We start from the raw sequence: 72,089 nt of genomic DNA on the forward strand, positions 1-72,089 counted from the left end.
GGGGTAGCTTTAGGTGTACACTGTGCAGATGACACAGTACACTGACTGTACTTGCTACAGCTGGCTGCGGATAGGATCAGAAGAACACCAACAATTGGGGTAGCTTTAGGTGCACACTGTGCAGATGACACAATACACCAACTGTAATTACTGCAACTGCCTGCCTGCGGTATAGGATCAGCAGAACACCAGCAATTGGGGTAGCTTTAGGTGCACACTGTGCAGATGACAAAATACACCAACTGTAATTACTGCAACTGCTTGCCTGCGGTATAGGATCAGCAGAACACCAGCAATTGGGGTAGCTTTAGGTGTACACTGTGCAGATGACACAGTACACTGACTGTAATTGCTACAGCTGGCTGTGAATAGGATCAGAAGAACACTAACAATTGGGGTAGCTTTAGGTGCACACTGTACAGATGACAAAATACACCAACTGTAATTACTGCAACTGCCTGCCTGTGATATAGGATCAGCAGAACACCAGCAATTGGGGTAGCTTTAGGTGTACACTGTGCAGATGACATAGTACACCGACTGTAATTTCTACAGGTGCCTGTGGTTAGGATCAGCAGAACACCAGCAATTGGGGTAGCTTTAAGTGCACACTGTGCAGGTGGCACAATACAGCAACTGTAATTGCTACAGCTGCCTGTGGTATAGGAGCAGCAGAACACCAGCCACTGGGGTAGCTTTAGGTGTATACTGTGCAAGTGGCACAATACACGGACTGTATTTGCAACAGCTTCAAATGAAATTAAATCACACTGTCTCTCCGTCTATCTCTCTCCGCCGCCGCAACACACTACACAAGGTCGCCGCGCAGGCGGCCTTATATAGTGTGGGGCATGTACTAAACCCCCTGAGCCATAATTGGCCAAAGCCACCCTGGCTTTGTCCAATTACAGCTCGCTAGACAGGCGGCGCTGTGATTGGCCAAGGATGCGGGTCACAGTGCATGCTTGGCCAATCATTAGCCAGCAATGCACTGCGATGCCGCAGTGAATTATGGGATCGTTCGCGCCAAATTCGAGTGGCGCGTCATGATGTTGACATAATTTTTGGAATTTGCTGAACGGACGAACAGATGATGTTCGAGTCGCACACGAAGCTCATCCCTATGCTTTAGATATTAACTATATATATATTTTTATTTTTTTCTCATCATATTTTTTGCACCTTTATTGTAGCACTCTCCATATGCAAGTTTTATTTATTTGCGATATTCAGCAATTTCTTGGTTTATATGCGATTTATGCAAGTTTTTTGCAGTATTTAGCAATTTGTTTTGTTTTGTGTGTGATTTATGGTAACACTGTTCACATTATATGGTCACTAATTTGCACTTTTTTTTTGTAAGTTGTGCCCAACAACTTTCTTCATATATTTTAGCGCTGCACTTTTTTTCTACACATTTATTTATACCTTATATCTGGGTTATAGTGTTCAGCTGCTGCATGCTGTTTTTTTTTTTTACCAAGCGCGGATATTACCCTCTTTTTTTTTTTTAACTCTACGGTAATAGGAACAGAAAAATAGGCATTAGCCAAATCAATAACAGAAAAACAGATAGCCGTGGGAGGAATCTGAGCTGGCAGAGTGTGCGGAATTGGAACAATGGGGGGTATCTTCTTCTGTTAGCTTATTCACCTCCCTTAACCACTTCCCAACCAGCGCACACACATATATACATCGGCAGAATGGCACGGACAGGCAAATGGGCGCACCTGTACCTCCCTTTAAATTTGCCGCCGTGCCATCGCGTGCAACGGACCATTTTGCTGGCCAAAGACCAGAGCACTTTTTGTGATTTGGCACTGCGTTGCTTGTACCGACACTTGCGCGGTCGTGCGACGCGGCTCCCAAACAAAATTGGCGTCCTTTTTTTTCCCACAAATAGAGATTTCTTTTGGTGGTATTTGATCGTCTCTGCGGTTTTTATTTTTTGCCCTATAAACAAAAAAAGAGCAAGAATTTTGAAAAAAAAAAAAAAAACGCATTATTTTTTTACTTTTTGCTATAATAAATATTCCCCAAAAATGTATAAAAAATGTTTTTTTTTCCCCTCAGTTTAGGCCGATACGTATTCTTCTACATATTTTTGGTTAAAAAAAAATAAGCGATTATTGATTGGTTTGCGCAAAAGTTATAGCGTCTACAAAATAGGGGATAGTTTTATGGCATTTTTATTAATAATATTTTTTTTTACTAATAATGGCGGCGATCAGTGATTTTTTTTTTATCGTGACTGCGACATTACGGCGGACACATCGGACAATTTTGACACATTTATGGGACCATTGTCATTTATACAGCAATCAGTGCTATGCAAATGGACTGATTCCCGTGTAAATGACACTGGCAGTGAAGGAGTTAACCACTAGGTGGCGGGGAGGGGTTAAGTGTGTCCTAGGTAAATTTGTGGTCATGTGACGGACTGGGGTTTATATGGTCACATAAGAGACAAAACAAACACCCCAAAGTCCATATTCATTTTTTTTTTATATTTATTTCTAAGCAAAGAAATACCATCCTGCTATTCTATCATCAACCAGTAGATGGCGGAGAAGGCACACGAGCAGAGTCTATAGAAGACCGTGCACCATGTGACTGAAGTGAAGCTACTTCGCTTATACAGATGGGGGGGGGGGGGTCATATATATTCTACCTATTTGTGTAATTCTTTGCAGGTATGTACTGTAACCACTTTCACCCCCGGACCATTTTGCTGGCCAAAGACCAGATCGTTTTTTTTGCGATTCGGCGTTGCATCGATTTAACTGACAATTGCGCGGTCGTGCGACGTGGCTCCCAAACAAAACTGACGTCCTTTTTTCCCCCACAAATAGAGCTTTCTTTTTGTGGTATATGATCACCTCTGCGTTTTTTATTTTTTTTGCGCTATAAACTAAAAAAAAGAGCACCAATTTTGAACATAAACACATTATTTTTTACTTTTTGCTATAATAAATATCCCCCAAAAATATATTTAAAAAAAAATGTTCTCCTCAGTTTAGGCCGATACGTATTCTTCTACATATTTTTGGTAAATAAGCGATTATTGATTGGTTTGCGCAAAAGTTATATCGTCTACAAAATAGGGGATAGTTTTATGGCATTTTTATTAATAATTTTTTTTTTTTTTTTACTAGTAACGGCGGCGATCAGCGATTTTTATCGTGACTGCGACATTACGGCGGGCACATTGGACAATTTTTTGACACATTTTTGCGACCAATTTGTCATTTACACAGCGATCAGTGCTATACAAATGCACTGATTCCTGTGTAAACGGCACTGGCAGTGAATGGGTTAACCACTAGGGGGCAGTGTAGGGGTTAAGTGTGTTCCCAGGGGGTGTGTTGCTAACTGTGGGGGGTGGGGAGGGCGTGGCTGTGTTTTACACATCACTGATCTCTGCTCCAATCACAGGGAGCAGTTCACAGTCGCCGCCGAGCGGATCACAGCACAGCATTTAAGTAGGATATATGTTTTTAGAAAAGACTAAAGTGTTACAATCAATTTTAACAATTATATAATCAAGAGTAGGGATGGCCGAACTGTTCGCCCGGCGGTCAGTTCGCGGCGAATTTTGCCTGTTCGCGATTCGCCAAACCGGCGAACTATTGTCGCTGTTCGCCCGGCCGACATATGTGTTTACAGTGTGAAAGAACTTTGACCTATGATGACACATCCATCATGGGGTACAGGACAGCCAATTGAGACATTTCAGCACATGGACAATTGGACATTCCCCCTAACTTATAAATACACCCCCGATCCGGCGGCCATTTTACATTCTGTCTTATGTCAGTGTAGGGACAGGACGCTGTGTGCAGCAGGGAGAGACTGCAGTGACACAAATCGCTAGCTATTAGGTCCACAAAAGTCCTTTTAAGGACTGGTATAGGTGTAGTACAGTATATAGGGTTCAGCGCACTGCTGTGCAGGTGATTGCAGCAGCCTGTCTTTTGTCAGTGTAGGGACAGGACGCTGTGTGCAGCAGGGACAGTCAGTTTAATCACTAGCTATTACTACTAGGTCCACAAAGGTCCTTGTAAGGACTGGTATAGGTGTACAATCTATAGGGTGCTGGTGCACTGCTGCTGACTGCTGCCCTATTCTGCAGCAGTCTTTTATCAGTGTAGGGACTGAGGGACAGTCTGCTCTCCTCTCTCCTCACAATTGTCCTCCACTCCACCTTCCATCACGCCATCCTCACGTTTTTCTGCAAAAAGGCAGGCTTCCGTGGGCCTAATGTTCGAGCGTAAAAAAAATGATGACGCCGGATAACCCTCTTGCCCAACGGTTGACGGCTGGCTTGTCAGAACTCATAGCCCGCCAACTACTGCCATATAAACTGGTGGACTCGGAGGCCTTTCGCAAATTTGTGGCCATTGAAACTCCACAATGGAAGGTCCCAGGTAGTGATGGCCGAACGGTTCGCCCGGCGGTCGTTTCGCGGCGAATTTCCGACATTCGCGGTCCGCACGTTCGAACGCCTTTTTCCGTCGTTCGCCGCGGCGGACTTACGTGTTTAATGTATACAAGAACTTTAACCTTTGGTGACACGTTTATCATGTGATACAGGACAGCCAATTGAGACATGACAGCACATGGACACTTGGACATTCCCCCTAACCTATAAATACACCCGATCCGGTGGCCATTTTACATTCTTTCTTCTGTTAAGATAGGGACAGGTTCCTGTGTGGAGTAGGGAGAGATAAACCACTAGCTATTTGGTACACAAAAGTTCTTTTCAGGACTGGTATAGGTGTTAGGTGTTGATAGGTTTGCTGTGCTGCTGATTCTTGCAGCAGCCTGAGTGTCTTTTGTTAGTTTAGAGAAAGGGAAAGGACGGTGTATGCTACAGGGACAGCCAGATTAGTCTTTCATCATCATCATCATCATCATCATCATTAGCTGTTACTATCAAGGTCCACAAAAGAGCTGTTCCAGTAACCACTAATCGTTCTCTTTTTTTGCCAATTTGTATAGGGACAGGAAGGAAGCAGTGTTGTCAGGCAGTGAGGGTAATTTTAAAGACTTGCTGTTATTATTAGTTCCACAAAGGTTCTTTTCAGGACTGGTATCAGTGGTACAGTAATAGGCTTGTACATGTATAATATTCTTTCTTCCAAATATAGAAAGGATATTATACTTGACTGCTGCCCTTCTGCTGCAGTCTGCTAAACATTCACAACTCACTTGTTCCACAAAAGTTCTTATAAGGACTGGTAACTTGGTATAGGGTGCTACGGTACATAGGCTTGAGTGCGGTACAGTCTGCTGTTCTGTAAGGACCGCTATCGGTCCACAATAGATAGGGTTGACGTGCACCACTGCTGACCGCTGCCCTATACTGCAGCAGTCCTTCAGCGGTATAGGGACTGACGTACAGTCTGCTAATCACTAACACACAACCTGCTTGTTCCACAAAAGTTCTTATAAGGACTGGTAACTTGGTATAGGGTGCTACGGTACATAGGCTTGAGTGCGGTACAGTCTGCTGTTCTGTAAGGACCGCTATCGGTCCACAATAGATAGGGTTGACGTGCACCACTGCTGACCGCTGCCCTATACTGCAGCAGTCCTTCAGCGGTATAGGGACTGACGTACAGTCTGCTAAAAACTAATACACAACCTGCTTGGTCCACAAAAGTTCTTATAAGGACTGGTAACTTGGTATAGGGTGCTACGGTACATAGGCTTGAGTGCGGTACAGTCTGCTGTTCTGTAAGGACCGCTATCGGTCCACAATAGATAGGGTTGACGTGCACCACTGCTGACCGCTCACCTATACTGCAGCAGTCCTTCAGCGGTATAGGGACTGACGTACAGTCTGCTAAACACTAATACACAACCTGCTTGTTCCACAAAAGTTCTTATAAGGACTGGTAACTTGGTATAGGGTGCTACGGTACATAGGCTTGAGTGCGGTACAGTCTGCTGTTCTGTAAGGACCGCTATCGGTCCACAATAGATAGGGTTGACGTGCACCACTGCTGACCGCTCACCTATACTGCAGCAGTCCTTCAGCGGTATAGGGACTGACGTACAGTCTGCTAAACACTAATACACAACCTGCTTGTTCCACAAAAGTTCTTATAAGGACTGGTAACTTGGTATAGGGTGCTACGGTACATAGGCTTGAGTGCGGTACAGTCTGCTGTTCTGTAAGGACCGCTATCGGTCCACAATAGATAGGGTTGACGTGCACCACTGCTGACCGCTCACCTATACTGCAGCAGTCCTTCAGCGGTATAGGGACTGACGTACAGTCTGCTAATCACTAACACACAACCTGCTTGTTCCACAAAAGTTCTTATAAGGACTGGTAACTTGGTATAGGGTGCTACGGTACATAGGCTTGAGTGCGGTACAGTCTGCTGTTCTGTAAGGACCGCTATCGGTCCACAATAGATAGGGTTGACGTGCACCACTGCTGACCGCTCACCTATACTGCAGCAGTCCTTCAGCGGTATAGGGACTGACGTACAGTCTGCTAATCACTAACACACAACCTGCTTGTTCCACAAAAGTTCTTATAAGGACTGGTAACTTGGTATAGGGTGCTACGGTACATAGGCTTGAGTGCGGTACAGTCTGCTGTTCTGTAAGGACCGCTATCGGTCCACAATAGATAGGGTTGACGTGCACCACTGCTGACCGCTCACCTATACTGCAGCAGTCCTTCAGCGGTATAGGGACTGACGTACAGTCTGCTAAACACTAATACACAACCTGCTTGTTCCACAAAAGTTCTTATAAGGACTGGTAACTTGGTATAGGGTGCTACGGTACATAGGCTTGAGTGCGGTACAGTCTGCTGTTCTGTAAGGACCGCTATCGGTCCACAATAGATAGGGTTGACGTGCACCACTGCTGACCGCTCACCTATACTGCAGCAGTCCTTCAGCGGTATAGGGACTGACGTACAGTCTGCTAATCACTAACACACAACCTGCTTGTTCCACAAAAGTTCTTATAAGGACTGGTAACTTGGTATAGGGTGCTACGGTACATAGGCTTGAGTGCGGTACAGTCTGCTGTTCTGTAAGGACCGCTATCGGTCCACAATAGATAGGGTTGACGTGCACCACTGCTGACCGCTCACCTATACTGCAGCAGTCCTTCAGCGGTATAGGGACTGACGTACAGTCTGCTAAACACTAATACACAACCTGCTTGTTCCACAAAAGTTCTTATAAGGACTGGTAACTTGGTATAGGGTGCTACGGTACATAGGCTTGAGTGCGGTACAGTCTGCTGTTCTGTAAGGACCGCTATCGGTCCACAATAGATAGGGTTGACGTGCACCACTGCTGACCGCTGCCCTATACTGCAGCAGTCCTTCAGCGGTATAGGGACTGACGTACAGTCTGCTAAACACTAATACACAACCTGCTTGGTCCACAAAAGTTCTTATAAGGACTGGTAACTTGGTATAGGGTGCTACGGTACATAGGCTTGAGTGCGGTACAGTCTGCTGTTCTGTAAGGACCGCTATCGGTCCACAATAGATAGGGTTGACGTGCACCACTGCTGACCGCTCACCTATACTGCAGCAGTCCTTCAGCGGTATAGGGACTGACGTACAGTCTGCTAATCACTAACACACAACCTGCTTGTTCCACAAAAGTTCTTATAAGGACTGGTAACTTGGTATAGGGTGCTACGGTACATAGGCTTGAGTGCGGTACAGTCTGCTGTTCTGTAAGGACCGCTATCGGTCCACAATAGATAGGGTTGACGTGCACCACTGCTGACCGCTGCCCTATACTGCAGCAGTCCTTCAGCGGTATAGGGACTGACGTACAGTCTGCTAAACACTAATACACAACCTGCTTGGTCCACAAAAGTTCTTATAAGGACTGGTAACTTGGTATAGGGTGCTACGGTACATAGGCTTGAGTGCGGTACAGTCTGCTGTTCTGTAAGGACCGCTATCGGTCCACAATAGATAGGGTTGACGTGCACCACTGCTGACCGCTGCCCTATACTGCAGCAGTCCTTCAGCGGTATAGGGACTGACGTACAGTCTGCTAAACACTAATACACAACCTGCTTGGTCCACAAAAGTTCTTATAAGGACTGGTAACTTGGTATAGGGTGCTACGGTACATAGGCTTGAGTGCGGTACAGTCTGCTGTTCTGTAAGGACCGCTATCGGTCCACAATAGATAGGGTTGACGTGCACCACTGCTGACCGCTGCCCTATACTGCAGCAGTCCTTCAGCGGTATAGGGACTGACGTACAGTCTGCTAAACACTAATACACAACCTGCTTGGTCCACAAAAGTTCTTATAAGGACTGGTAACTTGGTATAGGGTGCTACGGTACATAGGCTTGAGTGCGGTACAGTCTGCTGTTCTGTAAGGACCGCTATAGGTCCACAATAGATAGGGTTGACGTGCACCACTGCTGACCGCTCACCTATACTGCAGCAGTCCTTCAGCGGTATAGGGACTAAGAGTTTTGTCACAGGGTCATTTAAAAAATGACATGCAGAGGAAGAGGCAGGCCCTTCCGCAGGGGTGGTAGGGGTAGGGCAGGAGCAACAGGCTTGAGCCAAAGTGGGAAGTTGCAGAAGGTGCGTTCAATTACTTTAAAGGATGCACCAGACTTGGTTGAGTGGCTCGCTCAGCCTTACTCTTCTGCACCCTCCTCATCCTCTCGATCTGCACCCTCTTCTTCACTCTCTGCTATGTGCACCCCCAAAGACACTACCACCAACAACACGACCACCACCACCACCACCACATACCTTCCGCTTGAGTCACTGGAATTATTTTCCGATCCATATCAAGAGGACATTTCTGATGCGCAGCCACTCTTGGTATTGGATCAGGAAGAGGAGGTAGCAACAAGCGCTACTCAGCAGTCTGACGACAGTACCCAGATCAGCCCAAGGAGGAGGTTGGTCCCCGGTGTTGCTGCCTACTCCGAGATCTCTACTTATAGCGGTGGGGAAGGTGATGTCGATAATGACGTGTCTAGTGATGTCACGTGGGTGCCCACAAGAGAGGAAGAGGAGGGGAGTTCAGAGGGAGATATGGACCAGCAGATAGGGAGGAGAAGCAGCAATGACTTACATTGCACAGCAGGGACAAAGCAGACTGCAAATGTATCAGGAGCGAGTCATCGACCATGTACGGTCACATCTGGCGCTCCCAGGACACCGGCACATGGCTCCGCAGTGTGGGCTTTTTTTAACGTGTCCGCTGCTGACAATAGCGTTGCCATCTGCAATCTTTGCAGTCAACGCGTTAGTCGCGGTAAGCCCAATACTCACCTAGGGACGACCGCCTTAAGAAGGCACATGAGCAGCCATCACCGAGCCCAGTGGGAGCAACGGAACACACAAAGCCACACTGCAGGCTCTCACCGTCCAGCCTCGTCTTCTACTTCTCCTTCTCCTCTCTCCTCACAATTGTCCTCCACTCCACCTTCCATCACGCCAAGCTCACATTTTTCTGCAAAAAGGCAGGCTTCCGTGGGCCTAATGTTTGAGCGTAAAAAAATGATGATGCCGGATAACCCTCTTGCCCAACGGTTGGCGGCTGGCTTGTCAGAACTCATAGCCCGCCAACTACTGCCATATAAACTGGTGGACTCGGAGGCCTTTCGCAAATTTGTGGCCATTGGAACACCACAATGGAAGGTCCCAGGAAGGAAGTATTTCTCAGAGAAGGGCATCCCAGAGCTATATGGCCATGTTCAGCGGCAAGTGAATGTATCTCTGGCACACAGTGTCGGTGCCAAGATACATCTGACCACAGACACGTGGTCTAGCAAACACGGGCAGGGAAGGTATATCAGTTTTACTGCCCACTGGGTGAACCTTCTGACGGCCGTCAAGCATGTAACCCGTGGCACCCGTGTAGATTTGGTTTTACCGCCACGGATTGCATGCAGGCCTGACTCTTCTTCTCCTCCTCCTACTCCATCCTCCTCCCTCTCCTCCTCAGCTGCCTCCTCCTTTTCCGCTGCTAGCGTCTCTTCCACTGCACCGCCCAAGCTCCCCAGAACCTATTCCACATGCCAGGTGAGACGTTGCCATGCCGTGCTGCGTCTGTTGTGCCTGGAAGCAAAGAGCCACACTGGCCCGGCACTCCTTTCAGCTTTGCGTTCACAGGCAGATGAGTGGCTAACACCGCTCAATTTGACAGTTGGTAAAGTGGTGTGTGACAACGGTGCCAATCTGCTTAGCGCATTGAAACAGGGCAAAATCACGCACGTGCCGTGCATGGCACACGTCTTAAACTTGGTCGTGCAGCGATTCCTTGTCAAATACCCTGGGGTCCAGGACATCTTGCGGCAGGCAAGGAAAATCTCGGCCCATTTCAGAAGATCTTACACGGCCATGGCTCGCCTTGCTGACATTCAGCGGCGACACCATCTGCCGGTCAGACGTCTTATTTGCGATTGCCCGACGCGATGGAACTCAACCTTCTATATGCTTGATAGGCTGCTCCAGCAGAAACGTGCAGTTAACGTCTACCTGTATGAACTCTGCGAAAGAAACGGTTCTGGGGAGCTGGGTTTTTTTTCACCGCGCCAGTGGCTGCTCATGCGCGACACATGCAGACTTCTGCGGCCATTTGAGGAGATCACCAAACTGGTCAGTCGCAGCCATGGCGCCATCAGTGACATGGTACCTTATGCCTTCTTTCTGGAGCGTGCATTGCGTCGTGTCATTGATCAGGCTGTGGAGGAGCAGGAGCGGGAAGATGAGGAAGTCGCAATGCTGGATGAATTCCCAGGGGGGGCTACTCTATCTGAGACAAGTCAACAACAGGAGTCTGATGAGGAGTCAGAGGAGGATGGTGCCGGGGCGGATGAGCAGGAGCAAGAAGAGCATGCTTTAAACCTTTCTGGGATCCCTGTTGTGCGAGGATGGGGAGAGGAGAATGAAGAGGACGACATTATCCTGGATGATGAGCAGGAGCCAGGCCACCACACCGCTTCCACTTTAGTGCAAATGGGGGCCTTCATGCTCCAGTGTTTTAATAGGGACCCCCGTATAAAAAGCATGAGGGTCAAGGACCAGTACTGGGTGGCAACGTACTTAGACCCCCGGTACAAACACAAAATGGCGGAAATGTTACCGCCGTCGCAGAGGGCTGTCAGAATGCAGCACTTCCAGGCCTTGCTTCGAGAAATGCTGCATTCTGCTTTTGCGTGCGCTGGCAGAGGAGCAATTCCCACTCCCAGAGAAGGATTTGCGGGTACCAATCCAACAGCGCCTGCAAGAAGAGGCCGGTTTGAAGATGTGTTGGTGACTTCGGATATGAGGTCATTCTTTCAGCCGACCCATCGACAGGTGTCATCCGGATCCAGCATCAGGGAACGCCTAGACCGTCAGGTGTCCGACTACATTGGGTTAACGGCCGATGTGGACGCTCTGAGGAGTGATGAACCCCTAGACTACTGGGTGGGCAGGCTTGACCTCTGGCCAGAGCTTGCCCAATTTGCAATCGAACTGTTGGCTTGCCCCTCATCCAGTGTCCTGTCCGAAAGGACGTTCAGCGCAGCAGGGGGGATTGTGACCGATAAGCGTACTCGCCTAGCTCACCACAGTGTTAACTACCTCACATTTCTAAAAATGAATGAGGCATGGATCTCGGAGGAATTCAACACATGTGACCAGTAGACCATGTATATGTCTATAAACTATTTTTTTAATCAAGCACACAGACCTTCTTAATTCATTTGGCTCACTTCCTTGACCCAAAAAAGCACACCGTACTATATGCCCCTACCCTCCTCTTTGAAGAGGTTGAGCGGTGTCATATTTCTACTGGGGCTGCTTATGATATCCCTGTGCTGTGCTGACTTCCTCCTGGGGGTTCTTATTATGAAGGGATCACACTATCCCTGTGCTGTGCTGACTTCCTCCTGGGGGTTCTTATTATGAGGGGATCACACCATCCCTGTGCTGTGCTGACTTCCTCCTGGGGCTGCTTACGGTGCTGCTGTCAGTGCTGTATGTCACGGTGCTGCTGTCAGCGCTGTATGTCACGGTGCTGCTGTCAGCGCTGTATGTCACGGTGCTGCTGTCAGCGCTGTATGTCACGGTGCTGCTGTCAGCGCTGTATGTCACGGTGCTGCTGTCAGCGCTGTATGTCACGGTGCTGCTGTCAGCGCTGTATGTCACGGTGCTGCTGTCAGCGCTGTATGTCACGGTGCTGCTGTCAGCGCTGTATGTCACGGTGCTGCTGTCAGCGCTGTATGTCACGGTGCTGCTGTCAGCGCTGTATGTCACGGTGCTGCTGTCAGCGCTGTATGTCACGGTGCTGCTGTCAGCGCTGTATGTCACGGTGCTGCTGTCAGTGCTCTGTATTACGGTGCTGCTGTCAGATGCCTCTATCACGGTGCATGTGTCATTCCGGTATGTCACGCTGCTGGTGATCATCTCCTGCACCCTCTTCTTTGCCTACCCTGGTCCCTGACCTTCCCTCTCCTCCATTGCCTTCATTAGCTCCATAGTCCTGAATTGTTAGAACAATTTCCCAAATAAAATAAAAATGCTTGTAGTTATCGATCCCAAATTCACCTCATACATGTATTATGTCATTGTCCAGATGGTGGGACTACGTTTTACCCCCTAATAATTACCACGTGGCCGCAAATTCGACATGAAGGTTTGCAAAGTTCGCCTCCCATTGAAGTCAATGGGGCCCGCGGCGAACGGTCGGTTTCGCGAACGTTTGGGTCCGTTCGCATTTCGCGTTCGCGAAACGTCCCGTCGGAAGTTCGTCCATCACTAGTCCCAGGAAGGAAGTATTTCTCTGAGAAGGGCATCCCAGAGCTATATGGCCATGTTCAGCGACAAGTGAATGTATCTCTGGCACACAGTGTCGGTGCCAAGATACATCTGACCACAGACACGTGGTCTAGCAAACACGGGCAGGGAAGGTATATCACTTTTACTGCCCACTGGGTGAACCTTCTGACGGCCGTCAAGCATGTAACCCGTGGCACCCGTGTAGATTTGGTTTTACCGCCACGGATTGCATGCAGGCCTGACTCTTCTTCTCCTCCTCCTACTCCATCCTCCTCCCTCTCCTCCTCAGCTGCCTCCTCCTTTTCCGCTGCTAGCGTCTCTTCCACTGCACCGCCCAAGCTCCCCAGAACCTATTCCACATGCCAGGTGAGACGTTGCCATGCCGTGCTGCGTCTGTTGTGCCTGGAAGCAAAGAGCCACACTGGCCCGGCACTCCTTTCAGCTTTGCGTTCACAGGCAGATGAGTGGCTAACACCGCTCAATTTGACAGTTGGTAAAGTGGTGTGTGACAACGGTGCCAATCTGCTTAGCGCATTGAAACAGGGCAAGATCACGCACGTGCCATGCATGGCACACGTCTTAAACTTGGTCGTGCAGCGATTCCTTGTCAAATACCCTGGGGTCCAGGACATCTTGCGGCAGGCAAGGAAAATCTCGGCCCATTTCAAAAGATCTTACACGGCCATGGCTTGCCTTGCTGACATTCAGCGGCGACACCATCTGCCGGTCAGACGTCTTATTTGCGATTGCCCGACGCGATGGAACTCAACCTTCTATATGCTTGATAGGCTGCTCCAGCAGAAACGTGCAGTTAACGTCTACCTGTATGAACTCTGAGGCACAACAGGTTCTGGGGAGCTGGTTTTTTTTTCACCGCGCCAGTGGCTGCTCATGCGCGACGCATGCAGACTTCTGCGCCCATTTGAGGAGATCACCAAACTGGTCAGTCACAGCCATGGCACCATCAGTGACATGGTACCTTATGCCTTCTTTATGGAGCGTGCATTGCGTCCTGTCATTGATCAAGCCATGGAGGAGCAGGAGCGGGAAGATGAGGAAGTCGCAATGCTGGATGAATTCCCAGGGGGGGCTACTCTATCTGAGACAAGTCAACAACAGGAGTCTGAAGAGGAGTCAGAGGAGGATGGTGCCGGGGCGGATGAGGAGGAGCAAGAAGAGCATGCTTTAAACCTTTCTGGGATCCCTGTTGTGCGTGGATGGGGAGAGGAGAATGAAGAGGACGACATTATCCTGGATGATGAGCAGGAGCCAGGCCACCACACCACTTCCACTTTAGTGCAAATGGGGGCCTTCATGCTCCAGTGTTTTAATAGGGACCCCCGTATAAAAAGCATAAGGGTCAAGGACCAGTACTGGGTGGCAACGTACTTAGACCCCCGGTACAAACACAAAATGGCGGAAATGTTACCGCCGTCGCAGAGGGCTGTCAGAATGCAGCACTTCCACGCCTTGCTTCGAGAAATGCTGCATTCTGCTTTTGCGTGCGCTGGCAGAGGAGCAATTCCCACTCCCAGAGAAGGAGTTGGGGGTACCAATTCAACAGCGCCTGCAAGAAGAGGCCGGTTTGAAGATGTGTTGGTGACTTCGGATATGAGGTCATTCTTTCAGCCGACCCATCGACAGGTGTCATCCGGATCCAGCATCAGGGAACGCCTAGACCGTCAGGTGTCCGACTACATTGGGTTAATGGCCGATGTGGACGCTCTGAGGAGTGATGAACCCCTGGACTACTGGGTGGGCAGCCTTGACCTCTGGCCAGAGCTTGCCCAATTTGCAATCGAACTGTTGGCTTGCCCCTCGTCCAGTGTCCTGTCCGAAAGGACGTTCAGCGCAGCAGGGGGGATCGTGACCGATAAGCGTACTCGCCTAGCTCACGACAGTGTTAACTACCTCACATTTCTAAAAATGAATGAGGCATGGATCTCGGAGGAATTCAACACATGTGACCAGTAGACCATGTATATGTCTAGAAACAATTTATTTAATCAAGCACACAGACCTTCTTTCTTCATTTGGCTCACTTCCTTGTCCAAAAAAAGCACACCGTACTATATGCCCGTACCATCCTGTTTGAACAGGTTGAGCGATGTCATATATTTGGGGCCCAGCAGCGAGTTGCTGGTATCAGTTATGCTGTCAGCGCTCTCTATCTCGGTGCTGGTGTCAGTGCTCTCTCTCTTTCTCAGTGCTGGTGTCAGTGCTCTATATCACGGTGCTGGTGTCAGTGCACTCTATCATGGTGCTGGTGTCAGTGCTCTCTATCTCGGTGCTGGTGTCAGTGCTCTCTATCTCGGTCCTGGTGTCAGTGCTCTATATCACGGTGCTGGTGTCAGTGCTCTCTATCTCGGTCCTGGTGTCAGTGCTTTATATCTCGGTGCTGGTGTCAGTGCACTCTATCACGGTGTTGGTGTCAGTGCTCTCTATCTCGGGGGTGGTGTCAGTGCTCTATATCACAGTGCTGGTGTCAGTGCTCTATATCACAGTGCTGGTGTCAGTGCTCTCTATCTCAGTGCTGGTGTCAGTGCTCTCTATCTCGGTGCTGGTGTCAGTGCTCTCTATCATGGTGCTGGTGATCATCTCCTGCACCCTCTTCATAGCCTACCCTGACCTTCCCTCTCCTCCATTGCCTTCATGCAAAATTTCACAGATAAATAAAGAATGCTTGTCGTAGTCGATCCCAGCTTCACTTCATACATGTGTCATGTCAGTGTCCATGTGGTGGGACTATGTGTGCACAGCTAGTAAGTATTTTGTGGCTGAAAATATGACCTGAAGGTTTTTAAGGTTCGCCTGCCATTGAAGTCAATGGGGCCCGCCGCGAACTTTGCGGTTCGCAAACTTTTGGCCGCTTTCGCATCCCCGTCGGAAGTTCGTCCATCACTAATCAAGAGCAACAAAAAAATGTAAAATGTGTTAAACTTTTAGAGTAAACTGTAATAAAGAAATAATACTAATTACTACGAGATTCCGATACTTATAGTAGGACATTAGAGCTTACTAATTATTACTGTATTATAATTGAGCATTATAAAAGTGAATGTTTGGCTACCATTTTGTAATGTAATTATAAATAGAAGAAAACAGGATAGAATAAAGAGAGAAGAAAAGACTAAAAGGAAAGTAAAGATAAGAAGAGGAAAAAAAAAAAAAAAAGTCTGGATTAACCCCCCATCTTTATAACCAGTTTCCACTTTTACATAACAAAACATAGATTCCGTTTTTATAGTCACATGTTCACAACCGTTACCATAACGGTTGTGAACATTGGCATTGGTATTGGCGCACGCCAATATACGTCAACAGATTTTTGACTGAAATACTTTAAAACATAGTTACAGCAATGAACATTATTATATTTGAATAAACATATATTTTCCTTTTATTCGGTATTATAGAGAATTATCTTTATCTCTCTGCTACACTTTATCTGTCTCATAATGATAATTACATTGTATCGCTTTAATGCCGATATTCTTCTTTCAGTCGTTCTCTTTTTTAACCACTAGATGGCGCACATGGCACGTCTGTACAAATCTTTCTTATCGCAGCTTCACACGGATTAGAAACGATTTAACCACTTCCCGACCGATGCGCACGCCAATATACGTCAACAAAATGGCACGGACAGGCAAATGGGCGTACAGGTACGTCCCTTTACATTTTCCTGCCGTGCCATTGCGTGCACGCGCATCGGTCGGGACCTCCGTGAGTCCGATCCACGGGGGTCCTGCGGACTCGATCGCCGCGGGGGATACCCGCGATCGTCTCTCTGGGGAGGAAGAACGGGGAGACGCTAAAGTAAACAAGCCTCTCCCCGCGTTCTGCCTAGTGACAGTGATACTGCTGATCTCTGCTCCCTGTGATTGGAGCAGAGATCAGTGATGTGCAAAACACAGCCACGCCCCCCCCCCCCCCCCACAGTTAGCAACACACCCCCTGGGAACACACTTAACCCCTACACTGCCCCCTAGTGGTTAACCCATTCACTGCCAGTACCGTTTACACAGGAATCAGTGCATTTGTATAGCACTGATCGCTGTGTAAATGACAAATTGGTCGCAAAAATGTGTAAAAAAATTGTCCAATGTGTCCGCCGTAATGTCGCAGTCACGATAAAAATCGCTGATCGCTGCCGTTACTAGTAAAAAAAAAAAAATTATTAATAAAAATGCCATAAAACTATCCCCTATTTTGTGGACGATATAACTTTTGCGCAAACCAATCAATAATCGCTTATTGTGATTTTTTTTTTACAAAAATATGTAGAAGAATACGTATCGCCCTAAACTGAGGAGAACATTTTTTTATATATTTTTGGGGGATATTTATTATAGCAAAAAGTAAAAAATATAATGCGTTTATGTTCAAAATTGGTGCTCTTTTTTTAGTTTATAGCGCAAAAAATAAAAAACGCAGAGGTGATCATATACCACCAAAAGAAAGCTCTATTTGTGGAGAAAAAAAGGACGTCAGTTTTGTTTGGGAGCCACGTCGCACGACCGCGCAATTGTCAGTTAAAACGACACAGTGCCGAGTCGCAAAAAAAAAAAACGATCTGGTCTTTGGCCAGCAAAATGGTCCAGGGCTGAAAGTGGTTACAGTACATACCTGCAAAGAATTACACAAATAGGTAGAATATATATGACCCCCCCATCTGTATAAGCGAAGTAGCTTCACTTCAGTCACATGGTGCGCGGTCTTCTATAGACTCTGCTCGTGTGCCTTCTCCGCCATCTACTGGTTGATGATAGAATAGCAGGATGGTATTTCTTTGCTTAGAAATAAATATTTAAAAAGATGAATATGGACTTTGGGGTGTCTGTTTTGTCTCTTATGTGACCATATAAACCCCAGTCCGTCACATGACCACTATTTTCAGGTACAAATTCACCATTAGGACCTCCATACGTGACTTTCTGTGGTCCGGCTTCCTCTGTATCCTCCATACCTCGTTCTATGTTTATAGACAAATCCATGAGAGGAAAGGACCCCGTTCTCCCCCATTCTGGTCTCATCACCTTTATTCTGTCACTCACTTTTTTGTTAGACCGGCTCATCAAAGCACGTCTAGTGCCGCGTACACACCACCGGGTTTTGGCGTCGGAATAAACTCCGAAGGTTTTTTTTTTTTTCGATGAGATTTCACTCAAGCCGTCTTGCATAAACACACGGTCCCGCCAAATTCCGACAGTCATGAACGCGGCAATGTACAACACGTGCGTCGTCTCGTACGTGGTTCAGAGCGGGCGTCATTTTTGGAACGTCGGAACACACAATATAGACGAGCGGTTCTCCCGATAGGAATTGATTCCGTCGGAAAAATTTACAACATGTTTTCCATCTAAGTCCGTCTGATTTTTTCACGGAAAAAGTACGATGAGGGGAATACACGCGGTCAGGATATACGATGAAAAGCTCCCATCTGACTTTTTCTGTCGGAATGTCCGTCCGCGTGTACGCGGCATAAGGATTCCATCAATCACTTCCTCATTTGCATTCTGCCAACATGCAGCACCATGCAACAACATGCAACAACATGCAACAACATGCAGCACCATGCAACAACATGCAGCACCATGCAACAACATGCAACAACATGCAACAACATGCAGCATCATGCAACAACATGCAGTAACATGCAACAACATGCAGCACCATGCAACAACATGCAGTAACATGCAACAACATGCATGTGCAGCACCATGCAACACCATGCAACAACATGCAGCACCATGCAACAACATGCAACACCATGCAACAACATGCAGCACCATGCAACAACATGCAACACCATGCAACAACATGCAGCACCATGCAACACCATGCAACAACATGCAACACCATGCAACAACATGCAGCACCATGCAACAACATGCAACACCATGCAACAACATGCAGTAACATGCAACAACATGCAACACCATGCAACAACATGCAACACCATGCAGCAACATGCAACAACATGCATCATCATGCAACAACATGCAGCACCATGCAACAACATTCAGCAACATGCAACACCATGCAGCAACATTCAGCAACATGCAACACCATGCAGCAACATGCAGCACCATACAAGAATATGCAGCAACAAGCAGCAACATGCAACAACATGCAGCAACAAGCAGCAACATGCAACAACATGCAACACCATGCAACAACATGCAACAACATGCAGCAACATGCAACAACATGCATCATCATGCAACAACATGCAGCACCATGCAACAACATTCAGCAACATGCAGCACCATACAAGAATATGCAGCAACATGCAACAACATGCAGCAACAAGCAGCAACATGCAACAACATGCAACAACATGCAGCAACCCCATATGCAGCAACATGCAACAACATGCAGTAACATGCTCACTCATTCTTTGAAAGAACATATCACATGGGTTGTTTGCAATAGACTAGCCCAATAACCCCCCCTTGTATTGTTTTTGTACCCGTGTACAGAAGGTGTTATTCCATTCCTCACCCTCTTCCACATCAGTATTTGGTGTAGGTCCTTTAAACAGGAGCGCCACCTTATAAAAAAATATTAAAAGCCAGCAGATACAAATACTGCAGCTACTGACTTTTAATAAATGGACACTCACCTGTCCAGGGCGCCCGCCATGTCGGCAGCAGATGACGAGCAATTGCCCATCTCTCGGCTGCCCCCGCCGGCATCCTCGGTCAGGGAATCAGGAAGTGAAGCGCTTCACTGCCTGGCTCCCTACTGCGCATGTGTGAGCGCGCTGCGCATCTTCACTGGTCCCTGTTGTGTTCTAGGAACTGTGTGTTTCCCAGAACACAACGGGGGGGGGGGGGGGGTGGTATCTGCAGCTAGCTATTCCTAGAAGTGGGTGCAGATACCTGGATTATACAGGTATCTGCACCCCCCCTCCCCCCTGAAAGGTGCCAATTGTGGCACCGGAGGGGGGGGGGGAGGAATCCAATGAGAGTGGAGCTCCGCTTTAAGACTGCCACTGGTATTAGTGATTTGGACACCCGGTGAGCAATTTGTAAAGCTTTCATCTTTTTAGTAAAAAGCATGTGGATTTCTTTTAGGGTCAGGCGTGGTCTCTATAATTATCTGTAAATCAGAGTTAGTGATGGGGACATGCCGGGTGACAGAAGTCCTCGCCCCATCACTTGCTGTTATCAATTGAGTTCTCACAGACCCCCCAAAAATTAGATTGATTGGGTGAAATAGGGGGACATGGGAGGCTGATGTGTTATCACAGGTCTCCCCGAGGGGGGAGGGGAAGCTAGGATGGCTGAGAACCCCTCTGCTAGTGGTATAGTACAATCTGCACCTATTGCTGTTTCTGGCTGGGGGGGGCAGATAAATTATGCACAGTGGAACTGTTTGCTGCCTTTTGATTGCTATAGGTAGGTGGGGGTGGTAATGTAGGGTATAATCTGCTGACAGTCATTTCAGCAATATTGTCATCGGGCTCTTCAGCGCTCTATTCATATAACTTTCTCGCAGGGCAATAGGTTTCTTTCAATCTCGTTTTCAACATGTTTTGGCATTGCTCACTTCTACGCATCCATTTATCTAATGCCTGCTTGTCTTTTCTTGTTTTAAAAGTACAATATTTATCAGCGTATAACACGCACCGGTGTATAACACGCACCGGTGTATAACACGCACCGGTGTATAACACGCACCGGTGTATAGCACGCAACGGTGTATAACACGCACCGGTGTATAGCACGCATCGGTGTATAACACGCACCGGTGTATAGCACGCAACGGTGTATAACACGCACCGGTGTATAGCACGCATCGGTGTATAGCACGCACAAGTGTATAACACCCACCACAAGTTTAGGAGGGAAGTTTAAGGAAAAAAACATACATTTAAATGCCCATCAATGCAGCCTTATCAGTGTCCATCTGCAGCCTTGCAGTTTCAAAAATGGCGCCGCCGAGATAGAGACCCGGATGTCCTGTGTATCTCGGCCGTTCTCGTCCGTTCTCAGAAGCTTTCGGCTGCACTTGGCAGCTTTCGGCGGCTCACGAGGGACTGCGAGAGCGGCCGAAAGCCGCAGAGAACAGCCGAAAGCCGCCGAGAGGCTCACAATCGGTGGCGGACTGGCGTATAACACGCACCCGCGATTTTCCCCTGATTGTAAGAGGAAAAAAGTGTGTGTTATACGCCGATAAATACGGTACTTGGATAGTATTTTTTTACATTCATTCCACAACTTAGGGGCCAGCTTCCCTTCTAGAGGTATAAACCCCTGTGTGCCTCTGTTCCGGCTCTTCAGGGGACGGACCGCCCCTCCTACAAAGTTATATATCATATAATCCTTGGCAGACCAGGAAGGGTTCACAATGGGATCACACAGATCCTCCTCTGAGGTGTACTCGGGGGACACAATTCCCCGTCACACACGGCGATGAGACTTCCCAACCACAAGCAGGGAGAACAATACAGTACATGCTATACATTCAATATAATTGTTCTGACTGAGGCCTCAGTACATTTATACTTTCTACAGGGGGGGGAGGGGGGTACCTTGTGAGCCTCTTTGAAGTCCTAATCAATTTGTCGGTTATTTACATTGATAAACAGATGGTCACTTAGCACCTATACGTCACTTCCTATATACCTATACATCAGTTCCTATATACCTATACATCACTTCCTATACCCCTATACATCACTTCCTATACCCCTATACGTCACTTCCTATATACCTATACATCACTTCCTATACCCCTATACGTCACTTCCTATATACCTATACGTCACTTCCTATACCCCTATACGTCACTTTCTATACCCCTATACGTCACTTCCTATATACCTATACGTCACTTCCTATACCCCTATACGTCACTTCCTATACCCCTATACGTCACTTCCTATACCCCTATACGTCACTTCCTATATACCTATACGTCACTTCCTATACCCCTATACGTCACTTCCTATACCCCTATACGTCACTTCCTATACCCCTATACATCACTTCCTATACCCCTATACATCACTTCCTATATACCTATACATCACTTCCTATACCCCTATACATCACTTCCTATACCCCTATACATCACTTCCTATATACCTATACATCACTTCCTATACCCCTATACGTCACTTCCTATACCCCTATACGTCACTTCCTATACCCCTATACATCACTTCCTATACACCTATACATCACTTCCTATATACCTATACATCACTTCCTATACCCCTATACGTCACTTCCTATACCCCTATACGTCACTTCCTATATACCTATACATCACTTCCTATACCCCTATACGTCACTTCCTATATACCTATACATCACTTCCTATATACCTATACATCACTTCCTATACCCCTATACGTCACTTCCTATACCCCTATACGTCACTTCCTATATACCTATACATCACTTCCTATACCCCTATACGTCACTTCCTATATACCTATACATCACTTCCGATACCCCTATACGTCACTTCCTATATACCTATACGTCACTTCCTATACCCCTATACATCACTTCCTATACACCTATACATCACTTCCTATATACCTATACATCACTTCCTATACCCCTATACGTCACTTCCTATACCCCTATACGTCACTTCCTATATACCTATACATCACTTCCTATACCCCTATACGTCACTTCCTATATACCTATACATCACTTCCTATATACCTATACATCACTTCCTATACCCCTATACGTCACTTCCTATACCCCTATACGTCACTTCCTATATACCTATACATCACTTCCTATACCCCTATACGTCACTTCCTATATACCTATACATCACTTCCTATACCCCTATACGTCACTTCCTATATACCTATACATCACTTCCTATACCCCTATACGTCACTTCCTATATACCTATACATCACTTCCTATACCCCTATACGTCACTTCCTATACCCCTATAGTCACTTCCTATATACCTATACATCACTTCCTATACCCCTATACGTCACTTCCTATATACCTATACATCACTTCCTATACCCCTATACGTCACTTCCTATATACCTATACGTCACTTCCTATACCCCTATACGTCACTTTCTATACCCCTATACGTCACTTCCTATATACCTATACGTCACTTCCTATACCCCTATACGTCACTTCCTATACCCCTATACGTCACTTCCTATACCCCTATACGTCACTTCCTATATACCTATACGTCACTTCCTATACCCCTATACGTCACTTCCTATACCCCTATACGTCACTTCCTATACCCCTATACATCACTTCCTATACCCCTATACATCACTTCCTATATACCTATACATCACTTCCTATACCCCTATACGTCACTTCCTATACCCCTATACGTCACTTCCTATACCCCTATACGTCACTTCCTATATACCTATACGTCACTTCCTATACCCCTATACGTCACTTCCTATACCCCTATACGTCACTTCCTATACCCCTATACATCACTTCCTATACCCCTATACATCACTTCCTATATACCTATACATCACTTCCTATACCCCTATACATCACTTCCTATACCCCTATACATCACTTCCTATATACCTATACATCACTTCCTATACCCCTATACGTCACTTCCTATACCCCTATACGTCACTTCCTATACCCCTATACATCACTTCCTATACACCTATACATCACTTCCTATATACCTATACATCACTTCCTATACCCCTATACGTCACTTCCTATACCCCTATACGTCACTTCCTATATACCTATACATTACTTCCTATACCCCTATACGTCACTTCCTATATACCTATACATCACTTCCTATATACCTATACATCACTTCCTATACCCCTATACGTCACTTCCTATACCCCTATACGTCACTTCCTATATACCTATACATCACTTCCTATACCCCTATACGTCACTTCCTATATACCTATACATCACTTCCGATACCCCTATACGTCACTTCCTATATACCTATACGTCACTTCCTATACCCCTATACATCACTTCCTATACACCTATACATCACTTCCTATATACCTATACATCACTTCCTATACCCCTATACGTCACTTCCTATACCCCTATACGTCACTTCCTATATACCTATACATCACTTCCTATACCCCTATACGTCACTTCCTATATACCTATACATCACTTCCTATATACCTATACATCACTTCCTATACCCCTATACGTCACTTCCTATACCCCTATACGTCACTTCCTATATACCTATACATCACTTCCTATACCCCTATACGTCACTTCCTATATACCTATACATCACTTCCTATACCCCTATACGTCACTTCCTATATACCTATACATCACTTCCTATACCCCTATACGTCACTTCCTATATACCTATACATCACTTCCTATACCCCTATACGTCACTTCCTATACCCCTATAGTCACTTCCTATATACCTATACATCACTTCCTATACCCCTATACGTCACTTCCTATATACCTATACATCACTTCCTATACCCCTATACGTCACTTCCTATATACCTATACATCACTTCCTATACCCCTATACGTCACTTCCTATATACCTATACATCACTTCCTATACCCCCTATACGTCACTTCCTATATACCTATACGTCACTTCCTATACCCCTATACATCACTTCCTATATACCTATACATCACTTCCTATATACCTATACATCACTTCCTATATACCTATACATCACTTCCTATACCCCTATACGTCACTTCCTATACCCCTATACGTCACTTCCTATATACCTATACATCACTTCCTATACCCTATACGTCACTTCCTATATACCTATACATCACTTCCTATACCCCTATACGTCACTTCCTATATACCTATACATCACTTCCTATACCCCTATACGTCACTTCCTATATACCTATACATCACTTCCTATACCCCCTATACGTCACTTCCTATATACCTATACGTCACTTCCTATACCCCTATACATCACTTCCTATATACCTATACATCACTTCCTATACCCCTATACGTCACTTCCTATACCCCTATACATCACTTCCTATATACCTATACATCACTTCCTATACCCCTATACATCACTTCCTATACCCCTATACATCACTTCCTATATACCTATACATCACTTCCTATACCCCTATACGTCACTTCCTATACCCCTATACGTCACTTCCTATACCCCTATACATCACTTCCTATACACCTATACATCACTTCCTATATACCTATACATCACTTCCTATACCCCTATACGTCACTTCCTATACCCCTATACGTCACTTCCTATATACCTATACATCACTTCCTATACCCCTATACGTCACTTCCTATATACCTATACATCACTTCCTATATACCTATACATCACTTCCTATACCCCTATACGTCACTTCCTATACCCCTATACGTCACTTCCTATATACCTATACATCACTTCCTATACCCCTATACGTCACTTCCTATATACCTATACATCACTTCCTATACCCCTATACGTCACTTCCTATATACCTATACATCACTTCCTATACCCCTATACGTCACTTCCTATATACCTATACGTCACTTCCTATACCCCTATGCGTCACTTCCTATATACCTATACGTCACTTCCTATACCCCTATACGTCACTTCCTATATACCTATACTTCACTTCCTATACCCCTATACGTCACTTCCTATATACCTATACATCACTTCCTATACCCCTATACATCACTTCCTATATACCTATACGTCACTTCCTATACCCCTATACGTCACTTCCTATATACCTATACGTCACTTCCTATACCCCTATACGTCACTTCCTATATACCTATACATCACTTCCTATACCCCTATACGTCACTTCCTATATACCTATACATCACTTCCTATACCCCTATACGTCACTTCCTATATACCTATACATCACTTCCTATACCCCTATACGTCACTTCCTATATACCTATACATCACTTCCTATACCCCTATACGTCACTTCCTATATACCTATACATCACTTCCTATACCCCTATACGTCACTTCCTATACCCCTATACATCACTTCCTATACACCTATACATCACTTCCTATATACCTATACATCACTTCCTATACCCCTATACGTCACTTCCTATACCCCTATACGTCACTTCCTATATACCTATACATCACTTCCTATACCCCTATACGTCACTTCCTATATACCTATACATCACTTCCTATATACCTATACATCACTTCCTATACCCCTATACGTCACTTCCTATACCCCTATACGTCACTTCCTATATACCTATACATCACTTCCTATACCCCTATACGTCACTTCCTATATACCTATACATCACTTCCTATACCCCTATACGTCACTTCCTATATACCTATACATCACTTCCTATACCCCTATACGTCACTTCCTATATACCTATACGTCACTTCCTATACCCCTATGCGTCACTTCCTATACCCCTATACGTCACTTCCTATACCCCTATACATCACTTCCTATATACCTATACGTCACTTCCTATACCCCTATACATCACTTCCTATATACCTATACATCACTTCCTATACCCCTATACATCACTTCCTATACCCCTATACGTCACTTCCTATATACCTATACATCACTTCCTATACCCCTATACGTCACTTCCTATATACCTATACATCACTTCCTATACCCCTATACGTCACTTCCTATATACCTATACATCACTTCCTATACCCCTATACGTCACTTCCTATATACCTATACGTCACTTCCTATACCCCTATGCGTCACTTCCTATACCCCTATACATCACTTCCTATACCCCCTACACATCACTTCCTATACACCAATGCGTCACTTCCTATATACCTATACGTCACTTCCTATACCCCTATATGTCACTTCCTATATACCTATACGTCACTTCCTATACCCATATACATCACTTCCTATACCCCTATACATCACTTCCTATACCCCTATACATCACTTCCTATATACCTATACGTCACTTCCTATACCCCTATACGTCACTTCCTATACACCCATACATCACTTCCTATACACCTATACGTCACTTCCTATATACCTATAGTCACTCCCTATACCCCTATACGTCACTTCCTATACCCCTATACGTCACTTCCTATACACCTATACATAACTTCCTATATACCTATACGTTACTTCCTATAACCCTATACGTCACTTCCTATATACTATACATCACCTCCTATACACCTATACAACACTTCCTAAAAACCTATACATCACTTCCTAAAATCCTATACATCACTTCCTAAAAACCTAGGCATCACTTCCTATACACCTATACATCACTTCCTATAAACCTATACATCACTACCTATACACCTAGACATCATTTCCTATACATCACTTCCTATATACCTATATGTCACTTCCTATACCCATATACATCACTTCCTATACCCCTATACTTCACTTCCTATACCCCTATACGTCACTTCCTATACCCCTATACATCACTTCCTATAAACCTATACATCACTACCTATACACCTAGACATCATTTCCTATACATCACTTCCTATATACCTATATGTCACTTCCTATACCCCTATACATCACTTCCTATACCCCTATACGTCACTTCCTATACCCCTATACATCACTTCCTATACGTCACTTCATATACATCATTTCCTATAAACCTATACATCACTTCCTATACACCTATACGTCACTTCCTATAAAGCTATACATCACTTCCTATACCCCTATACATGACTTCCTATACACCTATAAATAACTTTCTATACACCACTTCCTATACCCCTATACGTCACTTCCAGAGTTCTCTGGGAAATGCCTTTTCACAGCTGGAGGTGTGAATGGAATTTGCCCAGAAACACAAGAAAAGCTTCTACATCCATCCGGAGACTAAATATCTGTAAAAAGTATCTCTACGTAATCAGATATAATCAGAACTAATTGTTTGATAAACAAATGTCTATTCCATTTCCTCGATCAGGGGTATGATAGGAAAGGAGAGTGTGTGTGTGGGGGGGGGGGGGGGGTATGACAGGGGGTATTATGTTCAGGAGAGGAGTGGGGGGGTATGATAGGGGGTAGTATGTACAGGAGAGGAGTGGGGGGGGGGTATGAAAGGAGGTAGTATGTACAGGAGAGGAGTGGGGGGGTATGACAGGGGGTAGTATGTACAGGAGAGGAGTGGGGGGGGTATGACAGGGGGTAATACCCCCGTACTTTTTATCTCTTTCCTTCTTTCTCTCCTTTTCTCTCTTCCCTTTGGAGGTGAAGTTCCTCATTAAGATGGGGCAGCACAGAGGCTTGGCGGTGAGCCTTGCAGCACCGGGGTCCTCGGTTCTAATCCTGACCAGGACACCATCTAAGTGCTTTGAGTCAAAGTAAATGTTGAGTGTAGATTAGCGATGGAATAAATATTAAACTGAAGTGAATGTCGTGTGTTTGTATGGATTTTATTACACGCCTTTGAATAGAATTCTTGCCGGTAGGTGTGATTGTTCTGTATTCTCGTTGGCAGCCAGTAGGTGGAGCACTCGGCTCATTTTCAGGTATTTTCTCGGCTCTCCTTCACAGCTTGGCTGAAGAAAGGCCGGATATGTACTATATACAGAGGGGAAATCTTTAAATTTGCCCCCTTACATAGAAATGAAGGGTCTATAATTCTTATGTATTTTATATGATGGAGACAGAAGATCAACCAAACATCCAGAAAAACACACAATACAAATGTTATAAATGGAGTAAAATAAGTATTTGCTCCCCTACCAACCAACAATACCCCTCCCCCCACAGACTGGCTCCAGTAGGTGCTCATGTGGTACACAGATCAGTCCTGTCAATGTAAGAAGGTTCTCCTAACGACAACTCCTATAGAAGACTCCTGTCCACAGAATCCCTTCCCTCCAATCCTCACCATCATGGGGAAGAGCAAAGATCTGTCAGAGGAGGTCGGGGAGAAGATTGGAGACCTGCACAAGGCTGGAATGGGCTACAAGACCATCAGCAAGAAGCTTGGTGAGAGGAGACGAGTGTTGGAGCGATTATTTTCGCAAATAGAAGAAATACAAAATAATCATCAATTGTCCTCAGTCTGGAGCTCCATGCAAGATTTCCCCTCATGGGGTGAGGATGGTCATGAGAAAAGTGAGGGATCCGCCCAGAACTACACAGGGAGGAGCTTGTGAAGGATCTCAAGGCAGTTGGGACCAAAGTCACCAAACACACCATTGGTGACACAATACACCGCCATGGACTGAAATCCTGCAGCACCCGCAACAGAAGACACATGTACAGGTCCGTCTGAAGTTTGCCAATGAAGATCTAAATGATTCAGAGAAGGATTGGGAGAAAATTCTGTGGTCAGATGAGACCAAAATTCAGCTCTTTGGAATTAACTTGACTCGCTGTTTGGAGGAAGAAAAATGCTGACTATGACCCCAAGATCACCATCCCCACAGTCACACACAGAGGGGGGAACATGAACACCATCCCTACAGTCACACACAGAGGTGGGAACATGAACACCATCCCTACAGTCACACACGGAGGGGGGAACATGAACACCATCCCTACAGTCACACACGGAGGGGGGAACATGAACACCATCCCTACAGTCACACACGGAGGTGGGAACATGAACACCATCCCTACAGTCACACACGGAGGTGGGAACATGAACACCATCCCTACAGTCACACACAGAGGTGGGAACATGAACACCATCCCTACAGTCACACAGGGAGGGGGGAACATGATGCTTTGGGGCTGTTTCTCTGATAAAGGTCCAGGCCGACTTTGCCGCATTGAGGGGCCAATTGACAGTTCCATGTATTGTAAGATCTTGGAGGAGAACCTTCTTCCCTCATCCAGAACACTGAAGATGGGTCATAGATGGGTCTTCCAGCATGACAATGACCCAAAACATACCGCCAACGCAACAAAGGAGTGGCTCAAGAAGAAGCACATTAAAGCCATGGAGTGGCCTGGCCAGTCTCCAGACCTTAATCCCATAGAAAATGTATGGAGGAGCTGAAACTTCGAGTTGCCAAGAAACCTTCAGGATTTAGAGAAGATCTGTAGAGAAGAGAGGAGAAAATCCCTCCTGAGATGTGAGAACCTCATCACCACCTACAAGAAACGTCTGACCTCTAGGGATGAGCCGAACACCCCCCCCCCGGTTCGGTTCGCACCAGAACTTTCGAACGGACCCCAAATTCGAACGAACGTTAGAACCCCATTGAAGTCTATGGGACTCGAACGTTCGAAATGAAAAGTGTTAATTTTAACGGCTAATATGCAAGATGTTGTCCTAAAAAGGGTTTGGGGACCTGGCTCCTGCCCCAGTGGACATGGGTCAATGCCTAAAATGTTTTTAAAAATGGCCGTTTTGGCGGGAGCACTGATTTTAATGACGATTAAAGTGAAAAAAAAAAGTGAAATATTCCTTTAAATATGGTGCCTGGGGGGTGTCTGTAGTATGCCTGTGAAGTGCCACGTGTTTCCCGTGTTTAGAACAGTCCCTGCACAAAATGACATTAAACGGAAATAACGTCATTTAAAACTGCTTGCGGTTTTAATGTTATATCTGGTTCCTGCAATATGGTTGAAAATCATTGAGAAAAATGGCATGGGTAGCCCTCCCTGCCCATTACCAGCCTATTTGGGTCTTGTACACATATTAAGGGGAACCCCGTACCCATATTAAAAAAAGGAAATGCGTGTGGCCCCCAGGCCCTATATACTCAGAACAGCAGTATACAGGCGGTGCAAACAAGACAGGGACTGTGTAGGTTTGTTGTGTTAAGTTGAATCTGTTTGTAATTTTCAACTGGTACATTTTTAAAGTGTAGCTCCAGTCAAAAAAACTATTTTTATGGAATTTTTTTGGAAAACATAGGGAAGGGTTATTACCCCTGTATAATTTGTTTTGTCGTCCATCTTTTTTCATCTCACTTGCTGCTGTCTCCTTCCGTTTGCAAGTAGGAGATGTTTGTAAGTTGGATGTTTGAAAGTAGGAGCCTGCCCTATATGCTCTGCAGAAATGGCGGAACAAGGTGTTGGTGTTGCCACAACATTGTAAGCCCTCAAAGTGACTCTTGGTGGGCGCTGGAGCGCCCTGCTGTGAACGATTATATCAAGAATTGTAATTACATGCCATTGTTGAACAGTGGTAGAAAAATTGACCTTTGGTGGTTGTGGTGCTGGTGCCACAACACTATAAGTCCTCACAGTTACTCTGGGTGGGCACAGGAAGGGGCCCTCCTGTGAAATATTATATCAAGAATTGTAATTACATGTCCCTGTTAAACAGGGGCAGAAAAATTGGGCCACACTGCAAACTCTGCCATATACTCTTGTTTTATTGCAGGAATTAGCCCTGCTGCAAAGCATTGCATCAAAAATTGTACTTAAACGCCCCTGTTAAACAGGGGCAGAAAAATTGGGCTGATGGCATCAACCAGAACCAGAAATGTTCTTCCAACATATCAGCGGAGGAGGAAGAGGATAGACAATCAACATAACAGGACAGTCACTCAGCATCAGCATAGGCAGTCTTGAAGGAATGTGGTATTTCAAAAAAAATTATTCGGTTACATCAGCTTCAGGTGCTTGGTAGCTGTGGGTGATCCAAGACTGATTCATCTTGATGAAGGTCAGTCCATCAACCAAGTCGGTGGACAGGCGCACCCTGTGATCGGTAACAAAGCCACCAGCAACACTGAAGGTGCGTTCCGAAAGAACGCTGGATGCAGGACAGGCCAGTAGCTCTATTGCATACTGTGCAAGCTCTGGCCAGTGATCCATCCTCAAGACCCAGTAAGCCAGAGGATTTTCGGTGGGAAAGGTGTCCAAGTCTGACCTTGCCCCTAGGTATTCCTGCACCATGTAAATCAGACGCTGGTGATGGGTGCTGGAACCGATCATACCTTGGGGCTGCGGACTAAAAAATTGTCTGAAAGCATCAGTCAGACGGCCACCTTCTCCACCGCTCCTTCTGACCGATGCCTCAGCAACACGTTGTCCAGGACCAGGAGTTTGTAACCTCCCAGTCTCTGGGAACGCGTTGCACAGACCTTTCTGCAAGGCCTCCCGGAGATGTCTCATCCTCTGCTCCCTCTGCAACGGCAAGATAAGGTCGGCAACCTTACCCTTGTACCGTGGATCAAGGAGAGTGGCCAGCCAGTAATGGTCCCTCTCCTTGATCCGAAGAATATGAGGATCCTTCCGCAGGCTTTGCAGGATCAGGGAGGCCATGCAGCGTAGGTTTGCTGAGGCATTCCGTCCGGAGTCCTCTGGGTCACTAAGGACAACATGATCCGCAGCTACCTCCTCCCAGCCACGTACAAGTCCACGGGTTTCTTGGGACTGTAAATCATCCCTACAAGACTGCTGCTGCTGATGCTGAGTGCCAGCCTCCACCTCCATGCTGACACAATCATCCTCCTCCTCCTCCTCCTCCTCCTCCTCATCCTTCTCCTCATCCTCTTCCTGTGTGATGGGTGGCACAGCAGGAACACTGTCTGGATAAAGGGGGCCTTGAGAGGCAAGGAAGTCCTCCTCTTCCTGCCTCTGTTCTGCCTCAAGTGCCCTGTCCATTATTCCACGCAGTGTATGCTCCAAGAGGTTGACAAGAGGTACAGTGTCACTGATGCATGCACTGTCACTGTTCACCATCCTTGTGGCCTCCTCAAACGGTGACAGGACAGTGCATGCATCCCTGATCATGCCCCACTGGCGTGGTGAGAAAAAACCGAGCTCCCCTGACCCTGTCCTGGTGCCGTAGTCGCACAGGTACTCATTGATGGCCCTCTGCTGCGTGTGCAGCTGCTGCAGCATGGCCAACGTTGAGTTCCACCTGGTGGGCATGTCACATATAAGGCGGTTCTTGGGCAGGTTCAACTCCTTTTGGAGCTCAGCCAGCCGAGCACAGGCATTAAATGATCGGCGGAAATGCACACAGACTTTCCTGGCCTGCTTCAGGACATCCTGTAAGCCGGGGTACCTGCCCAAGAACCGCTGCACCACCAGGTTAAGGACGTGAGCTACACAGGGCACATGGGCCAGTTGTCCCTGTCGGAGGGCGGAGAGGAGGTTGGTGCCATTGTCGCAAACCACCATTCCTGGCTTAAGCTGGCGTGGCGTCAACCACCTCTCGGCCTGCCCCTGCAGAGCTGACAAAACATCTGCCCCAGTGTGGCTCCTGTCCACCAAACAAACCAGTGCAAGCACGGCATGGCATCGTTTTGCTGCGTACTTGCGTAGCCCCTGGAACGCCTACGGAGCACCGCTGGTTCTGAGGACAGAGCACTGGAAGAGGCCATGGAGGAAGAAGAAGAGGAGGGGGTGGAGGAGAGAGGTGTGTCACAACCAATAGTAGCATTTTGGAGGCGTGGTGGCGGAACAACCTCCAACACTACTGCACCTTGTCCTGCATCCTTCCCAGCAGCCAGAAGAGTGACCCAATGGGCCGTGAAAGACAGGTAACGTCCCTGTCCATGCCTGCTGGACCATGAGTCAGCGGTAATATGCACCTTACCGCTGACCGCCCTGTCCAGCGAGGCAAGGACATTGCCTTCCACATGCCGGTAGAGAGCCGGAATCGCCTTCCGTGAGAAAAAGTGGCGTTTGGGGACCTGCCACTGAGGAACCGCACATTGTACAAACTCACGGAAGGGGGCCGAGTCTACCAACTGAAAAGGCAGCAGTTGAAGTGCTAGCAATTTAGCCAAGCTAGCATTCAACCGCTGGCCATGTGGATGGCTGGGAGTGAACTTCTTTCGACGGTCCAGCAGCTGGGGCAGGGACATTTGCCTGCTATAATCGGACGTGGGTGTACTGCTAGCAGAGTTCCCGGAAGCACTTGGCTGTGACACACCTAATTCTACACCTTCATTCCTCTCAGAGCAGGTTTCAGAGAGGACTGAAGGTCTAGTGGGGTTGGAGATGCCAGCTGATGAGGAGCAAGGAGAGGTCCGCTTTGTTCTTTGGTGTGGGTCTTTGAGGTACGCTTGCCAACGAGCTGCATGGCAGGTCAACATATGTCTGGTCAAGCATGTGGTGCCCAAGCGGCTGATGTTTTGGCCACGTGAGATACGCTTGAGACATGTGTTGCAAATAGCAGCGGTGCGATCTGATGCACTCGTCTCAAAAAAGGCCCACACCAAAGAACTTTTAGAATAACGCGCAGAGGAAGCGCTCTGCGCAGAGGAAGCGCTCTGCACAGGCGGAGCTCTGCGGTGTGATTCAGTCGGTGTGCTGCCCCTAAGCTGGCCCCCGGAGGGCATCCTGCCTCGTTGGACATGTGCCTCCTCCTCCTCCTCCTCTCTCCTTCCAGGCACCCACGTGGAGTCAGTGCCCTCATCATCCCCTCCCTCTTCATCACTGTAGCAAACCTGGCAGTATGCTGCAGCTTGTGGAACATGACTGCCAGATTGCTGTCCTTCTTGAGCATCCTCTCTCTCTGTGCTCACGCTACTGCCTTCCTCTAGCTGAGTGTCATCATCAGAGCCCACAAAACACTGGGCATCCTCCTGGAGCATGTACCCAACACTGTGCTCAAAGAGTTCAGGAGACTCCTCAGGAGGACGTGGTGGGTCTAGGGAAGGAGTCACTGATGATGACATTGAGAGGAGGGAAGACGATGCGTTGGCAGCTGCTTTGCTACTACCCTGAGACTGGGTGAGAGAGGATGAGGAGGATGAAGAGGGCTTGGTCATCCACTCTACCAAGTCGTTGGCATGTTGCGGTTCAACATGTCCAGCTGCCGAAAAGAAGGACAAGCGTGTCCCATGGCCACGTGCTGATGACAATGCACCGCGTCCACGACCAGCACTGTTGTCTCTAGACACAGAGCCTGCTTGCCCTCTTTTATCGGCTCGCGCCTGTCTGCCTCTCCTTGCTGGCCTTCCAGACATGGTAATGGCCTGAAGGGAGATGGGAAAACCAACAGTTGGGTAGTTTATATTGTGCTGGAGGCACACAACACCCACTAACTCCTGCAGATGCCTTTTTTATAGAACACCAGAGATAAAGGGGTATATACAGATGTATACTGTGCTGTGCTGGAGGCACACACTACTTCCAATAACTCCTGCAGATGCCAATCGGGCTCAAATAGAGAAGAGCTATGTAGGTGGATATAGCGGTGTGTACTGGGTACAGAGCACGCAGACAGCACGCACTATCTCCTAACACTACTGACTGCAAGCTCTATTATAAAAGATAGATCACTAGCTATATAGGTGAGGTGAATATAGCGGTGTATACTGCGGTCAGGGCACAGACAATAACCAGAAAACAGCAGCAAGATAGAAAATCGGCCGAAAACGATCGGTGTGTACTGTGTTGAAGGTACACAGAACACCCACTGCTTCAGACGCCAACACACTACACGAGGCCGCCGCGATGGCGGCCTTATATAGTGTGGGGCGTGTACTACACAGCCTGAGCTATGATTGGCCACAGGCATCCTGCCTGTGGCCAATCATGGCTCTCCTCGCTGTTGGCGCTGCGATTGGCCAAGCATGCGGGGTCACAGTGCATGCTTGGCCAATCATGAGCCAGCAATGCACTGCGCCATCGCAGTGCATTGTGGGCCGTAAGCGCCACACGAATTTGACGCGAACGGACCAAAATGTTTGGACTTCGCCGAACGGACGAACAGCCGATGTTCGAGTCGAACACGAAGCTCATCCCTACTGACCTCTGTGATCACCAACAAGGGTTTCTCCACCGACTACTAAGGGGATCAAATACTTATTTTACTCACTGAACTCCATTTATAACATTTGTATTGTGTGTTTTTTCTGGATTTTTGGTTGATCTTCTGTCTCCATCATATAAAATACACCTCTGATAGAAATTGTAGACCCTTCATTTCTATGTAAGTGGGCAAAATTTACACCATCTGCAGGGGAGACGATCGTTATTTTCCCCTCTGTAGCTCTGACATATACCGCAGCGTTGTACAGAGAACACGGCACATTTGTCAGTTTATCAGGAGTTCCAGGCTGGAGTGCCCCTTTAATTGCTGTCACTGTTGTTTGTTCTCTGATCTTCAGTCATATTCTCCGGAGACCTCCATTCCTCATTTGTGGGGTAATAAACGTCCTTCATTCTATGCTCAGTGACCGCACTGTGTTCATCAACATATCAGGAAGTGACCGGAGGTAATGGCCACCGCTAACCAGCACCGTATCGCCATTCGCGGGATAATGTCCCGCCTTCTCCAGTGATCCGTACCTGACATTCCCATCTACCGGACAAACAAACAATCTGTAGATGGGGAAATCTAATCATAATAATAAACCAAAACCTGATACGGCGGCTAAACTATGAAGTCATCCGCCACGTCCATCCAGATATCTGCTCAGGAGTCACAATGTGCTGCTGGTATAAAAATCTGACATCGTTTCTACTTTAAGGGTCAGTCCACCCAGAATTGATATTTCAGTTATAGAGGGAGATGGATGAAATAATTCACCTGATGCTCTCTGCCCCTCCCACAATGGGGAGATTTCCTGCAGTAGTTTGTGTCTCTGCCCCTCCCACAATGGGGAGATTCCCTGCAGTAGTTTGTGTCTCTGCCCCACCCACAATGGGGAGATTTCCTGCAGTAGTTTGTGTCTCTGCCCCACCCACAATGGGGAGATTTCCTGCAGTAGTTTGTGTCTCTGCCCCTCCCACAACGGGGAGATTTCCTGCAGTAGTTTGTGTCTCTGCCCCTCCCACAACGGGGAGATTTCCTGCAGTAGTTTGTGTCTCTGCCCCTCCCACAACGGGGAGATTTCCTGCAGTAGTTTGTGTCTCTGCCCCTCCCACAATGGGGAGATTTCCCTGCAGTAGTTTGTGTCTCTGCCCCACCCACAATGGGGAGATTTCCTGCAGTAGTTTGTGTCTCTGCCCCTCCCACAATGGGGAGATTTCCTCCAGTAGTTTGTGTCTCTGCCCCTCCCACAATTGGGAGATTTCCTGCAGTAGTTTGTGTCTCTGCCCCTCCCACAATGGGGAGATTTCCCTGCAGTAGTTTGTGTTTCTGCCCCTCCCACAATGGGGAGATTTCCCCCAGTAGTTTGTGTCTCTGCCCCTCCCACAATGGGGAGATTCCCTGCAGTAGTTTGTGTCTCTGCTCCTCCCACAATGGGGAGATTTCCCCCAGTAGTTTGTGTCTCTGCCCCTCCCACAATGGGGAGATTTCCTCCAGTAGTTTGTGTCTCTGCCCCTCCCACAATGGGGAGATTTCCTGCAGTAGTTTGTGTCTCTGCCCCTCCCACAATGGGGAGATTTCCTCCAGTAGTTTGTGTCTCTGCCCCTCCCACAACGGGGAGATTTCCTGCAGTAGTTTGTGTCTCTGCCCCTCCCACAATGGGGAGATTTCCTGCAGTAGTTTGTGTCTCTGCCCCTCCCACAACGGGGAGATTTCCTCCAGTAGTTTGTGTCTCTGCCCCTCCCACAATGGGGAGATTCCCTGCAGTAGTTTGTGTCTCTGCTCCTCCCACAATGGGGAGATTTCCCCCAGTAGTTTGTGTCTCTGCCCCTCCCACAATGGGGAGATTTCCTCCAGTAGTTTGTGTCTCTGCCCCTCCCACAACGGGGAGATTTCCTGCAGTAGTTTGTGTCTCTGCCCCTCCCACAACGGGGAGATTTCCTGCAGTAGTTTGTGTCTCTGCCCCTCCCACAACGGGGAGATTTCCTGCAGTAGTTTGTGTCTCTGCCCCTCCCACAACGGGGAGATTTCCTGCAGTAGTTTGTGTCTCTGCCCCTCCCACAACGGGGAGATTTCCCTGTAGTAGTTTGTGTCTCTGCCCCACCCACAATGGGGAGATTTCCTGCAGTAGTTTGTGTCTCTGCCCCTCCCACAATGGGGAGATTTCCTCCAGTAGTTTGTGTCTCTGCCCCTCCCACAATGGGGAGATTTCCTCCAGTAGTTTGTGTCTCTGCCCCTCCCACAATGGGGAGATTTCCTGCAGTAGTTTGTGTCTCTGCCCCTCCCACAATGGGGAGATTTCCCTGCAGTAGTTTGTGTTTCTGCCCCTCCCACAATGGGGAGATTTCCCACAGTAGTTTGTGTCTCTGCCCCTCCCACAATGGGGAGATTTCCTCCAGTAGTTTGTGTCTCTGCCCCTCCCACAACGGGGAGATTTCCTGCAGTAGTTTGTGTCTCTGCCCCTCCCACAACGGGGAGATTTCCTGCAGTAGTTTGTGTCTCTGCCCCTCCCACAACGGGGAGATTCCCTGCAGTAGTTTGTGTCTCTGCCCCTCCCACAATGGGGAGATTTCCCTGCAGTAGTTTGTGTCTCTGCCCCTCCCAGGGCCGTTTTTTAAGGCAGGGCAAAAGGGGCAGCTGCCCTGCGCCCTGTCATTGTTGTGGGGCCCAAAGAAGCTGCCTCATACTTGCCAACTATCCTATTTTAAATTCCCTCATCCCTTGAAGTTTTAGTCCTGTGCTGTGTCCTGATATCTCAGTGTGAAGTGCTGGTAATCATGCTTCCCAGCTCTGCCCTATTATTGTGTACAGATGACTCACCTGCAGACCCTGTGTTTACATGTCAATTCCTGGCATTCATATGCATATAGCGGCAGCCGACGGCATTGATATATGTATGTATATCATGCCCCCAGAGGTCATATCCACAGTAATCTCTAGCAACCAATCAACAAGCAGAAATAATGTGCTGTAACCTCTAGCAACTAATCAGTGAGCCGTAATGTGTTCTGGAACCTCTAGCAACCAGTCAGTGAGCGGTAATGATACACTGTAACCTCTGGCAACCAATCGCAATTTCTGCCTGATCTGATTCAGTAAACCGATTTTGAGTCTAGCTGCTATTTATTGTATGTCTCAGAGCAGGTGGAGAGCAAAACTGCATGGGGGGGGGGGCGAAGAAAAGTTTTGCCCAGGGTCCAATCAATATTAAAGACAGCCCTGGCCCCTCCCACAAGAGAACACAGATTGGAGACGGTTTCGTTATCTGACGCCATTTTATTGGTGGGTTACACTTTGTATCCATCTGTAGCAATTCTGGATGATTAGTGACACAGATAACAGATTTATAAAAGCAGAAGGAAAGGAATAGAAGGTGCGCAGTCACCCCCACAACAGCTGGATTCTGATTGGCTGCGGAGGGTAACACAGACATTGCATGGGAAGAGTTCCTTATGAATCCATCCCGTACAGTATAGAGAATTATTGTCACTCAGCGCAGGCGGCCATCAATATTATAGGACAGTGATCATTATCATAGGACAGTAATCAATATCATAGGACAGTGATCAATATGAAAGCGTCTTGTTATTTACAATAAATAGAACTGAACTCTTCAATCTGTGAGCATAAAAAAATATTAAAAACCATTTCTATTGGTCAGTACCTTCCTGTGTCTGGAGGGGGCGCTGATGTTACAGTTATTTTTGCTGCAGTGAATTCCTGAATCTCCCGCTATTCTGATTCTGTACATTAAGACTATCAGAGGGGAAGATATTCCACCACCCATATCCCCCTTATGGGGTCCCAGGGACGAATCCCCCCCCCCATGGGGTCCCAGGGACAGGAATAAACACCCCCCTATGGGGTCCCAGGGACAGGGATAAATCCCCCCTACGGGGCCCCAGGGACAGGACTAAATCCCCCCCAAGGGGGTCCCAGGGACATGAATAAATCCCCTCCAATGGGGTCCCAGGGATAGGAATAAATCCCCTCCAATGGGGTCCCAGGGACAGGGATAAATCCCCTCCAATGGGGTCCCAGGGACAGGGATAAATCCCCTCCAATGGGGTCCCAGGGACAGGGATAAATCCCCTCCAATGGGGTCCCAGGGACAGGGATAAATCCCCTCCAATGGGGTCCCAGGGACAGGGATAAATCCCCCCTATGGGGTCCCAGGGACAGGGATAAAATGGGGTCCCAGGCACAGGGATAAATCCCCCCAATGGGGTCCCAGGGACAGGGATAAATCCCCTCCAATGGGGTCCCAGGGACAGGGATAAATCCCCCCTATGGGGTCCCAGGGACAGGGATAAAATGGGGTCCCAGGGACAGGGATAAATCCCCCCAATGCGGTCCCAGGGACAGGAATAAATACCCCTATGGGGTCCCAGGGACAGGAATAAATACCCCTATGGGGTCCCAGGGACAGGGATAAATCCCCCTCCCCCATGGGGTCCTTGGGACAGGAGTAAATCCCCCCCAATGGGGTGACAGGGAGGAATAATTCACACCTCTGACATGTTATATTGTCCCGTGCCGGCAGACCTCGGCAAAACATTTCAGAGATACGTGTGCGGGGCAGCATTGTATATAGAGGTAAAAGCACATCAAATATATCCACCCCTCCCCCCTCCATCCGAAAAAAAAGGGATTTTACCTCCCCAACCCCTCCTTCAATTACCATATTCCCAGAACATAAGACCCCTCCCCCCTGTCACGTGACCATACCTGCCAACCCATACCCAGAAAATAAGACCCCTCCCCCATGTCACGTGACCATACCCAGAAAATAAGACCCCTCCCCATGTCACGTGACCATACCCAGAAAATTAGACCCCTCCCCCATGTCACGTGACCGTACCCACCAACCCATACCCAGAAAATAAGACCCCTCCCCCATGTCACGTGACCATACCCAGAAAATAAGACCCCTCCCCATGTCACGTGACCATACCCAGAAAATTAGACCCCTCCCCCATGTCACGTGACCGTACCCACCAACCCATACCCAGAAAATAAGACCCCTCCCCCATGTCACGTGACCATACCCAGAAAATTAGACCCCTCCCCCATGTCACGTGACCGTACCCGCCAACCCATACTCAGAAAATAAGACCCCTCCCCCAGCGAAGATCAATTCATATTATCAATATAACAATTGGAATGTTTGGCAACTAAAAAGAGTCATCGTAATAAAAATAAAGTCTCCAATGTGAGGCGAGTGCTGGAGTCTGCCCCGCCCCCAATGTATGAAATGTAACCAGACCCCACCCCCCACATATCTTCTGAACCAATCACAACCACTGAGGTACCCCACGGGGAGGGGGGTGGGGTGGGGTCATATCAGAGGTCAGATGTCCCCGACAGAGATCACAGCGAAGAAGAGATCTCCCCCCCCAGCTATGTGTCCCGCCCTTCTGCCCGCTGCAGCACCAACTGTGAGCGTGGGGACGCCGCCATCTTTGTGTTATTTGGAATAATTATTTCATCTGAATTGTATTATTTCATGGATCAGATAAATCCAGAGCGCCCTGGTGTTCTAATCCTAAACACCCCTCACATGCAGGAGAAGAGCGCCCCTCACCCTCATGGGCAGCGCCCTCTACAGGCGGGGTGTGACGGGGACACTTTTCATTTCATCCGAGAAACCTACTAACCATAAAAAAATCGATCTGTGCAAAAAAAATTTAAAAAAAATCCGTGGCACTGAGGTCTTCACCCCTCCCTCAATCTGCAGGATGAGTTTGGCCCCGCCCCCGAGGATCACAGCTCCAGCCCCTGAGGGCCAGGATCCAGGAGAGTTTCTCAAATCATTTGTTTCTATGAGGATCCGGGTCCTCAGGGATGTGGTCCGTGATCTGCAAGGCACATATAGATGGGGGGACTGTCCGGGTGAATCCCGTACAGGCGACAACCCCACCTGCCCCCTCCCCCGTTTAGCTGATGAGGCCCGGGCCCAGTACTACAGGATAACTTGTACAGCCTTATGATGTCACTGGTGATGTCATTGATCCTTCCAGTGGGATTCTGGGAAAGGCGGAGGGACATTCCTCTGTACAGTGCTGAAGCCTCACCTGTGATATTTGGGATGCGTATGGCTCACATGGTGGGTGGGGGAGGGGAGTTTTTGATACATTTTGTTTGATTTATTATTATTCATTTCATTTGATTGATTTCAGTTATCGTTTTATCCAATCAGATGGCAGCTGCCAGATAAGCCAACTTTGCATTTTCATCTAGAAAGCAGCGATGTGCGTCCGTATCCCCCCCTCCCCTCCCCCACTGCCCAGGACCCGACTTATGGATCCTTTTTCTACATGAAGTCACTCAGATCAATGAAGAGGATGGAAAACAAATACAACAGATTAAAAAAGAAAAACAATTCAGACATTAAAATGTTTTGTTTCCTCCTCCTGTCAATGAATCCGATCGATCAGGTTCAGGTCATCAATAATGTACCGGTATGTATCCCATCAGATCCAGGTCATTGACAACATACCCCAATGTATGCGATCGATCAGATCATTGACGACGTACTGGAATGTACCCGATCGATCAGATCATTGACGACGTACTGGAATGTACCCGATCGATCAGATCATTGACGACGTACTGGAATGTACCCGATCGATCAGATCATTGACGACGTACTGGAATGTATCCGATCGATCAGATCATTGACGACGTACTGGAATGTATCCGATCGATCAGATCATTGACGACGTACTGGAATGTATCCGATCGATCAGATCATTGACGACGTACTGGAATGTACCCGATCGATCAGATCATTGACGACGTACTGGAATGTATCCGATCGATCAGATCATTGACGACGTACTGGAATGTATCCGATCGATCAGATCATTGACGACGTACTGGAATGTACCCGATCGATCAGATCATTGACGACGTACTGGAATGTATCCGATCGATCAGATCATTGACGACGTACTGGAATGTATCCGATCGATCAGATCATTGACGACGTACTGGAATGTATCCGATCGATCAGATCATTGACGACGTACTGGAATGTATCCGATCGATCAGATCATTGACGACGTACTGGAATGTACCCGATCGATCAGATCATTGACGACGTACTGGAATGTATCCGATCGATCAGATCATTGACGACGTACTGGAATGTATCCGATCGATCAGATCATTGACGACGTACTGGAATGTACCCGATCGATCAGATCATTGACGACGTACTGGAATGTACCCGATCGATCAGATCATTGACGACGTACTGGAATGTATCCGATCGATCAGATCATTGACGACGTACTGGAATGTATCCGATCGATCAGATCATTGACGACGTACTGGAATGTATCCGATCGATCAGATCATTGACGACGTACTGGAATGTACCCGATCGATCAGATCATTGACGACGTACTGGAATGTACCCGATCGATCAGATCATTGACGACGTACTGGAATGTATCCGATCGATCAGATCATTGACGACGTACTGGAATGTATCCGATCGATCAGATCATTGACGACGTACTGGAATGTATCCGATCGATCAGATCATTGACGACGTACTGGAATGTATCCGATCCTATCAGATCATTGACGATGTACTGGAATGTATCCGATCGATCAGATCATTGATGATGTATTGGAATGTATCCGATCGATCAGATCATTGATGATGTACTGGAATGTATCCGATCGATCAGATCATTGACGACGTACTGGAATGTATCCGATCGATCAGATCATTGACGATGTACTGGAATGTATCCGATCGATCAGATCATTGACGATGTACTGGAATGTATCCGATCGATCAGATCATTGACGACGTACTGGAATGTACCCGATCGATCAGATCATTGATGATGTATTGGAATGTATCCGATCGATCAGATCATTGATGATGTATTGGAATGTACCCGATCGATCAGATCATTGATGATGTATTGGAATGTACCCGATCGATCAGATCATTGATGATGTACTGGAATGTATCCGTTCTAACTGATACAATTCATTGACGATGTACCAGAATGTGGCAAATCGATCAGATTCTGTTCATTTACAACATACAGGAACGTATCCGATCGATTAGATCCAGGTCATTGACAATCAACCAGAATGTATCCGATCGATCAGATCATTGACAATGTGCTGGAATGTATCCAATCAGATCCAAGTCATTGATGATGTACCAATATGTATCTGATCAATCAGGTCCTGGTCATTGACAATGTATCGATTTCCTCCTTGATGGGAACGTTTCCTCCATGAACGGTGAGTGGATTATTTCTATTGGCGGTGAGACTTTCCTCATGATGTGGCGACAACCAGTTTCCACTCGGTGACAGCGCGATCCGCAGCCCAGAAATTACAGGACCCCCTATGAGGGTCCGAGCACAGAGAGCTTCCAGAACATTTGGCACAGACATGTCTTCTACAACAAGAGGAATTCATTGGAGGCCAGGACGCAACGCGCAGGGGGCGGGGCACCCGGCTACATGTTAGGCGTTTAGGTGGGGAGCGGTTTGGGTTTTAATCGCGGAGGTTTTGGAAAGCATTGAAGGTTCTGGTCGGGGGAAGGGTGCCGGAGGGAATTCACGCTTCTTGGTTCGCCAGAGCTTCGGCTTCCTGCAAGAGGAGAGAGAGAGAAAAATGTAAATCAGAAAGAGGCGGGGAGGAGCACGAATAAAAGCGATCCAACCAGATAAAACATTAAATTATTATTCAGGATTTATATATTATTATAATAACAATAATACAAGATTGATATATTAATATATAAAAATCCTGAATAATATAAATCCTGTTTTATAATAATATAAAAATCCTGTATAATAATAATAATAAATCCTGAATAATAATGTTTTATTATTCAGGATTTATATATAATAATAATAATACTACAAGATTTACATAATATATAAAAATCCTGTATTATAATATATCAATCCTGTATAATAATAAATCCTGAATAATATATAAAATTATACACAATTTATATACTACAATAATATAGAATTTATATATTAATATATAAATCCTGAATAATAATATTATATAAATCCTGTATAATGATTTATATATAAATGATACAGGATTTAAATATTTATTATAATAACAATACAAGATTTATATATTAATATATAAAAATCCTGAATAATATAAATCCTGTTTTATAATAATATTATAAATATAACAATCCTGTATAATAATAATAAATCCTGAATAATAATTTAATGTTTTATTATTCGGGATTATTATACAGCATTTATTATAATAATATTATTACAGGATTTATATATTATTATAAATAATACAAGATTTACATATTAATATATAAAAATCCCGAATAATATAAATCCTGTATTATAATAAATCCTGTATAATAATAATAAATCATGAATAATATATAAAATTATACACAATGTATATATTACAATAATATAGAATTTATATATTAATATATAAATCCTGAATAATAATAATAATAATAATAATATATAAATCCTGTATAATGATTTATAAATGATACAGGATTTAAAATATTTATTATAATACAGGATTTATAGATTATAATAACAATAATACAAGATTTACATATTAATATATAAAAATCCTGAATAATATAAATCCTGTTTTATAATAATATTATAATATCTCAATCCTGTATATTAATAAACCCTGAATAATAATCCTGAATAATAAAACATTAAATTATTATTCAGGGTTTATTATTATTATACAGGATTGAGATATTATAATATTATTATAAAACAGGATTTATATTATTCAGGATTTTTATATATTAATATGTAAATCTTGTATTATTGTTATTATAATATATAAATCCTGTATTATAATGTATATTTAAATCCTGTATCATTTATATATAAATCATTATACAGGATTTATATATTATTATTCAGGATTTATATATTAATATATAAATTCTATATTATTGTAATATATACATTGTGTATAATTTTATATATTATTCATGATTATTATTATTATACAGGATTTATTATTATAATACAGGATTTATATTATTCGGGATTTTTATATATTAATATGTAAATCTTGTATTATTATTTAATATTTAAATCCTGTATATTAATAATAATCCTGAATAATAAAACATTCAATTATTATTAATATACAGGATTTAAATATTATTATAATACAGGATTTATATTATTATTATACGGTATTTATATGGTGCCAACAATTTACGCACTGCTTTACAACGTGAGGGCAGACTGTACAATTACAATAGGAATCAGAGAGCCCTGACCATTAGAGCTTACAATCTCTATAATAATTATATATATTTTATTAAAATATATTAAATATAATCAGGATGGAGGCAATTGGGTTTATTTTTCTCGCCATCGGCAGCAGCAGTAATCCATGCACTGTGGGCACTATTGCCCTCTGCTGGTCATTACTCAGCACTGCAGCTCTGTTTTGCACACCTGACCTCATTAGTGGATGTAAAGCCTCTGGCTGACCCTCAGGGTTGTCCGCCTGTCCTGATGGAGGTCTGTCTGACTCGCCTCGGATTGTTTCTCTCTATTGTTTGAACTGAACTTCTACAGATCATCCGCCTGTTACCGCCATCATTGGCTCCGCCTACCCACCCGCAATCCGGACCCGGCTGAGTGCGGCCGTCTGTTTTGCTCCGCCCCCGAGGAGAAGGTTCCGGGTGTAGAATTGGGTTGGGATCGGTTCACAACGATGCGACAAAATCGCTCCAACATCAGAGCGTTGGACGCATCAGAAGTAGGACGCCATTCTAATCGCTTTGACTTTTCTGTGGATACAGAGGGAAGTGTGAGCTGCGCCCAGCCTCGGGGGTCTCTTTAAATGCCCCCTGTGCCCCTTCATTTACCACCCCGTGTCCCCAGCTTGACACCCCCGGTTATGTAATCAGCTTGTAGGAAGGTCGGAGCCTTGTAGTGCCCAGCTCGGGGTAATAAGTAACCCAATGAAAGCCTCCATTGTATGACTTCCAATAAACCTGGCAGGTGAGAGACGGGCGTGTGCGATCACAGATCCAGATAACTGCCCCGGGGCAGATCTGGGCGTTCCCTGCAGGCCAGTCCTCAGAGTGCCAAGATGGCAGACTATCAGAACGCTCATCACCCCCCCCCCCCCCCATCTTACCTGGGTGCCCAGGTGAGGGTCACACCTTTGTATGTCCGATCACCTGAGAAATCATAGAGCAGACATGCAGCACCGACATTGTTAATGCCCCCTCCCCCACATCTGTAAACACCATGTGGAGGGCGGAGCCTTTATCTCTAGATCAGGTTGGGTGCAATCAGGTTTTTTTTTCCCGCAGTTGGCAGCGCCAATCCCTGCACTCAAAAGCATGATCCTGAACTATTGCCATCTGCTGGTCATTACTCAGCACTGCGGCCGAGGTGTTCACACCTGACCCCATTAGTGGATTTAAAGGTTCCCTCGCGCACGAGGCGGTCCAAGCACTTTCTCCAAAAATACGCCGCACTGAATCGCATAATGCTGCAGCAACGTGTGCTTTTTAATGTGCACAAAGACATATGCAGATATGTGGGGGGCGCCATTAACTCCTCCTCTTCTCGGGTCCCCCGCTGGCGCTCCCGGCTCCTCCTCTTCCTGGTTCCCCCACCGGCGCTCCTGGCTCCTCCTCTTCTCGGGTCCCTCCGCTGGTACTCCTGGCTCCTCCTCTTCTCGGGTCCCTCCGCTGGTACTCCTGGCTCCTCCTCTTCTCGGGTCCCCCAGCTAGTACTCCTGGCTCCTCCTCTTCTCGGGTCCCCCCGCCGGCGCTCCCGGCTCCTACTCTTCCTGGTTCCTTCACCGACGCTCCTTGCTCCTCCTCTTCTCGGGTCCCCCAGCTGGTACTCCTGGCTCCTCCTCTTCTCGGATATCCCCGCCGGCGCTCCCGGCTCCTCCTCTTCTCGGATACCCCCGCCACCGCTCCCGGCTCCTCCTCTTCTCGGATACCCCCGCCGGCGCTCCCGGCTCCTCCTCTTCCTGGTTCCTTCACCAACGCTCCTTGCTCCTCCTCTTCTCGGGTCCCCCAGCTGGTACTCCTGGCTCCTCCTCTTCTCGGATATCCCCGCCGGCGCTCCCGGCTCCTCCTCTTCTCGGATACCCCCGCCACCGCTCCCGGCTCCTCCTCTTCTCGGATACCCCCGCCACCGCTCCCGGCTCCTCCTCTTCTCGGATACCCCCGCCACCGCTCCCGGCTCCTCCTCTTCTCGGATACCCCCGCCACCGCTCCCGGCTCCTCCTCTTCTCGGATATCCCCGCCGGCGCTCCCGGCTCCTCCTCTTCTCGGATACCCCCGCCGGCGCTCCCGGCTCCTACTCTTCCTGGTTCCTTCACCGACGCTCCTTGCTCCTCCTCTTCTCGGGTCCCCCAGCTGGTACTCCTGGCTCCTCCTCTTCTCGGATATCCCCGCCGGTGCTCCCGGCTCCTCGTCTTCTCGGATACCCCCGCCGGCACTCCCGGCTCCTCGTCTTCTCGGATACCCCCGCCGGCACTCCCGGCTCCTCGTCTTCTCGGATACCCCCGCCGGCACTCCCGGCTCCTCGTCTTCTCGGATATCCCCGCCGGTGCTCCCGGCTCCTCCTCTTCTCGGATACCCCCGCCGGCACTCCCGGCTCCTCGTCTTCTCGGATACCCCCGCCGGCGCTCCCGGCTCCTCGTCTTCTCGGATACCCCCGCCACCGCTCCCGGCTCCTCCTCTTCCTGGCTCCCCTGCCGGCGTTCCTGGCTCCTCCTCTTATTGGGTCCCCCCGCCGGCGCTCCCCGCTCCTCCTGTCTGCCCATAGCAAATAGCTTGCAATGGCAGCACCCAGGCAGGCTCGCTCCTGAACCACTGATCTGCATGTCCATTCAAGCACAGAGCTGTTACTGGGCCCCGCCCTCTCCCTCTCCTCATTGGCTCTGATTGACAGCAGGAGGAGGAGGAGCTAATGAGGAGGAAGAGACCCGGGACAGCTGAGGCTCTGGTGCACATCGCTGGATCACATTGGGGTTCAGATAATTATTTGGGGGATTTGCTGCACACTGAAGATTTTTATTGCATAGAATGTAAAAGATCTTCTTGAGCCTTTAGAAGCCCTTGAATGGCACCAGCGTGCGTTTCTCTGCGTTTTCCTGACCATGGAAAGGTCGGACCCCCAGGGCTGCCCCTTTAATCTAAACATGGAGCAGGAGCCCCCAAATCCTTTCCAAACACGCACTCCGCCCCCTCCGCACGGTGCAGAAAAGTGTGCATATTTACAGAAGTGGGGGAGGGGAGGGGGGCATTTTACAATGTTGGTGCTGCATGTCTGGTCCATGGCGGTGCGTTTCTCTGCGTCGTGATTTCTCAGGTGATCGGACATACGAAAGGTGTGACCCTCACCTGGGTGCCTGGGTAAGATGGGGGGGGGGGGGGTGATGAGCGTTCTGATATTCTGCCATCTTGGCACTCTGAGGACTGGCCTGCAGGGAACGCCCAGATCTGCCCCGGGGCAGTTATCTGGATCTGTGATCGCACACGCCCGTCTCTCACCTGCCAGGTTTATTGGAAGTCATACAATGGAGGCTTTCATTGGGTTACGCATTCCCCCGAGCGCTGCGAGGCTCCGACCTCCCTACAAGCTGCGGGCACAGGGGGTGGTAAATGAAGGGGGCAGAAGGGGCATTTAAAGAGACCCCAAGGCTGGGCAGAGCTCACCCCTCCCTCTGGATCTACAGAAAAATCCGGACCTTCCACCCGTCCCCGTCCCCGTCCCCCCCCAGCACAATCCTTCATATTCTATGGAGGAGAACAAAGTGGCGTCACGGTCGGGATCACACCGGTGCGGGTCACCTGACATGCACAGAAAAACGCAGACGCACTGCGGTGACATTAAAGAGTAACTCCACTTTTACTGAAAATACCCCTCCCCCCTCCGGGAGATCTCTGTACACTGCAGGGGGTGTAACACACTTTATAGCAGACTCCTCCCTTTTATTATAAGGAAGAAATCTGTGTGTTTCACTGGGCAGAGAAAGCGACGGATGATAAAGTCCCTCCCATTCACGATCAGCTGCTGCACCTGCAGGGCTCTAATGAGGGAAGTGGTGGGGTCTGCATCCCTCTAGACCCGATTTCCCTTTAGAACAGGGATGTCCAAACTGTTGACTTTCTTTGGCCACATTGGAAGAAGAGGACCCATCCCCCGCACCGGGACGTGAGCGCTCCATCGCATGCACAATGACGCACCGGACACGTGCGCTCGATCGCATGCACAATGAGGCTCCGGGAGGCGTGTGCGCTCCATCGCATGCACAAGTGTGAAGGGAGCTTAAATATTCCGGAAACATATAAAGTAGAACATTTTAGGTGCATATAAAACCGTCCATCCAGGTAATGGAGGAATAAATGACATGCAAAACCGAATTGCTGACACCGAAGAACAAAACATCTCAGATTTCACATTATCTATATATAGAAGGTTTATATACCCCCCTCCCCCGAGGTTTACAATCTCCCCGTGACATGTCACACACATTATCTTCCAGAAGACGGAATTATCCGACACGTTTCTTGGGTCAAAGTCCACTTCTTCAGGGACGTGCAGCTCAATAACAGAGAGGAAGGAGCGCGGCGCCAGATAGGAATCCCGGATTGCGCGTGCACGCCGATTGTAGCTCAGCTTGTATATATATATATATATATGGCCGTCATGTTTCGTGTCTTCTCCATAGAGATGATCTCAGTTATCTGAGCCGCTTCCCTGAAGAAGTGACCTTTGTCCCCAGAAACGCGTTGATATGGAGAATAATCTGTACAATGACACGGTGACAGATCACAATGGGGGGGGGAGGGGGTTCTCTCTTGCGGTTTTAGTCTGGGGGGGTACAAAAGGGAAAAAAAAAAAGTTCTAGAAATTCTAAATTCTCCTTTATATACAGAAATGAAAAGGGAAGATGATATCCTGAACATCCTTATCCCCGGATGAGATCTTCCTCTGTGGTGGGGGATGGGCCTCGTGCACACAGACGGACGTCTAATCAGTACCGAAGTTCTTAGGTGTAAAATATCCGGCGCCTTCCCAAGGAGCCGCAGGCGACACATACAGCCCACACATGCGCACGCGGCATCCCCCCCCCCCCCCCCCCGTCATCTCCCAATCAGGTAACACGAACATAGGACTATGTGTGGAAAATACTAAAATACTACAGGAGAGGATATTCATATAGAAGAGTAGGAGGAGCACACAGACACATGTACACGCCCCCGAGGATCCCACATGTGGGAAGGGGGCGGGGACTTTGGCGCTGATAATGTCCAATATTCCCTCTGAATCCCCTCCCCCGAGCTTCATAGAGATTCTCAGGATATATAAAACGACATTTTCTTTTTTTTTTTTTTTTTTTTTTTACGTTCTATAAAGTAAGGAATGGATAGATTGTAAGCTCCTGTGGTGCAGCGGAGTTCTCTTTGTACAGCGCTATGGAATGTCAGCCCTATGGAAATCCCGGAGATAGCGGAACCTTCTCACCTTGGATCCGGCCGGAGGGGTCAGTCCCAGAAATCTGTACAGATTGTTGTTCTCCTTGGCTTCAAAAAAAGCTTCAAAGTCCTGAGAAGAGAGAGAGAGAGGATGTCACATGTACAGTATATATTATATATACCCCCCATATACAGTATATATTATATATATATACACACCCCCATATACAGTGTATATTATATATACACCCTCATATACAGTATATATTATATATACACACACACACACCCCATGTATAGTATATATATATCCCATATGCATTATATACACCCCATATACAGTATATATTATATACACCCCATATACAGTATATATTATATACACCCCATATACAGTATATATTATATACACCCCCATATACAGAATATATATATACTATATATGGGGTATGTATATATAATATATACTGGATATGGGGTGTATATAATACATATGGGAGATTATATATATATATATATATATATATATATATATACACACACACACACACACACACACACACCCCATATACAGTATATATTGTATATACCCCACAACCCCATATACGAATATATATTACATATATACACACGCCATATACATTATATAACATATATACACCCCATATACATTATATATACCTCATGTACAGTACATTATATATACCCCATATACAGTATATATTATACACACACACACACACACACACACACCTCACATCCCCATATACAGTATATATTATATATCTACCCCCACATCCCCATATACAGTATAATGTGTACCCCCCACATCCCTATATATTGCCCGCAGATCCTCATACAGTTGTGCTCAAAAGTTTGCATACCCCGGAGTGTTTGGCTTCGGTACAGACACAGGTTACAATGGTAATTACAAAGGTTCATTTCCCACATTTGTGGCGTTTTATATCACAATTAGTGTCGGTGTATAAATAGTGGATGGTTTGTTATCTCTCACATGGCTGCACCAGGCAGGCTGGACACTGAGCCACGAGGGAGGTAGAAAAGAACAGACAAAAGACCTGTGTAACAAGGCAATGAAACTTTACAAAGATGGAAAAGGATATAAAAAAGGCACCCAAAGCCTTGAATATACCAGTCAGTGCTGTTCAATCAAATTATTAAGAAGTGGAAAATTCGGAGCTCTTTTAATACCGAGCCGAGGTCAGGCAGAGCAAGAAAGACGGCGGCCACAGGAACCGTTATGGATACAAAGAAAAAAAACCCCCACAGGCGACCTCAGGAGAAATATCGGCTGCCCTCCGAAAAAAGACGGTGTGATTGTTTTTAAGGAGCACAATACGACGATACTGAAACAAAAAAAAGAGCCGCGTGGTCAAGTTGCCAGAAAGAAGCCTTTACTGTACAAGTGCCACAAAAAAGTCCGGGTACAACATGTCCAACAACACCCTGACACGCCTCAGTGGGCTTTTTTGTGGCACTGGTGCAGTAAAGACTTCCTTCTGACACCTCAACCACGCGGCTCTTTTTTCTTCAAGTATCTTCATATTGTGCTCCTCAAAACATCCACAGCGTCTGTTTGGAGAGCAGTCTGTACTTCTCCCGAGGTCACCTGTGGGGGGGTTTTCTTTGTATCCCGGGCAATTCTTCTGCCAGTTGGGGCCGCCATCTTTCTTGGTCTGCCGGACCTCGGCTTGGTATCAAAAGAGCCCTGAATTTTCCACTTCTTATTAAAAACGATTGAACAGCACTGACTGGCATATTCAAAGCTTTGGGTACCTTTTTATATCCTTTTCCATCTTTGTAAAGTTCCATTGCCTTGTTACGCAGGTCTTTTGTCTGTTCTTTTCTACCTCCTTCGTGGCTCAGTGTCCAGCCTGCCTGGTGCAGCCATGTGAGAGATAACAAACCCATCCACTATTTATACACCGACACTAATTGTGATTTAAAAATTGTAATTACCATTGTAACCCCGTGTGTGCCGCGTTCTGTGTCTGTACCGAGGCCAAACACTCCGGGGTATGCAAACTTTTTATCAGGGCCATTTGGGGGATTTCTGTTATTATGATTTAAAAAGGATCCAGAAAACGTCATGTGATAATAAATGGCGTCATGTGATAATAAATGGTGTCATGTGATAATAAATGGCGTCATGTGATAATAAATGGCGTCATGTGATAATAAATGGTGTCATGTGATAATAAATGGCGTCATGTGATAATAAATGGCGTCATGTGATAATAAATGGCGTCATGTGATAATAAATGGTGTCATGTGATAATAAATGGCGTCATGTGATAATAAATGGCGTCATGTGATAATAAATGGTGTCATGTGATCGCTATCCTCACATAAAAGACCGTTTGTGAAAGTTTGGCATTAATATGGAAAATATGACCGATCATATCAAAAACGGTCTTTTATGTGAGGATAGCGATCACATGACGCCATTTATTATCACATGACGCCATTTATTATCACATGACGCCATTTATTATCACATGACGTTTTCTGGATCCTTTTTAAATCATAATAACAGAAATCCCCCAAATGGCCCTGATAAAAAGTTTGCATACCCTGGCAGAAATTGTGAAAGTTTGGCATTAATATGGAAAATATGACCGATCATATCAAAATTTCTGCCAGGGTGTGCAAACTTTTGAGCACGACTATAATCTAGAATGTATACTATGGTGTATGTGACATACTCCTGACCCCTGCACTATATATACACACCGTGATGTAGGTTAGATACTCCTGAACCCTGCACTCTATACAGGGATATAGGTTACTCCTGACCCCTGCACTCTATATACAGGGATATAGGTTAGATACTCCTGACCCCCGCATTCTATATACAATGATGTAGGTTAGGTACTCCTGACCCCTGCACTTTATATACATTGATGTAAGGTATATACTCCTGAACTCCTGACCCCTGCACTGTATATACAATGATAAAAGGTTACTCCTAACCCCTGCACTTTATATACAGTGATGTAGGCTATATACTCCTGACCTCCGCACTGTATATACAATGATGAAGGTTAGATACTCCTGACCCCCGCACTCTATATACAGTGATGAGGTTATTTACTCCTGACCCCTGCACTCTATATACAATGATGAAGGTTAGATACTCCTGACCCCCGCACTCTATATACAGTGATGAGGTTATTTACTCCTGACCCCCGCACTCTATATACAATGATGAAGGTTAGATACTCCTGACCCCCGCACTCTATATACAGTGATGAGGTTATTTACTCCTGACCCCTGCACTCTATATACAGGGATATAGCTTACTCCTGACCCCTGCACTCTATATACAGGGATATAGCTTACTCCTGACCCCTGCACTCTATATACAGGGATATAGGTTACTCCTGACCCCTGCACTCTATATACAGGGATATAGGTTAGATATGCCTGACCCCTGCACTCTACATACAGTGATGTAGGCTAGTTACGTCCAACCCCCACATTCTATCTACAATGATGAAGATTACTCCTGACCCCTGCACTGTATATGCAATGATAAAGGTTAGATATTCCTGACCTCCACGCTCTATATACAGTGATGAGGTTATATACTCCTGACGCCTGCACTCTATATACATAGGGATATAGGTTACTACTGACCCCTGCACTCTATATACAGTGATGTAGGTTAGATACTCCTGACCCCTGCACTTTATATACAGTGATGTAGGTTATATACTCCTGACCCCTGCACTGTATATACAATGATGAAGGTTACTCCTGACCCCCACATTCTATATACAGTGATGAAGGTTAGAGAATCCTGACCCCTGCACTGTATATACAGTGGTGAAGGTTAGATACTTCGACCCCCGCATTCTGTATACAGCGATGTAGGTTACTCCTGACCCCCGCATTCTATATACAGTGATGAAGGTTAGATACTCCTGACCCCCTCATTCTATATACAGCGATGTAGGTTACTCCTGACCCCTGCACTCTGTTGTAGGTCACATGGTTTTGATCACAGGACTGTATACAGGTAATGGGGGCCCTTATTTTGGATATAGTATTAGGATGCCCCCCCCCAGCAGGTAAGGAGGACCCCCCATCCCCCCGGTACAGGAAGGAAGGGGAGGAGAGCTCTTACCCCCAGGTACTGGTCATCACAGAAGATCTGGGGGGGGAGGGGGACCCCACTAGCCGGCCGGAAGTTCTCTGGAACATTCTCCCTCATCCACTTGCGGTTCTCCTCGTTGGCGGCGATGTCCTTCTCTTCATGGGGGATCTTCAGAGAGTCCAGGATGGAGAACAACGTCTGCTGGTTCTTCTTCAACTGAAAGAAGAGAGACATCCCGTCATCCCACTGTGACATCATCACATGAGGGTGGACGGCTCCGCCTACAACCCCCTCTCCCCCAATTACACAGTCTATTAATGTCTACTCCCCGCCCACAAGGACCCAACAATCCATCGATTGGCTCCGGATAGAGAGACCTCCCTTTCATATGTAGGCGCCGCTCCCTGCTCCGCAGTGATTTACTGTCCCGCTCTACAGACAGCAAGTGAATGTCTGGCCAATTACTTTTATCTCAGCAGCAGAGAAGCTGATCTATGAGATAGAGCCTCTGACAAAAGTAAGTACACCCCTCAGTCACATGTCTTCTCTCTTTTCATGTGACAACACTGAAGAAATGACACTTGTCTACAATGTAAAGTAGTGAGTGTACAGCTTGTATAACAGTGTAAATTTCCTGTCCCCTCAAAATAACTCAACACACAGCCATTAATGTCTAAACCGCTGGCAACAAAAGTCAGTACACCCCTAAGTGAAAATCTCCAAATTGGACCCAATTAGCCATTTTCCCTCCCCCGGTGTCATGTGACTTGTTAGTGTTACAAGGTCTCAGGTGTGAATGGGGAGCAGGTGTGTTAAATTTACACTGTTATACAAGCTGTACACTCACTACTTTACATTGTAGACAAGTGTCATTTCTTCAGTGTTGTCACATGAAAAGAGAGAAGAAATGTCACTGAGGGGTGTACTTACTTTTGTCACATACTGTATATATATATATATATATATATATATGACAAAAGAATAACTTTACATAATACAGTCATGGAAATATGGAACAGCAAGAATATAGAGGAGCTTACACTCTAATGCCCCCTCAGTCACACACTATTATTATACATTTATATAGCTCTGACATATAGAATGATTTGGGGTATATTATGGGGACCCTTCGGCCTCCAATGAGATGTAATGAGGAGGGGTGAGGGGGGGGGGGCTGCGCCGGGTATAGGGGAGCTCACAGAGATCAGGCAGAGTCATCCCCGGTGGAGAACTCCTCGGTGTAATACGGTAATGTGAAGTAATACGGAGACCTCACCCTGGAATAGAGAAGTCTCCCGGGGGGGGGGGTCATATTTGTATTGCACGGCTCATTTCCCTTTTATGGAGAAGAATTCCCCCTCCCCTCCCCCTCCTCACCGACTCCGAGCTGCAGACACTCCAGCACCAAATATGGAGAAGTGACAATCACCCCCCTCCCCTCCCCCTCCCGGGACACAGAGGGTTAACTGTCAGCTCAGACTAAATTACAGGAACGTTAGCCAATTAGAATCAGATCCATCCTGAGACCCCAAACTGAGCCATGGGGCCCCCATCAGACCATGACACCTCGCACTGAGCCATGAGACCCCCCATCAAACCATGATATCCCGCACTAAACCATGGGACCCCCATCAGACCATGACACCTTGCACTGAGCCATGGGACCCCCCATCAGACCATGACACTGCATCACGGGGCCCCACACTGAGCCATGTGACCCCCATCAGACCATGACACCTTGCACTGAGCCATGGGACCCCACACTGAGCCATGAGACCCCCTATCAGACCATGACATCCCGCACTGAGCCATGAGACCCTAAAGTGAGGCATGGGGACACCTGCACTGAGCCACAGGGCCCCCACACAGACACGGGGCCCCCCCCATCAGACAACAAGACCCCACACTGAGCCATGAGACCCTATACCAAGGCCATGTGACCCCACTTTGAACCATCGATCCTCCACCAGGCCATGGGACCCCGCAGCGAGCCAAGAGCCCCCACAGCACACATGCCGGTCACCCTGCTCCTCTTTATTCTAAATACAAAGTAACAAACTTAATCATTATGAATTCTTCCAGTCAGTGAGGTGAGGAGGGCCTCTGCTGTAACACCTGGCCCCCAGCCTGCTGATTGGACAATGAAGGATCAGCACATCGAGGAGTCGGCTCTCCTTCTGATAATCCAATGTAACCACTGTCCCCCACCCTACAATCCAATCCAACCACTGTCCCCCACCCAACAATCCAATCCAACCACTGTCCCCCATCCAACAATCCAATGTAACCACTGTCCCCCATCCAACAATCCAATGTAACCACTGTCCCCCATCCAACAATCCAATGTAACCACTGTCCCCCATCCAACAATCCAATGTAACCACTGTCCCCCATCCAACAATCCAATGTAACCACTGTCCCCCATCCAACAATCCAATGTAACCACTGTCCCCCGCCCAACAATCCAATGTAACCACTGTCCCCCACCCTACAATCCAATGTAACCACTGTCCCCCATCCTACAATCCAATGTAATCACTGTCCCCCACCCTACAATCCAATGTAATCACTGTCCCCCGCCCAACAATCCAATGTAACCACTGTCCCCCACCCAACAATCCAATGTAATCACTGTCCCCCGCCCAACAATCCAATGTAACCACTGTCCCCCGCCCAACAATCCAATGTAACCACTGTCCCCCGCCCAACAATCCAATGTAACCACTGTCCCCCACCCTACAATCCAATGTAACCACTGTCCCCCACCCTACAATCCAATGTAACCACTGTCCCCCATCCAACGTAACCACTGTCCCCCATCCAACAATCCAATGTAACCACTGTCCCCCGCCCAACAATCCAATGTAACCACTGTCCCCCACCCAACAATCCAATGTAACCACTATCCCCCGCCCAACAATCCAATGTAACCACTGTCCCCCACCCAACAATCCAATGTAACCACTGTCCCCCACCCAACAATCCAATGTAACCACTGTCCCCCACCCAACAATCCAATGTAACCACTGTCCCCCATCCAATGTAACCACTGTCCCCCGCCCAACAATCCAATGTAACCACTGTCCCCCACCCAACAATCCAATGTAACCACTGTCCCCCACCCAACAATCCAATGTAACCACTGTCCCCCATCCAACAATCCAATGTAACCACTGTCCCCCGCCCAACAATCCAATGTAACCACTGTCCCCCACCCAACAATCCAATGTAACCAATGTCCCCCACCCAACAATCCAATGTAACCACTGTCCCCCGCCCAACAATCCAATGTAACCACTGTCCCCCACCCAACAATCCAATGTAACCATTGTCCCCCATCCAACAATCCAATCACTGTCCCCCACCCAACAATCCAATGTAACCACTGTCCCCCACCCAACAATCCAATGTAACCACTGTCCTCCATCCAACAATCCAATGTAACCACTGTCCCCCACCCAACAATCCAATGTAACCACTGTCCCCCATCCAACAATCCAATGTAACCACTGTCCCCCATCCAACAATCCAATCACTGTCCCCCATCCAACAATCCAATCACTGTCCCCCATCCAACAATCCAATGTAACCATTGTCCCCCATCCAACAATCCAATCACTGTCCCCCACCCAACAATCCAATGTAACCACTGTCCCCCACCCAACAATCCAATGTAACCACTGTCCCCCATCCAACAATCCAATGTAACCACTGTCCCCCGCCCAACAATCCAATGTAACCACTGTCCCCCGCCCAACAATCCAATGTAACCAATGTACCCCATCCAACAATCCAATGTAACCATTGTCCCCCATCCAACAATCCAATCACTGTCCCCCACCCAACAATCCAATGTAACCACTGTCCCCCACCCAACAATCCAATGTAACCACTGTCCCCCATCCAACAATCCCATGTAACCACTGTCCCCCGCCCAACAATCCAATGTAACCACTGTCCCCCATCCAACAATCCAATGTAACAACTGTCCCCCATCCAACAATCCAATGCAACCACTGTCCCCCATCCAACAATCCAATCACTGTCCCCCATCCAACAATCCAATGTAACCACTGTCCCCCATCCAACAATCCAATGTAACCACTGTCCCCCGCCCAACAATCCAATGTAACCACTGTCCCCCACCCAACAATCCAATGTAACCAATGTCCCCCGCCCAACAATCCAATGTAACCAATGTCCCCCGCCCAACAATCCAATGTAACCACTGTCCCCCGCCCAACAATCCAATGTAACCACTGTCCCCCACCCAACAATCCAATGTAACCATTGTCCCCCATCCAACAATCCAATCACTGTCCCCCACCCAACAATCCAATGTAACCACTGTCCCCCACCCAACAATCCAATGTAACCACTGTCCTCCATCCAACAATCCAATGTAACCACTGTCCCCCATCCAACAATCCAATGTAACCACTGTCCCCCATCCAACAATCCAATCACTGTTCCCCATCCAACAATCCAATCACTGTCCCCCATCCAACAATCCAATCACTGTCCCCCATCCAACAATCCAATGTAACCATTGTCCCCCATCCAACAATCCAATCACTGTCCCCCACCCAACAATCCAATGTAACCACTGTCCCCCACCCAACAATCCAATGTAACCACTGTCCCCCATCCAACAATCCAATGTAACCACTGTCCCCCGCCCAACAATCCAATGTAACCACTGTCCCCCGCCCAACAATCCAATGTAACCAATGTACCCCATCCAACAATCCAATGTAACCATTGTCCCCCATCCAACAATCCAATCACTGTCCCCCACCCAACAATCCAATGTAACCACTGTCCCCCACCCAACAATCCAATGTAACCACTGTCCCCCATCCAACAATCCAATGTAACCACTGTCCCCCGCCCAACAATCCAATGTAACCAATGTACCCCATCCAACAATCCAATGTAACCATTGTCCCCCATCCAACAATCCAATCACTGTCCCCCACCCAACAATCCAATGTAACCACTGTCCTCCATCCAACAATCCAATGTAACCATTGTCCCCCATCCAACAATCCAATCACTGTCCCCCATCCAACAATCCAATGTAACCACTGTCCCCCACCCAACAATCCAATGTAACCAATGTCCCCCACCCAACAATCCAATGTAACCAATGTACCCCATCCAACAATCCAATGTAACCATTGTCCCCCATCCAACAATCCAATCACTGTCCCCCACCCAACAATCCAATGTAACCACTGCCCCCCACCCAACAATCCAATGTAACCACTGCCCCCCATCCAACAATCCAATGTAACCACTGTCCCCCGCCCAACAATCCAATGTAACCAATGTACCCCATCCAACAATCCAATCACTGTCCCCCACCCAACAATCCAATGTAACCACTGTCCCCCATCCAACAATTCAATCACTGTCCCCCACCCAACAATCCAGTCACTGCCCCCCATCCAACAATCCAATGTAACCACTGTCCCCCGCCCAACAATCCAATGTAACCAATGTACCCCATCCAACAATCCAATCACTGTCCCCCACCCAACAATCCAATGTAACCACTGTCCCCCATCCAACAATTCAATCACTGTCCCCCACCCAACAATCCAGTCACTGTCCCCCACCCAACAATCCAATGTAACCACTGTCCTCCATCCAACAATCCAATGTAACCACTGTCCCCCATCCAACAATCCAATGTAACCACTGTCCCCCATCCAACAATCCAATCACTGTCCCCCACCCAACAATCCAATGTAACCACTGTCCTCCATCCAACAATCCAATGTAACCACTGTCCCCCATCCAACAATCCAATGTAACCACTGTCCCCCATCCAACAATCCAATGTAACCACTGTCCCCCACCCTACAATCCAATGTAACCACTGTCCCCCATCCAACAATCCAATGTAACCATTGTCCCCCATCCAACAATCCAATCACTGTCCCCCACCCAACAATCCAATGTAACCACTGTCCCCCACCCAACAATCCAATCACTGTCCCCCACCCAACAATCCAATGTAACCAATGTAACCACTGTCCCCCATCCAACAATCCAATGTAACCACTGTCCCCCACCCAACAATCCAATGTAACCAATGTCCCCCACCCAACAATCCAATGTAACCACTGTCCCCCATCCAACAATCCAATCACTGTCCCCCACCCAACAATCCAATGTAACCAATGTAACCACTGTCCCCCATCCAACAATCCAATGTAACCACTGTCCCCCACCCAACAATCCAATCACTGTCCCCCACCCAACAATCCAATGTAACCAATGTAACCACTGTCCCCCATCCAACAATCCAATGTAACCACTGTCCCCCACCCAACAATCCAATGTAACCGATGTCCCCCACCCAACAATCCAATGTAACCACTGTCCCCATCCAACAATCCAATGTAACCACTGTCCTCCATCCAACAATCCAATGTAACCACTGTCCCCCATCCAACAATCCAATGTAACCACTGTCCCCCATCCAACAATCCAATGTAACCACTGCCCCCCATCCAACAATCCAATGTAACCACTGTCCCCCATCCAACAATCCAATCACTGTCCCCCACCCAACAATCCAATGTAACCACTGTCCCCCACCCAACAATCCAATCACTGTCCCCCACCCAACAATCCAATGTAACCAATGTAACCACTGTCCCCCATCCAACAATCCAATGTAACCACTGTCCCCCACCCAACAATCCAATGTAACCAATGTCCCCCACCCAACAATCCAATGTAACCACTGTCCCCCACCCAACAATCCAATGTAACCACTGTCCCCCATCCAACAATCCAATCACTGTCCCCCACCCAACAATCCAATGTAACCACTGTCCCCCATCCAACAATCCAATGTAACCACTGTCCCCCATCCAACAATCCAATGTAACCACTGTCCCCCATCCAACAATCCAATCACTGTCCCCCATCCAACAATCCAATGTAACCATTGTCCCCCATCCAACAATCCAATCACTGTCCCCCACCCAACAATCCAATGTAACCACTGTCCCCCACCCAACAATCCAATCACTGTCCCCCACCCAACAATCCAATGTAACCACTGTCCCCCATCCAACAATCCAATGTAACCACTGTCCCCCACCCAACAATCCAATGTAACCACTGTCCCCCACCCAACAATCCAATCACTGTCCCCCACCCAACAATCCAATGTAACCACTGTCCCCCACCCAACAATCCAATGTAACCACTGTCCTCCATCCAACAATCCAATGTAACCACTGTCCCCCATCCAACAATCCAATGTAACCACTGTCCCCCATCCAACAATCCAATGTAACCACTGTCCCCCACCCAACAATCCAATGTAACCACTGTCCCCCACCCAACAATCCAATCACTGTCCCCCACCCAACAATCCAATGTAACCAATGTAACCACTGTCCCCCATCCAACAATCCAATGTAACCACTGTCCCCCACCCAACAATCCAATGTAACCAATGTCCCCCACCCAACAATCCAATGTAACCACTGTCCCCCACCCAACAATCCAATGTAACCACTGTCCCCCATCCAACAATCCAATCACTGTCCCCCACCCAACAATCCAATGTAACCACTGTCCTCCATCCAACAATCCAATGTAACCACTGTCCCCCATCCAACAATCCAATGTAACCACTGTCCCCCATCCAACAATCCAATGTAACCATTGTCCCCCATCCAACAATCCAATCACTGTCCCCCACCCAACAATCCAATGTAACCACTGTCCCCCACCCAACAATCCAATGTAACCACTGTCCTCCACCCAACAATCCAATGTAACCACTGTCCCCCATCCAACAATCCAATCACTGTCCCCCACCCAACAATCCAATGTAACCACTGTCCCCCACCCAACAATCCAATGTAACCACTGTCCTCCACCCAACAATCCAATGTAACCACTGTCCCCCATCCAACAATCCAATGTAACCACTGTCCCCCACCCAACAATCCAATGTAACCACTGTCCCCCATCCAACAATCCAATGTAACCATTGTCCCCCATCCAACAATCCAATCACTGTCCCCCACCCAACAATCCAATGTAACCACTGTCCCCCACCCAACAATCCAATGTAACCACTGCCCCCCATCCAACAATCCAATGTAACCACTGTCCCCCGCCCAACAATCCAATGTAACCAATGTACCCCATCCAACAATCCAATCACTGTCCCCCACCCAACAATCCAATGTAACCACTGTCCCCCATCCAACAATTCAATCACTGTCCCCCACCCAACAATCCAGTCACTGCCCCCCATCCAACAATCCAATGTAACCACTGTCCCCCGCCCAACAATCCAATGTAACCAATGTACCCCATCCAACAATCCAATCACTGTCCCCCACCCAACAATCCAATGTAACCACTGTCCCCCATCCAACAATTCAATCACTGTCCCCCACCCAACAATCCAGTCACTGTCCCCCACCCAACAATCCAATGTAACCACTGTCCTCCATCCAACAATCCAATGTAACCACTGTCCCCCATCCAACAATCCAATGTAACCACTGTCCCCCATCCAACAATCCAATCACTGTCCCCCACCCAACAATCCAATGTAACCACTGTCCTCCATCCAACAATCCAATGTAACCACTGTCCCCCATCCAACAATCCAATGTAACCACTGTCCCCCATCCAACAATCCAATGTAACCACTGTCCCCCACCCTACAATCCAATGTAACCACTGTCCCCCATCCAACAATCCAATGTAACCATTGTCCCCCATCCAACAATCCAATCACTGTCCCCCACCCAACAATCCAATGTAACCACTGTCCCCCACCCAACAATCCAATCACTGTCCCCCACCCAACAATCCAATGTAACCAATGTAACCACTGTCCCCCATCCAACAATCCAATGTAACCAATGTCCCCCACCCAACAATCCAATGTAACCACTGTCCCCCACCCAACAATCCAATGTAACCACTGTCCCCCACCCAACAATCCAATGTAACCAATGTCCCCCACCCAACAATCCAATGTAACCACTGTCCCCCATCCAACAATCCAATCACTGTCCCCCACCCAACAATCCAATGTAACCAATGTAACCACTGTCCCCCATCCAACAATCCAATGTAACCACTGTCCCCCACCCAACAATCCAATCACTGTCCCCCACCCAACAATCCAATGTAACCAATGTAACCACTGTCCCCCATCCAACAATCCAATGTAACCACTGTCCCCCACCCAACAATCCAATGTAACCAATGTCCCCCACCCAACAATCCAATGTAACCACTGTCCCCATCCAACAATCCAATGTAACCACTGTCCTCCATCCAACAATCCAATGTAACCACTGTCCCCCATCCAACAATCCAATGTAACCACTGTCCCCCATCCAACAATCCAATGTAACCACTGCCCCCCATCCAACAATCCAATGTAACCACTGTCCCCCATCCAACAATCCAATCACTGTCCCCCACCCAACAATCCAATGTAACCACTGTCCCCCACCCAACAATCCAATCACTGTCCCCCACCCAACAATCCAATGTAACCAATGTAACCACTGTCCCCCATCCAACAATCCAATGTAACCACTGTCCCCCACCCAACAATCCAATGTAACCAATGTCCCCCACCCAACAATCCAATGTAACCACTGTCCCCCACCCAACAATCCAATGTAACCACTGTCCCCCATCCAACAATCCAATCACTGTCCCCCACCCAACAATCCAATGTAACCACTGTCCCCCATCCAACAATCCAATGTAACCACTGTCCCCCATCCAACAATCCAATGTAACCACTGTCCCCCATCCAACAATCCAATCACTGTCCCCCATCCAACAATCCAATGTAACCATTGTCCCCCATCCAACAATCCAATCACTGTCCCCCACCCAACAATCCAATGTAACCACTGTCCCCCACCCAACAATCCAATCACTGTCCCCCACCCAACAATCCAATGTAACCAATGTAACCACTGTCCCCCATCCAACAATCCAATGTAACCACTGTCCCCCACCCAACAATCCAATGTAACCAATGTCCCCCACCCAACAATCCAATCACTGTCCCCCACCCAACAATCCAATGTAACCACTGTCCCCCACCCAACAATCCAATGTAACCACTGTCCTCCATCCAACAATCCAATGTAACCACTGTCCCCCACCCAACAATCCAATGTAACCACTGTCCCCCACCCAACAATCCAATCACTGTCCCCCACCCAACAATCCAATGTAACCAATGTAACCACTGTCCCCCATCCAACAATCCAATGTAACCACTGTCCCCCACCCAACAATCCAATGTAACCAATGTCCCCCACCCAACAATCCAATGTAACCACTGTCCCCCATCCAACAATCCAATCACTGTCCCCCACCCAACAATCCAATGTAACCACTGTCCTCCATCCAACAATCCAATGTAACCACTGTCCCCCATCCAACAATCCAATGTAACCACTGTCCCCCATCCAACAATCCAATGTAACCATTGTCCCCCATCCAACAATCCAATCACTGTCCCCCACCCAACAATCCAATGTAACCACTGTCCCCCACCCAACAATCCAATGTAACCACTGTCCTCCACCCAACAATCCAATGTAACCACTGTCCCCCATCCAACAATCCAATGTAACCACTGTCCCCCACCCAACAATCCAATGTAACCACTGTCCCCCATCCAACAATCCAATGTAACCATTGTCCCCCATCCAACAATCCAATCACTGTCCCCCACCCAACAATCCAATGTAACCACTGTCCCCCACCCAACAATCCAATGTAACCACTGCCCCCCATCCAACAATCCAATGTAACCACTGTCCCCCGCCCAACAATCCAATGTAACCAATGTACCCCATCCAACAATCCAATGTAACCACTGTCCCCCACCCAACAATCCAATGTAACCTCTGTCCCCCATCCAACAATCCAATGTAACCACTGTCCCCCATCCAACGTAACCACTGTCCCCCACCCAACAATCTAATGTAACCACTGTCCCCCGCCCAACAATCCAATGTAACCACTGTCCCCCACCCAACAACCCAATATGGCCACACCCTTTCACTTTACAATCCAATATGGCCATTTCCTTTGAGTTTGAAGCATCAAATAAGGACACACCCCTCACCTCCCACAATTGAATACAGCCACACCCCTTGCACCTCATCATCCGATAGAGTATCGGCATATGGAGCGCCAATGATGGGAATCTCAGGGGTGGCAATTCCCTATTGTGCCCTCAGCCGCTCTCATTGGCCGGACTCGGCTCTGATCTGAGTGAAGTCTCTGGGAAGACTTCTGACTCTCCCGGTAAAATAAACGGATCTTTAATCCGCAGAAGCCGCATCCTGCTGCCCCACCTGACAAACATTGGGGATAAATGGATCCCAGACACGGGAGGAAGGATAAATACGGCGCGCCTGGAGATTAGCCGAGAGTTTCCTGACAATTCTGGACGGAATTTACCTTAAAGCTGCAGGAGGAACCTGCAGAATGTTCACACAGTGCCTGGCAGGACTGCAGCCTCCTGTTGTGTGATACTGTCCACCACAGAGAGGGCTCAGAGAGGCCAGAGCTGGAACCTGGGAGCACACTGACCCATAATCCCAGGCTCAGATTCTGGGATACTCAATATACTGGCTGTGACTATAGTGAGGTCTGACGAGACCCATACTGCTGGAGGGAATGAGGAGGTTGTACTGAGCACAGCGCCACCTGCATTCCATCAAGATATGAAAGTTGGTGATAGGAAACAGGCCAAAGCAAAGATGTTGTGAAAATCCTTCATCGGGGTCCTCAGATAAACCGTCTACAGAATAGTCTCAGCAACACCCATCATGAGTCCACCAGAGCCCAACTCCGCCGGGTCCGCCAGGGCCCAACTCCGCCGGGCCCGCCAGGGCCCAACTCCGCCGGGCCCGCCAGGGCCCAACTCCGCCGGGCCCGCCAGGGCCCAACTCCGCCGGGCCCGCCAGGGCCCAACTCCGCCGGGCCCGCCAGGGCCCAACTCCGCCGGGCCCGCCAGGGCCCAACTCCGCCGGGTCCGCCAGGGCCCAACTCCGCCGGGTCCGCCAGGGCCCAACTCTGCCTAGAATTCCTGCTGGGATGGAGTCACCTTCATGAGAAGTTACATGAATGCAGAAGAAGACACCGATCAGGTAGATACCAAACACGCCTTTACTCTCCGGCTCCCTCTACTACACGGCTCAGAAGGATGAAGGTGTATTTGGTGTCTATCAAATCGTAATTTCATTCTGTTCAGTAATAACTTGTAAAACCTCATCAGATGGAAAGATGAATGGATGTAGAAGAGATGGCATGACGGGCGTGTCAGCCGAGCGCAATACAATATTTTTAGATGTCCCTTCTTATCCACCAATCAGGGAGCGGCACAGACTCCAACCAAAACCAACAACAAGATAATTACACCCAACTCATCACCACATCTGTGTATAGTAAATATGTCTTCAGGAAACTTCCTCTACACAACAGATACCGAGAATTACAGGCGACATACAGGACAGGAGAAGTGGTACTGTGCAGAGTGTATATGCAATGTGATGGGAGTCTGTGGTCAGGGTGGGGGAGGGGGATGTAGACGTTTGTGATGGTTTCCGGAAAGGGAAGTTAAGAAATGAAAAGAGAGAGGTGTGAGGAGAGGAGAGGAAGAGAGGAAAGTAGAGTAGAGTAGAGGAGTGAGGAAAGGAAGAGGTGTGAGGGGAGGAGAAGAGAGGTGTGAGGAGAGGAGAAGAGAGGTGTGAGGAGAGGAGAAGAGAGGTGTGAGGAGAGGAGAAGAGAGGTGTGAGGAGAGGAGAAGAGAGGTGTGAGGAGAGGAGAAGAGAGGTGTGAGGAAGGGAGAGGAGAGGTGTGAGGAAGGGAGAGGAGAGGTGTGAGGAAGGGAGAGGAGAGGAGAGGAGAGGTGTGAGGAAGGGGGAGGAGAGGAGAGGAGAGAAGGTGAGAGGAGAGAAGGTGAGAGGAGAGGAGAGGAGAGGAGAGGAGAGGAGAGGAGAGGAGAGGAGAGGAGAGGAGAGGAGAGGAGAGGAGAGGAGAGAAGTTGAGAGAAGTTGAGAGGAGAGGAGAAGTTGAGAGGAGAGGAGAAGTTGAGAGGAGAGGAGAAGTTGAGAGGAGAGGAGAGGAGAGGTGTGAGGAAGAGGTGTGAGGAAAAGGGGCGAGGAAAAGGTGAGGAAGAGGTGTGTAGCGCCGGCCCCTGACGAGCACTATAGGTTTTTGAAAATTAATATTCCTGAAACCACAGTTGGGTTTTGGGGCTCATTTTCCCAAATTCTGGTTTCAGTACCAGTCTGGCTGGATTGCACTGAGTTCTCCTTGGTTGCAGGTGTCACCGTCATCGCCGGTAAGTGGCAGTCTAGCTGGGTGTATGGAGTGCCACGTTTTCTCGGAACCAGCCCAGTGGGAGTGTCCTCCTGCTGTGCATTCTGGGAGGGGGTATTTAAAGTACTGAGATCACGTTCTTCAGGGTTCCGGTCCAGTCGATATCTTCTGTCGGTTTGGTTCTGGCCCTCCTGGCCTGGGGGGTGTGGTTCCATGCAATTCCGAGTCTTGGGGCTGGATGGCCCGAGGGGAGGACACTCGAGGAGGAGGCCGTGTGCAAGGCTGGTTTCTCTGGAGGCTCAGGTGAAGGACACTTCATGGACTCACATTCATACGGTATCGCCGGACCGGCTGAGAGGTACCGGTACCGTATGAGAGTTCTCTAAATCTGTCTATGACTCTCGGTTACGCTCAAGTCTGTGGCAGAGACTTTGCTTTACTTAACACCCCGCCGGCCGCTGGGCCTGGTGAGAGGAGGTCTGTCCGGAGGTGGCGAGAGGAGGTCTGTCCGGAGGTGGCGAGAGGAGGTCTGTCCGGAGGTGGCGAGAGGAGGTCTGTCCGGAGGTGGCGAGAGGAGGTCTGTCCGGAGGTGGCGAGAGGAGGTCTGTCCGGGGGTGGTGAGAGGAGGTCTGTCCGGGGGTGGTGAGAGGAGGTCTGTCCGGGGGTGGTGAGAGGAGGTCTGTCCGGGGGTGGTGAGAGGAGGTCTGTCCGGGGGTGGTGAGAGGAGGTCTGTCCGGGGGTGGTGAGAGGAGGTCTGTCAGGAGGAGGTGAGAGGAGGTCTGTCCGGAGGTTGTGAGATTCCAGATGTGAAACTGAAATTCTCTGGATTTCTTCTACAAGAGATTTTCTATTTTTGTAGTCCAAAAGTTCCTGAACTTCCTCCTGACCCTCCATACAAGAGACGTCTCTTCTATACAAATAACCCAAAAGAAGATCCAGTGACAGTTTCTACATTTCTACCAACGGGAACCCCTAGATGGAGACGAGGTGAAGGTAACGGTAACCCAATAAAACCAGCAGCTCCTTCGGGGGTCAGCACTACAGGTGTGAGGAGATGAAGAGGAAGAGGAGCGAAGAGATGAAGAAGAGGAGCGAGGAGAGAGGAGAGGAGCAAGGAGATGAAGAGGAGCAAAGAGATGAAGAGGAATGAGGAGCGAGGAGATGAAGAAGAGCGAGGAGATGAAGAGGAGCGAGGAGATGAAGAGGAGCGAGGAGATGAAGAGGAGCGAGGAGATGAAGAGGAGCGAGGAGATGAAGAGGAGCGAGGAGATGAAGAGGAGCGAGGAGATGAAGAGGAGCGAGGAGATGAAGAGGAATGAGGAGCGAGGAGATGAAGAAGAGCGAGGAGATGAAGAAGAGCGAGGAAATGAAGAGGAGCGAGCAGATGAAGAGGAGCGAGCGGATGAAGAGGAGCGAGGAGATGAAGAGGTGGTCAGGATGTCGCCATCGGTTCGGATCCTCAGTATATGGGAGGAGTTCATTCCTCAGTCTGGGCCGCCCAATCACAAAGCCCGGCACTAGGCGGAGGAGGAGATGACATGCTATAGTGGGACCTCCCCCGAGTATCAGTACCCGGCATGGTACATCTCTGTCATGGCGGTGAAATGGTGGGCAGCTGACGTTGCAGCGAATGTGTGTACACAGGAAGCGGCTGAAAGAGACAGGAGGAGATCAGCAGCACTGAAATGGAAAAAAGTAATAAAAAAATAAAAATAAAAAAAAGGGAAGAGAAGAACTTAAATATTGTATGAAAACTGTGTGGGGGGGGGGGGGGGGACTGAGGGAATACTTCCTCCTGCCTGCAGTAGACTGATGACATCATCTCAGCCTAGGCGGGGTCAGTGGGTGGAGCTCCAGGATGACATTTGGAATTCTCTGTACATTGTGACATCAGAGGAGGAGAGTTATTCATGAGACGCGTTAGTGATATACATGGAGTAGGCGATTCTATTTATTTTTTCCGATGTGCGGGATGACATCACACTCGCGGTGCACAGGCATCCAATGGGCAGACAGCGGCTTCTATTCAGTTATTTTCATTAGAAAGACAAACAAGGAGCCTCCTGAATATTACACAATGATTATCCCGGAGGACCGGCGCCAACATCAACAGTCCCGTCACAGCGAATGTTCCCGGAGCCGGCCAGCATGGCACGGGGAGAGTCACTTCTACAAACAGTCACCCCACCCCCGCCTGTGATACCATGAGGCCAGCCAATCAGATTCCATACAACCATGCTAGGACATGTAGTTCTCAGGAGTCAGAATTACTCCACATTACATCCAATATCTCAACGATCGTCTATCATAAAGAGGACCTGTCACTGGAGCCGGACAGGAAACCTCCAGCCTGGAGCTCCACTCAGTGACTCCGCCTAGGCTCAGATGATGTCATCAGTCTGCTGCAGGCAGGAGGAAGTATTTCCTCAGTCTCCCCTCCCCCAGGGAGATTTTAGAGTACGGGGATGAGGTTGGGACTCTGTGCAGGACGCCAACCTTTCCAGCTTGCCACCTTGGCATCGGCATTCTCCAGCCTGTTCACCCAATTTGCATGACCGTAGTCACCTGGGCCAAATTCAATGCCCAGAACTCTAATTTTTTGCTGGGGCTCCGGGAAGTCATCCGGGAGAACAAAGCCCTCACCTTCCACGCCCATCCAGAAAGCTTCACACTTGTCCTAGTTGACCTTTGAACATTATGAGGGGTTCTCACCATCCCTGTGCTGAGTTCCCGGGTCTGTACACCCGCTGTGCCCATTATGAGGGGTTCTCACCATCCCTGTGCTGAGTTCCCGGGTCTGTTCGCCCGCTGTGCCCATTATGAGGGGTTCCCACCATCCCTGTGCTGAGTTCCCGGGTCTGTACACCCGCTGTGCCCATTATGAGGGGTTCCCACCATCCCTGTGCTGAGTTCCCGGGTCTGTACACCCGCTGTGCCCATTATGAGGGGTTCTCACCATCCCTGTGCTGAGTTCCCGGGTCTGTACACCCGCTGTGCCCATTATGAGGGGTTCTCACCATCCCTGTGCTGAGTTCCCGGGTCTGTACACCCGCTGTGCCCATTATGAGGGGTTCTCACCATCCCTGTGCCGAGTTCCCGGGTCTGTACACCCGCTGTGCCCATTATGAGGGGTTCCCACCATCCCTGTGCTGAGTTCCCGGGTCTGTACACCCGCTGTGCCCATTATGAGGGATTCCCACCATCCCTGTGCTGAGTTCCCGGGTCTGTACACCCGCTGTGCCCATTATGAGGGGTTCTCACCATCCCTGTGCTGAGTTCCCGGGTCTGTACACCCGCTGTGCCCATTATGAGGGGTTCCCACCATCCCTGTGCTGAGTTCCCGGGTCTGTACACCCGCTGTGCCCATTATGAGGGGTTCTCACCATCCCTGTGCCGAGTTCCCGGGTCTGTACACCCGCTGTGCCCATTATGAGGGGTTCTCACCATCCCTGTGCTGAGTTCCCGGGTCTGTACACCCGCTGTGCCCATTATGAGGGGTTCTCACCATCCCTGTGCTGAGTTCCCGGGTCTGTACACCCGCTGTGCCCATTATGAGGGGTTCCCACCATCCCTGTGCCGAGTTCCCGGGTCTGTACACCCGCTGTGCCCATTATGA

General features: G+C 47.8%; 1 protein-coding gene across 1 annotated transcript; it reads right to left on the bottom strand.

The window, feature by feature from the left end:
* Positions 1-38,769: 38,769 nt before the first annotated feature.
* LOC143941167 (adapter SH3BGRL-like) lies at positions 38,770-55,360 on the bottom strand. Its single transcript, XM_077463192.1, has 3 exons — positions 55,142-55,360; positions 51,041-51,121; positions 38,770-44,141 (listed from the first exon to the last, which is right to left on the bottom strand). Exons 1-3 carry the CDS (start codon positions 55,343-55,345, stop codon positions 44,109-44,111), a joined length of 318 nt encoding a protein of 105 aa, XP_077319318.1. The 5' UTR covers positions 55,346-55,360; the 3' UTR covers positions 38,770-44,108.
* Between the last annotated feature and the right edge of the window lie 16,729 nt (positions 55,361-72,089).

The sequence above is a fragment of the Lithobates pipiens genome, unplaced genomic scaffold, assembly GCF_037356315.1.
Source record: "Lithobates pipiens isolate NorthernLeopardFrog02 unplaced genomic scaffold, aLitPip1_a1.2 Scaffold_3, whole genome shotgun sequence".
Lineage (NCBI taxonomy): Eukaryota > Metazoa > Chordata > Amphibia > Anura > Ranidae > Lithobates > Lithobates pipiens.

Coding starts and splice junctions, on each gene's coding strand:
- LOC143941167 (XM_077463192.1), bottom strand. CDS start 55,345: ATGTCTCTCTTCTTTCAGTTGAAGAAGAACCAGCAGACGTTGTTCTCC. Junction 51,122..55,141: donor GTGATGACCAGTACCTGGGG/GTAAGAGCTCTC, acceptor CTCTCTTCTCAG/GACTTTGAAGCTTTTTTTGA. Junction 44,142..51,040: donor CCCCTCCGGCCGGATCCAAG/GTGAGAAGGTTC, acceptor CTCCTCTTGCAG/GAAGCCGAAGCTCTGGCGAA.